General features: G+C 43.4%; 1 protein-coding gene and 1 pseudogene across 1 annotated transcript; one reads left to right on the top strand and one right to left on the bottom strand.

Annotated features, from left to right (window-relative positions):
- Positions 1 to 26,922: 26,922 nt before the first annotated feature.
- On the bottom strand, positions 26,923 to 30,550 carry LOC123191994 (pyruvate kinase 1, cytosolic-like; annotated as a pseudogene).
- Positions 30,551 to 44,576: 14,026 nt separating this feature from the next.
- Positions 44,577 to 45,148, top strand: LOC123186457 (uncharacterized). Its single transcript, XM_044598219.1, has 2 exons — positions 44,577 to 44,712; positions 44,803 to 45,148. The coding sequence occupies exons 1-2, from the start codon at positions 44,630 to 44,632 to the stop codon at positions 45,032 to 45,034; spliced, it is 315 nt and encodes a 104-aa protein (XP_044454154.1). The 5' UTR covers positions 44,577 to 44,629; the 3' UTR covers positions 45,035 to 45,148.
- The last annotated feature ends 26,941 nt before the right edge of the window (positions 45,149 to 72,089 follow it).

Genomic DNA, 72,089 nt, shown 5'->3' with positions numbered 1-72,089 from the left:
TATATATTTTGATGTACCGAAGGTTTTTCGGAGTCCCGGATGTGATCGCGGACTTGACGAGGAGTCTCGAAATGGTCGAGACATAAAGATCGATATATTGGATGACTATATTTGGACACTGGAAAGGCTCCGGGTGAGATTGGGACAATACCGGATCACTAGGAGGTTATCGGAACCCCCCGGGAGGTATATGGGCCTTATTGGGCCTTAGTGGAAAGGAGGGGAAAGGAGCAAGGGAGGGGGCGCGCCCCCCAAGCCCAATCCGAATTGGGAGGGCCCCCCCCCCTTTCCTTCCTCCCTCCTTCCTCTTCCTTCCATCTCCTACTCCTAATAGGAAAAGGGGGAGTCCTACTCCCGGTGGGAGTTGGTCTCCCCCACTTGGGCGCGCCACCCTCCTTGGCCAGCCCCCTCCTCCACTCCTTTATATACGGGGGCAGGGGGCACCCGAGAGAGACAACAATTGATCATTGATCTCTTAGCCGTGTGCGGTTCCCCCCTCCACCATAATCCTCGATAATATTGTAGCGGTGCTTAGGCGAAGCCCTGCGACGGTAGAACATCAAGATCGTCACCACGCCGTCGTGCTGACGGAACTCATCCCCGACACTTTGCTGGATCGGAGTCCGGGGATCATCATCGAGCTGAACGTCTGCAAAAACTCGGAGGTGCCATAGCTTCGGTGCTTGATCGGTCGGGCCGTGAAGACGTACGACTACATCAACCGCATTGTTATAACGCTTCCGCTTCCGGTCTACGAGGGTACGTAGACAACACTCTCTCCTCTCGTTGCTGTGCATCACCATGATCTTGTGTGTGCGTAGGAATTTTTTTGAAATTACTACGTTCCCCAACACTTCCTCCTATATATATCCACGTACCCCCAAATGATCAGATACAGAGCCAAAAACCTAATTCCACCGCCGCAACTTTCTGTATCCACGAGATCCCATCTTGGGGCCTGTTCTGGAGCTCCGCCAGAGGGGGTATTGATCACGGAGGGCTTCTACATCATCATCCAAGCCTCTCCGATGAAGTGTGAGTAGTTTACTTTAGACCTACGGGTCCATAGTTAGTAGCTAGATGGCTTCTTCTCTCTTTTTGGATCTCAATACAATGTTCTCCCCCTCTCTCGTGGAGATCTATTTGATGTAATCTTCTTTTCGTGGTGTGTTTGTTGAGACCGATGAATTGTGGGTTTATGATCAAGTCTATCTATGAATAATATTTGAATCTTCTCTGAATTCTTTTATGTATGATTGGTTATCTTTGCAAGTCTCTTTGAATTATCAGTTTGGTTTGGCCTACTAGATTGGTTGTTCTTGCCATGGGACAAGTGCTTAGCTTTGGCTTCGATCTTGCGGTGTCCTTTCCTAGTGACAGAAGGGGCAGCAAGGCACGTATTGTATCGTTGCCATCGAGGATAACAAGATGGTTTTTTTTATCATATTGCATGAAACTATCCATCTACATCATGTCATCTTGCTTAAGGTGTTACTCTGTTTTTAACTTAATACTCTAGATGCATGCTGGATAGCGGTCGATGAGTGGAGTAATAGTAGTAGATCCAGAATCGTTTCGGTCTAATTGTCTCGGATGTGATGCCTATATACATAATCATACCTAGATATTCTCATAACTATGCTCAATTCTGTCAATTGCTCAACAGTAATTTGTTCACCCACCGTAGAATACTTATGCTCTTGAGAGAAGCCACTAGTGAAACCTATGGCCCCCGGGTCTCTTTCTCATCATATCAATCTCCATCACTTTATTATTGCTTTGCTTTTACTTTGCTTTTACGTTTTACTTTGCATCTCTATACCAAAAATACCAAAAATATTATTTATCATCTCTATCAGATCTCACTTTCGTAAGTGACCGTGAAGGGATTGACAACCCCTAAGCACGTTGGTTGCATTGAGCTATTGTTTTTGTGTAGGTACGAGGGACTTGTGTGTGGCCTCCTACTCGATTGATACCTTGGTTCTCAAAAACTAACGGAAATACTTACGCTACTTTGCTGCACCATCCTCTCCTCTTCAGGGAAATCCAATGCAGTGCTCAAGAGGTAGCAGTGACACTGACACGCGGGTCCCACAGGTCAGGTTTGACCTGGACCGGGCCTGTTGACCTGCTGAGGTCAGCGTGACCTAGTGCTGACGTAGTAAACCATTTTTTGTAATTCAAATAAATCTAAATGGTTTATTTATTTCAGAAAATGTTATAAACTTCTAAAAATCATATAAAATCAACCTTAACTCCAAATGAAAGAAATTATATATGAAAAATGATCAAAAAAATCCAATTTATCCATCTATACTGGTTTCATGCATGTTAGAGCAACCTAACCTTGCTGTTTAGTTGAAACATGATAATGCACTTATATGAGTTCATAGTTTAGGCTTGTATTTGAATCTTTGATTCAAATAAGCTCAAACCACCCTGGTTTTAGTTGCATTAGCTCAAACACATCATATTTACATGTCATGATCATGTATCATATTGTGCATTGCATTGATTGTGTCTTTCTGTGTTTGCCGGTGATTGTTCCCCCTCGGTAGATGTATGTTCCGACGATGAATTCGATGACACCGATGAAGAGCTATATCATCTTCAGAAGTGCCAGGCAAGCAAAACCCCCTTGTTCATTCCGATACAATCCCACTCTCTCTCTCCTGCTCTCTTTTACTGCATTAGGACAACAATGATTCAACTGTTACATGTTGCGGTAGTTGAACCCCTTTCCTCTGCATGTCCTGTCATTGCCACAGTAAATAGATGAAACCCACTAGCATGAGTAGGAGTTGTTTGAGCCCTGATGTGCCTACTCATTCATGCTTGTTTGTCATGCCTATTATTGCTTAGAGTTGTGTCAGGTCTGATTCATCGGGGATGAATTGGAAAGTTGTGAACATGTCCTACTGTGTGTGAGCTAAGTGTGTTGAACACGATTTGGTAAAGGTTTCGATGAGAGGCCATGTAGGAGTACATGGTGGGTTGTTTCATTGGAACTGTCCTTAAGCACCGAGATCTGTATGTGTGATTTAAGAACCATGCTACTAACATGAATTGGGCCCGAAACCAATGGACCCTCTCGGCTTCTTAACCACCCTAGTCCTCTGTCCAGAAGTTGCAATTAGTTTCTGGTGTTTATAGGATATGTGTTGGCGGCCGTGCGTAGCGCTAACCCTAGGGGTGGGCTATGATGCGGTAGATACACCGTGGCACGGTGTATCGAGTCGCCCATTTGGTGTCTCGGGAACCTTGTACACATCGTTCGGGGCCGTATGTGGAAACCTCGGTCGGACTCCCTGCGGATGGAACCTAGATAGGCGATAAACCTGGACTAGAGACTTGAGTGTTTAGGTAGGCCGTGGCCAACACCCTCGTTGGGCTTCCACTTGAAGGTTGCCGAGTACATGTCGTGTAAACAACGGTAAGTGGTGAGAGCGTGTATGAAGGGGTACACCCCTGTAGGGTTAACATCATCTATTCGAATAGCCGCATCCGCGGTAAAGGACTACTTGGTTGCCTGTACAGTTCATAGACAAGTGAAAGTGGATACTCTAAAATGCGCAATATAAGCGTGAGTGCTATGGATGGTGTTCTCGTAGGGAGACGGGAGCGGATCCATAGTGATGTATTGAATGGTGAATATGTTGACACGTGTGTGCCACCTCAAAAGAGTTACTTGCAGTCATAGTTTAGCATAGCCACTGAGTCAAAGCTGGCTTGCTGCAGTCATACTCCGCCATCCCTTTGTTGATAATGATGCATATGTAGATAGTTCTGATGTAAGTCTTGTTGGGTACATTTGTACTCGCGTTTTCTTACATTATGTTTTGCAAAGAGACTTCAGTCTTGCTAGTAGTTCCGTGTGGACTTCGATGTTTAGCTTGATACCTCAGCTATGATCTTGTGCCCTCGGCAGGATCTGGTAGATAGTCAGGCTTCATAGCCTTTTTCATTTGTAGATGTCTGTACTCAGACATGTTAAGCTTCCGCATGTGCTTTGACTTGTATGCTCTGAATGTTGGGTCATGAGACCCATGTTTGTAATATTTGGCTCCTCGGAGCCTAATGAATAAATACTCTGAGTCGTAGAGTCTTGTTGTGATGCCATGTTGTATTTGCACATATCGAGCATATTTGTGTGTATGATTGACATGCTTGGTATGTGTGGGATCCGACAACCTAGTTGTTTATCCTTGGTAGCCTCTCTTATGGGGAAATGTAGTCTGATGCTTCCACTGAGCCTTGGTAGTCTGCTACAGCCCGGTTTATCGGAGTCCTGCTAGCCCAGTACTACTGCTCCCGAACACTTAGACTGGCTGGCATGTGATTCACTCCGTTCATGTGTTTGTCCCTTCGGGGAAATGTCGCGCAGTGACTTACGGAGTCCTGCTAGCCTGCTACAGCCCGGGTTCTCGGAGTCCTGTTAGCCTAGTTGCTATAGCCCGGATTCACACGCTAATGACCGACATGTTTGATGTTGTTTCATGTATGCCTGTCCTCGTAAGTTAGTGCCACTTTGGGTTCACGACTAGTCATGTCGGCCCGGGTTCTCTGTCATATGCATGCTAGCGGCACTATCATATACGTGAGCCAAAAGGCGCAAACGGTCCCGGGCCAGGTAAGGTGGCACCCGTGGGAATACCGTGCGTGAGGCCGCAAAGTGATATGATGTGTTACATGCTAGATTGGTGTGACTTAGAATCGGGGTCCTGACACCAAAACATCTTTCGAACACAAAGAACGTGTCCGGCTCTGCAAAACAAGTACCACACACAACTGCAGAGAGTATAATATTTCACGAGTCCAATCTGCTGAAAATTTTTTGTAGCGTTATGCCACGTCACCACCCGGCCATTATTTCGAACCATTTTTTTCTGCCTGCAGCTCCATGTTTTGAGATGCGGTTCCATTGGCACGTCTCGTCAAAGCAGAGATCATGTCCCCTTATTGCGGGATTCTCATCAATACGGGCGTGGGTAATCCAACCGTCACGTCGGCATGATCCCTCGAGAATAGGCAAGTTTTAAGGCCCATGAGGAGGCGTTTGATATTCATCGCCTTTATAAAGGGGCACAGATCCTTCTCTACGCCTGCCTCTTCCTCAGCCTTCCCAACCTTGAGTTCCAGTACCTAGGGTTTAATTGCTTCGAGCCTCTCAGTTATGTCCGGATCCAGCCTTCAAGGCCGGTGGGTGGCCTCCTCCGCTACAGAGGAGTATATTGCGAAGCTCCGAGCGGCAAGATACCTGACCGCGGAAATTCCCCACGGACTTCCTGCTCAAGGGCAGGTTATTCCTACTCCCAGATCTGGCGAGAGGGTCATATTCATATCCCACTTCCTCCGAGGGCTAGGGTTCGCTCTCCATCCCTTCGTTTGAGGGCTCATGTTCTACTACGGGCTAGATTTTCACGATCTAGCTCCGGACTCCTTACTTCACATCTCGGCATTCATCATCACGTGCGAGGCCTTTCTCCACATCCCCCCCCCCACTTCGGCTTATGGCTCAAGACCTTTAATGTGAAGCCGAAGGTAGTCGAGGGGAAGCAAGCGGAGTGCGGTGGTGCTACGATGAGCAGACTCACCCATATCCCTTGGCCAAAAGGCTCTTTCACGGAATCCTCCAACTTATGGCAGTGGGAGTGGTTTTACATCACTGAACCCCGTGGTATCAAGTGGGCAGCTACACCTGCGTTCCGATCTGGCCCTCCAGTACAGCTCGCATCATGGATCAATAAGGGGTTGGACTGGGGATCAATTGATGAAGTGTGGACTCTACAAAGCCGGATCCGGAGTCTCCTTGAGAAGGACACCGGTCTCATCAACGTAATCCAGGTAATGTTAGTCCAGTGGATCCTACCATGCCAGCGACAACCTCTCCGCATGTGGGAGTTCAATCTGGAAGGACCACGGACCCTTCAGCATTTCTTCGACACGACGCACAGAGGAATGTGGAAGTTATTTTCTGGGACATGCAAACAGTGGCCGGACACAACCGAGGACATCGACCTCGACTGCCACCATCCGGATACCTCGGTAAGCACTCGACTCCTGAACACAGCTTAGTTAAATATCCCATAATAATGTACTGAGAAAACCATCTTCTTCTAGAGCTGGATAAAGAAGGAGGAGCGAATTAGGTGTTCGGCCCCTCTTCCCGAAGACTCAGCCGATCCCGTGCTAACAAGAATGCCGGCCCCGGCACCATACTAGGTGCCGGTGAAAGAGGACAAGGAGGAGAGCAGGAAGGCCAAAGGTGGCCTCCATTCTGAAGGTACACCAGACACCGTGTTCAGGGAGATTAGGGCTCCCTCTGCCGAAGACAAAAGAAAAGGAGGATCTGACATCCTTTTTCCCCATGGTAAGAAAATGGCCGCCTTCGAAGGTTGGGAGGTAAAGGCTCCTAAGCGAGGTAAGATTCCCCTGTCAGGTGGTTCAGGCTCGGAAGGCGATGTTGTCGCACAGTTCCTTCGCAAGGACGAGCCTTTAGCCGAACGGTAAGTGAATAAGGGTGTTTTAAACATATCCCATTCTTTTCGCGTTACAAGGGTAACATCTAGAATATATGCTTTGCAGCCCGGCACGCAGTCTTCCTCAACAATCCTCTTCCTCAGGGGATCTTCTTTCGGAGATGATGGAAAGCAAGACACCTCCACAGGCCTTCTCGCCCAACAAGGCGGACAACTTTGAGGTGTCGTCCCGGAGGATCTCTCCCAATCAATGAGTGGTGCGGGGGATAATGAAGACACCGCCCGAAGGTGAAACTTCGGTCGCCCAGGGTCCAGGGTGTGCGGTCCCTACGGGGACCAACAATAAAGGCCCCGGACTATCCAGTTTACAGCCAGAAATGACTCTATGGTTGAATAAACATATCCCTTCAAAGGGAGTCCGTACTCCTACAGCTGCCTCCGGGAATCCGGAGGCGCCGCATACATTGATGGACATGTTGCGACATGCGTCTGTCACAGAGGAACATCGTACCTTGATGGGTACGGTGGTTGAGAAGATTTTGTCCGCGAAAAGCGGATTGAATGAAGCCTTCACGGGCCTGCTAAGAGGCTTTGAGGTATGTAATGTAATATTTTCAATTGTGCTCTATACCTAAAATGCACCTGTGTATAGATAGTAGCCCCTGAGACTCTGGTTGGCATCCAAAGGGAGCCAATCAAAGGATCGAAAAAGACATGCCCGGGAAATAATCTAACCAATTGGAACACAGGCTATGACATCCATGGTGACTGCCCACACTACAGAGGTTGCAGGTATGAAGCAGAAACTTGACGTGGTGCAGGATGACATCATGCTTATTAACAGGCGGCTCGACAAGGCGCAAGGTATGTTTTGGGGCGGCCAGTATATGTATGTATAATAACATGAACACGAAGCTGAGGATTATATACTAAGACATGCACAACTGCAGATAGTGCTACCGCGGTTGAGACCCTTCGGGCAGAGCTTGCCTAAGCCAAGGAGCAAGCCAGGATGAGTAATGTGGCTGCCAAGAAGGCAGCTGAGGAGTTAAAGGCTGGACATGCTGCTCGGCGCCAGTGCGAGGAGAGAATATCTTCCATAGAGCAAGATCTAAAGGATGTCACTGGAAAATGCCAAGCACTCGAGGAGGAGAACAAGTCCAAAGTAGCCGAACTCGAGAAGGCCTTACGAGAGGTGAGAGAAGCATGATCTGAGTCTAGAGCGGCTCGGGAGGAGATCCGGCAAGCCGGGGAGATAGCAGCCGGTAAGCCCTTTCTATTACAGACTAGATTCGGTGATCCGAAGTATGCCTCGCCTAATCAAATGTGGAGTTCTCCAGATGCATTCTTGGACTTGCCGAAGAGTGCCTCCAATGCGGCGCAGTTTTACCAAGCGCAAGAAGGGTATGCAACGGAAAAGCTTTTCTGGTCACAATTCAGCATGCCAAAGCGCCCGTTGTTACTGAACGAACAGATGGCCCAGTGGGCCGAGCTCCACAAGATATCTGGATCTGCCATGAAGGACGTCATGGTCCGGCTATGGCCGACTGAGCCAGTTCCGAATAGTTATTTCGGTTTGGTGCAACACTTGTGGATGTGGTGTCGCGTATCGATGCCGTGAAGCGATCAGCGTGCATTGAAGGTGCACGGGTGGCCTTTGCCCGTGTCAAGATGTATTGGGCGAAGATGAAGGCCACAGATATTGGAGCGAAAAGTCCACCCGAGGGCAAGGACAAACACATGCCAGAGCATTATTTTGAAGATGTCCTAGAGGGCGCCCGCTTGATAGAGGGTCAGTGCTCAAAGGATATGATCTTCGAGTGAATGTATCGAAATTGTAAAAACAATATTATGATATATCAAGGCTATGTTTTTATACTTTTGCCTAAAAGTTTTGTTTCCTCCTGTGTGGCTGTTTTTGTATAGTCTGAAAGTTTTCCAGTCCTTGGCTTCGGCCCCCTTGCATAAAATACGGGGGTGTTCGGAAAAGCACTTGATCACGCTTGACCCAACATCTTGGTCTATGAAGGAGGTGTCAATGCGGCAAACTAGGCAATCAGACTATAGGGCTTTAACACTTTCACTTAGCCATAAGAGTTTGACGGTGGGTCTACGATATAGCCCCTGGTATGTACGCGGTTATCCCCATACGGTGCGTTACATAGGTGACCTTAAGAGCGGTCCTTCGTGTAATACAGAGGGAATCGTGAAAGATTCTGATAAGTCATCGAGTGGTTGACCAGCTCTCGCCGCATCATGACAGTCAGTTTTTGGCTTTCTCTATTGAGGTGCTCATCTGGATAAACCAGGCCACAATTGCAGTAGTTCTCCCTTTACTACCCTAGTCGATAGAGCGGAACATAAGGTAGTAAGCACAGGAGCCGGGCCACATAACTATTGACCAAAGACATGATTCATAGCTGATGCATATAAGGCCAAAGTCGTGACGCTGACGTGTGCTATAAAGCTGTTCGGACTTGTCGGCAACTCATTTGTTCCCATATTGAGCCCTTGGCAATTTGTGCCGAGGCGCGTGTGTGAAACAACCGAAGAAGCAAAATTCCGTTCTTTAGGAAAAGTGAATACTGAATACGGATTATGTTACCTTGAACCTGATTGATATGTCAATTGCCATCTTACAGATAATAATGCCACAACCCAGGCTATTTGACATGTCGGGGGTCGAAGGCCGAGGGAGAAGGCACTTTACAGGCTCGAAATAGAGAGTGTTGTCAAAAAAAATTATTTGGACCTCCTGTCGCACGTCTGCGCCACCTTGCATCGGTGAAAGGATTCCTTAACAGGAATAGCCTTTGAGTAAGTATATGAAGCCAAACTCCAAAAGAGTCTGTGAGATGACCAGCCTTTGAGCCTCCTGTGGTAAAAGATAAAAAATAGTTAGAAGAGAGGCTATGGGAGTGCTTGTAGGCCTATCCATATTGTGCCTCCGCCGATGACCAGGGTATTTTAAGTGCATAATTATGTATGCGCGGTACAAACTTCGCAGGTATATGAGGCGAACGACGGAGGCTGAACTGCTAGTCCAGCTCTGAGAGTGATCGGTCGTGTTTAATAGAGACCGACGGCTTAATGGCCGATGAGATACGCGGCTTGATAAGGTCGCTTTGTACTTTGGCTGTAGTATCCGTAGTATGATCCTCTATACAGAGGGAGCGTTCCGTATTTCCATTTATTGTTATGAGCCCACGTGGACTGGGCATCTTAAGTTTTGCATGGGCGTAGTCTGGGGCCGCATTAAAACGAGCAAAAGCGGTACGCCCCAAAAGTGCATGATAGCTACTGCGGAACGGGACAATATCGAAGGTCAAGCCCTCGCTTCGGAAGTTGTTCGGCGAACCGAAAACAACTTCCAATCTGATGGAGCTCGTGCAGTGAGTTTCTACGCTGGCTACTGCCCCCTTGAGGGTAGTTGTGGTGGGCTTGATTCTTGAAGGATCAATGCCCATTTTGCAGATAGTGTCGTGGTAAAGGATATTAAGGCTACTGCCGCCATCCATAAGGACTTTCGTAAGATGGAACCCATCGATAATTGGGTCGAGTGTTGGGGAACGTAGCAGAAATTCAAAATTTTCCTACGTGTCACCAAGATCTATCTATGGAGAAACCAGCTACGAGTAGAAGGAGAGTGCATCTACATACCCTTGTAGATCGCTAAGCGGAAGCGTTCAAGTGAACGGGGTTGATGGAGTCGTACTCGTCGTGATTCAAATCACCGATGATCAAGTGCCGAACGCACGGCACCTCCGCGTTCAACACACGTACAGCCCGGTGACGTCTCCCACGCCTTGATCCAGCAAGGAGATAGGGAGAGGTTGAGGAAGACTCCATCCAACAGCAGCACAACGGCGTGGTGGTGGTGGAGGAGCGTGGCAATCCTGCAGGGCTTCGCCAAGCACCGCGGGAGAGGAGGAGTACTTGTGAGAGGGGGAGGGCTGCGCCAGAACTTCGTGTATAGCTCCCATGCGCCTCCCCACTATATATAGGGGTGGAGGGGCTGGTTTCTTGCCCTCGAAGTCCATTGGGGCGTTGGCCAAGGTGGGAGGAAAGAAATCTCATTATTTCCTTCCCCACCGATTGTTATCCCCCCCTTTTTAGGGATCTTGATCTTATCCCTTCGGGATATGATCTTATTCCTTCTAAGGGGGGATCTTGGTGCGCCTTGACCAGGGGTGTGGGGCCTTGACCCCACTACCCACGTCCATGTGGGTCCCCCCATGCAGGTGGGCCCCACTCCGGAACCTTCTAGAACCTTCCCGGTACAATACCGAAAAATCCCGAACATTTTCCGGTGGCCAAAATAGGACTTCCCATATATAAATCTTTACCTCCGGACCATTCCGGAACTCCTCGTGACGTCCGGGATCTCATCTGGGACTCCGAACAACATTCGGTAACCACATACAAACTTCCTTTATAACCCTAGCGTCATCGAACCTTAAGTGTGTAGACCCTACGGGTTCGGGAGACATGTAGACATGACCGAGACGTTCTCCGGTCAATAACCAACAGCGGGATCTGGATACCCATGATGGCTCCCACATGTTCCATGATGATCTCATCGGATGAACCACGATGTCAAGGACTTAATCAATCCCGTATTCAATTCCCTTTGTCTATCGGTATGTTACTTGCCCGAGATTCGATCGTCGGTATCCAATACCTTGTTCAATCTCGTTACCGGCAAGTCACTTTACTCGTTCCGTAACACATCATCCCATGATCAACTCCTTGGTCACATTGCGCATATGATGATGTCCTACCGAGTGGGCCCAGAGATACCTCTCCGTTTACACGGAGTGACAAATCCCAGTCTCGATCCGCATAAAACAATAGATACTTTCGAAGATACCAGTAGTGCACCTTTATAGTCACCCAGTTACGTTGTGACATTTGATACACCCAAAGCACTCCTACGGTATCCAGGAGTTACACGCTCTCATGGTCGAAGGAAGAGATACTTGACATTGGCAAAGCTCTAGCAAATGAACTACACGATCTTTTGTGCTAGTCTTAGGATTGGGTCTTGTCCATCACATCATTCTCCTAATGATGTGATCCCGTTATCAACGACATCCAATGTCCATAGCCAGGAAACCATGACTATCTGTTGATCACAACGAGCTAGTCAACTAGAGGCTCACTAGGGACATATTGTGGTCTATGTATTCACACGTGTATTACGATTTCCGGATAATACAGTTATAGCATGAATAAAAGACAATTATCATGAACAAGGAAATATAATAATAATACTTTTATTATTGCCTCTAGGGCATATTTCCAACAGTCTCCCACTTGCACTAGAGTCAATAATCCAGTTCACATCGCCATGTGATTAACACTCACAGGTCACATCGCCATGTGACTAATACCCAAGAGTTTACTAGAGTCAGTAGTCTAGTTCACATCACTATGTGATTAACACTCAATGAGTTTTATGTTTGATCATGTTGCTTGTGAGAGAAGTTTTAGTCAACGGGTCTGAACCTTTCAGATCCGTGTGTGCTTTACAAATCTCTATGTCATCTCCTAGATGCAGCTACCACGCTCTATTTGGAGCTATTCCAAATAACTGTTCTACTTTGAGATATTCTAAATTATTGCTCCATTATATGTATCCGGTCTCTCTACTCAGAGCTATCAGGATAGGTGTTAAGGTTGCATCGACGTAACCTTTACGACGAACTCTTTTACCACCTCCATAATCGAGAAAATTCCTTAGTCCACTAGTTACTAAGGATAACTTTGACCGCTGTCCTGTGAGCCATTCTTGGATCACTCTTGTACCCCTTGACTGACTCATGGCAAGGCACACTTCAGGTGCGGTACACAGCATAGCATACTGAAGAGCCTACGTCTTAAGCATAGGGGACGACCTTCGTCCTTTCTCTCTATTCTGCCGTGGTCGAGCTTTAAGTCTTAACTTCGTACCTTACAACTCAGGCAAGAACTCCTTCTTTGACTGGTCCATCTTGAACACCTTCAAGATCATGTCAAGGTATGTGCTCATTTGAAAGTATTATTAAGCATTTTGATCTATCCTTATAGATCTTGATGCTCAATGTTCAAGTAGCTTAATCCAGGCTTTCCATTGAAAAACACTTTCAAAATAACCCTATATGCTTTCCAGAAATTCTACGTCATTTCTGATCAACAATATGTCAACAACATATACTCATCAGAAATTTTATAGTGCTCCCACTCACTTCTTTGGAAATACAAGTTTCTCGTAAACTTTGTACAAACCCAAAATCTTTGATCATCATCAAAGCACACATTCCAACTCCGAGATGCTCACTCCAGTCCTTAGAAGGATTGCTGGAGCTTTGCATACTTATTAGCATCTTTTGGGATTGACAAAACCTTCCGGTTGTATCACATACAACCTTTCCTCAAGTATAACGTCGAGGAAACAATGTTTTGACATCCTATCTGCAAGATTTCATCAATCCTGCAGTAACTACTAATCCAATTCCAACAGACTTTTAGCATCGCTACGAGTGAGAAAACCTCACCGTAATCAACTCCTTGAACTTGTCGGAAAATATCTTAATGACAAGTCGAGCTTTCTTAATGGTAATTCTTACCATCATTGTCTGTCTTCCTTTTAAAATCCATCCGTACCCAATGGCCTTACGACCATCAAGTATTTCTTCCAAAGTCATGGATCCGTTCTCGGATTTTATGGCCTCGAGCCATTTATCGGAATCCGGGCCCACCATTGCTTCTCCATAGCTCGTAGGTTCATTGTTGTCCAGCAACATGACTTCCAAGACAGGATTACGTACCACTCTAATGTAGTACATATCCTTGTCATCCCACGAGGTTTGGTAGTGACTTGATCCGAAGTTTCATGATCAACATCACAAGCTTCCACTTCAATTGATGTAGGTGCCACAGGAACAACTTCCTGTGCCCTGCCACACACTAGTTGAAGAGACGGTTCAATAACCTCATCAAGTTTCCACCATCCTCCCACTCAATTCTTTTGAGAGAAACTTTTCCTCGAGAAAGGACCCGATTCAAGAAACAATCCATATTGCTTTCGGATCTGAATTAGGAGGTATACCCAACTGTTTTGGGTTTCCTATGAAGATGCATTTTATCCGCTTTGGGTTCGAGCTTATCAACCTGAAACTTTTTCATATAAGCGTCGCAGCCCCAAACTTTTAAGAAACGACAACTTAGGTTTCTCTAAACCATAATTCATACGGTGTCATCTCAACGGAATTACGTGGTGCCCTATTTAAAGTGAATGTGGTTGTCTCTAATGCCTAACCCATGGACAATAGTGGTAATTCGATAAGAGACATCATGGTACGCACCATATCCAATAGGGTGCAACTATGATGTTCGGACACACCATCACACTATGGTGTTCCAGGCGGTATTAATTATGAAACAATTTCCACAATGTCTTAATTGTGTGCCAAAACTCGTAACTCAGATATTCATCTCCATGATCGTATCATAGACATTTTATCCTCTTGTCACAATGATCTTCTACTTCACTCTGAAATTACTTGAACCATTCAATAATTCAGAGTTGTGTTTCATCAAGTAAATATTCTCAACATCTACTCGAATCATCTGTGAAATAAGAACATAACGATATTCACTGCATGCCTCAGCATTTATTGGACTGCACACATCAAAATGTGTTACTTCCAACAAGTTGCTATCTTGTTCCATCTTATTGAAACCGAGGCTTTTCAGTCATCTTGCCTATGTGGTATGATTTGCATATCTCAAGTGATTCAAAATCAAGTGAGTCCAAAGATCCATCAACATGGAGCTTCTTCATGCGTTTTATACCATTATGACTTACATGGCAGTGCCACAAGTAAGTGGTACTATCATTACTATCTTATATCTTTTGGCATGAAAATGTGTATCACTACGACCGAGATTCAATAAACCATTCCTTTAGGTGCAAGACCATTGAAGGCATTATTCAAAAATTAGAGTAACCATTATTCTCCTTAAATGAATAACCGTATTGCGATAGACATAATCCAATCATGTCTATGCTCAACGCAAACACCAATCTCGGTGGTAGAGGGAGCGTGCAATGCTTGATCATATCAACCTTGGAAACACTTCCAACATATATCGTCAGCTCACCTTTAGCTAGTCTCCGTTTATTCCGTAGCTTTTATTTCGAGTTACTAACACTTAGCAACTGAACCGGTATCCAATACCCTGGTGCTACTAGGAGTACTAGTAAAGTACACATTAACATAGTGTATATCCAATATACTTCTATCGACCTTGCCAGCCTTCTCATCTACCAAGTATCTAGGGTAATGCTGCTCCAGTGGTTGTTCCCCTTATTACAGAAGCACTTAGTCTCGGGTTTGGGTTCAACCTTGGGTTTCTTCACTTGAGCAGCAGCTGAATTGCCGTTTCATGAAGTATCCCTTTGTTCCCTTGCCCTTCTTGAAACTAGTGGTTTCACCAACCATCAACAATTGATGCTCCTTCTTGATTTCTACTTTCGCGGTGTCAAACATCATGAATATTTCAAGGATCATTATATCTATCCCTGATATGTTATAGTTCATCACGAAGCTCTAGCAGCTTGGTGGCAATGACTTTGGAGAAACATCACTATCTCATTTGGAAGATCAACTCCCACTCGATTCAAGTGATTGTTGCACTCAGACAATCTGAGCACAAGCTCAACGATTGAGCTTTTCTCCCTTAGTTTGTAGGCTAAGAAAATTGTCGGAGGTCTCATACCTCTTAACGTGGGCACGAGCCTGAAATCCCAATTTCAGCCCTCGAAACATCTCATATGTTCCGCGACGTTTCGAAAACGTCTTTGGTGCCTCTACTTAAACCATTTAACTGAACTATCACGTAGTTATCAAAACGTGTATGTTCGATGTTCGAAACATCCACAAACGATGTTTGGGGTTCAGCACACTAAGCAGTGCATTAAGGACATAAGCGTTCTAGTGTCCGCATAATCGCTACTGTCAACTTTCAACTATATTTTCTCTAGGAACATAACTAAAACAGTAGAACTATAGCGTGAACTACGACATAATTTGCAAAAGGTCTTTTGACTATGTTCAGGATAATTAAGTTCATCTTATGAACTCCCACTTAGATAGACATCCCTCTCGTCATCTAAGTGATCACATGATCCGAGTCAACTAGGTCGTGTCCGATCATCACGTGAGACGGACTAGTCATCATCGGTGAACATCTTCATGTTGATCGTATCTACTATACGACTCATGCTCGACCTTTCGGTCTCCGTGTTCCGAGGCCATGTCTGCACATGCTAGGCTCGTCAAGTTAACCCTAAGTGTTTTCGCTGTGTAAAACTGTCTTACACCCGTTGTATGTGAACGTAAGAATCCATCACACCCGATCATCACGTGGTGCTTAGAAGCGATGAACTGTAGCAACGGTGCACGGTTAGGGGAGAACACTTCTTGAAATTTTTGTAAGGGATCATCTTATTTACTACCGTCGTCCTAAGTAAACAAGATGCATAAACATGATAAACATCACATGCAATCAAATAGTGACATGATATGGCCAATATCATTTTGCTCCTTTTGATCTTCATCTTCGGGGCTCCATGATCATCATCGTCACCGGCATGACACCATGATCTCCATCATCATGATCTCCATCATCGTGTCTTCATGAGGTTGTCACGCCAACGACTACTTCTACTTCTATGGCTAACGCGTTTAGCAATAAAGTAAAGTAATTTACATGGCGTTCTTCAATGACACGCATGTCATACAATAAATAAAGACAACTCCTATGGCTCCTGCCGGTTGTCATACTCATCGACATGCAAGTCGTGATTCCTATTACAAGAACATGATCAATCTCATACATCACATATCATTCATCACATTCCTCTTGGCCATATCACATCACATAGCATACCCTGCAAAAACAAGTTAGACGTCCTCTAATTGTTGTTGCATGTTTTACGTGGCTGCTATGGGTTTCTAGCAAGAACATTTCTTACCTATGCAAAACCACAACGTGATATGCCAATTGCTATTTACCCTTCATAAGGACCCTTTTCATCGAATCCGTTCCGACTAAAGTGGGAGAGACTGGCACCCGCTAGCCACCTTATGCATCAAGTGCATGTCAATCGGTGGAACCTGTCTCACGTAAGAGTACGTGTAAGGTTGGTCCGGGCCGCTTCATCCTACAATACTGTCGAAACAAGATTGGACTAGTAACGGTAAGCATATTGAACAACATCAACACCCACAACTACTTTGTGTTCTACTCGTGCAAAGAATCTACGCAATAGACCTAGCTCATGATGCCACTGTTGGTTAACGTAGCAGAAATTCAAAATTTTCCTACGTGTCACCAAGATCTATCTATGGAGAAACCAGCTACGAGTAGAAGGAGAGTGCATCTACATACCCTTGTAGATCCCTAAGCGGAAGCGTTCAAGTGAACGGGGTTGATGGAGTCGTTCTCGTCGTGATTCAAATCACTGATGATGAAGTGCCGAACGCACGGCACCTCCGCGTTCAACACACGTACAGCCCGGTGACGTCTCCCACGCCTTGATCCAGCAAGGAGAGAGGGAGAGGTTGAGGAAGACTCCATCCAACAGCAGCACAACAGCGTGGTGGTGGTGGAGGAGCGTGGCAATCCTGCAGGGCTTTGCCAAGCACCGCGGGAGAGGAGGAGTACTTGTGAGAGGGGGAGGGCTGCGCCAGAACTTCGTGTATAGCTCCCATGCGCCTCCCCACTATATATAGGGGTGGAGGGGCTGGTTTCTTGCCCTCGGAGTCCATTGGGGCGTTGGCCAAGGTGGGAGGAAAGAAATCTCATTATTTCCTTCCCCACCGATTGTTATCCCCCCTTTTTAGGGATCTTGATCTTATCCCTTCGGGATATGATCTTATTCCTTCTAAGGGGGGATCTTGGTGCGCCTTGACCAGGGGTGTGGGGCCTTGCCCCCACTACCCACGTCCATGTGGGTCCCCCCATGCAGGTGGGCCCCACTCCGGAACCTTCTAGAACCTTCCCGGTACAATACCGAAAAATCCCGAACATTTTCCGGTGGCCAAAATAGGACTTCCCATATATAAATCTTTACCTCCGGACCATTCCGGAACTCCTCGTGACGTCCGGGATCTCATCCGGGACTCCGAACAACATTCGGTAACCACATACAAACTTCCTTTATAACCCTAGCGTCATCGAACCTTAAGTGTGTAGACCCTACGGGTTCGGGAGACATGTAGACATGACCGAGACGTTCTCCGGTCAATAACCAACAGCGGGATCTGGATACCCATGATGGCTCCCACATGTTCCACGATGATCTCATCGGATGAACCACGGTGTCAAGGACTTAATCAATCCCGTATTCAATTCCCTTTGTCTATTGGTATGTTACTTGCCCGAGATTCGATCATCGGTATCCAATACCTTGTTCAATCTCGTTAAAGGCAAGTCACTTTACTCGTTCCGTAACACATCATCCCATGATCAACTCCTTGGTCACATTGCGCATATGATGATGTCCTACCGAGTGGGCCCAGAGATACCTCTCCGTTTACACGGAGTGACAAATCCCAGTCTCGATCCGCATAAAACAATAGATACTTTCGGAGATACCTGTAGTGCACCTTTATAGTCACCCAGTTACGTTCTGACGTTTGATACACCCAAAGCACTCCTACGGTATCCAGGAGTTACACGCTCTCATGGTCGAAGGAAGAGATACTTGACATTGGCAAAGCTCTAGCAAATGAACTACACGATCTTTTGTGCTAGTCTTAGGATTGGGTCTTGTCCATCACATCATTCTCCTAATGATGTGATCCCGTTATCAACGACATCCAATGTCCATAGCCAGGAAACCATGACTATCTGTTGATCACAACGAGCTAGTCAACTAGAGGCTCACTAGGGACATATTGTGGTCTATGTATTCACACGTGTATTACGATTTCCGGATAATACAGTTATAGCATGAATAAAAGACAATTATCATGAACAAGGAAATATAATAATAATACTTCTATTATTGCCTCTAGGGCATATTTCCAACATCGAGGACCAGAGCTACTGAACCTGCGTGACGGATACGGACTGGGTGGTCCTTGCGATCAAAAGTGATCGGGCAGTCCGCCCATTGATTAAATTTTGGGGGGACCAGCTCTATGGCGTAGGCGTCCCATAGTGCATGCTTGCGCTCCCCTATGGGGGTGTGCGTCACGTATACCATGTTCACTGTTTTTACTTCAGGGGGAAATTGCTTCTGACCACCGGTGTTTGGTTGGCGAGCCTCTTCATTATCGCTGTCACTGGGCGGCCCCCTCCCCTTGAGTTCGGCATTAAGCTTGCTGGCTTGTTTGAAGACCCAACAACGTCTGTTGGTATGATTGGCTGGTTTATCGGGGGTGCCATGAATCTGGCAGGGCCGATCTAGTATCTTGTCTAAATTGGATGGTCCGTCTCTGTTTGCCTTGAATGGCTTTTTTCGTTGACTGGGTGTGGAGCCGCTGAATTTGGCGTTGACCGCCATGTCTTGCGTTCCTTCATTATTATTGCGACGCTTGTGTTTATTTGTGTCGTGGCTTGCCGTTGCCGTCTCGGACTTTGGAAGTGCCTGGATCGCTGGCGATGTTGCTTCTACGAGCGAGCCAGTTGTCTTCTCCCGCACAAAAGTGGGGCATCAGAGCGGTAAGGGCTGCCATGGATTTTGGTTTTTCTTGACCGAGGTGGCGGGCGAGCCACTCATCCCGGACGCTGTGTTTGAAGGCCGCGAGGGCTTAGGCATCTGGACAATCGACAATTTGGTTCTTTTTAATTAAGAACCTAGTCCAGAGCTTCCTGGCTGACTCTCCGGGCTGCTGGATGATGTGACTTAAGTCATTGGCATCTAGTGGCCGGACATATGTACCGTGGAAGTTATCGCGGAAGGCGTCTTCTAGGTCCTCCCAGCTGCCAATGGAGTTCTCTAGAAGGCTGTTCAGCCAGTGCTGCGTTGGTCCCTTTAGTTTTAGTGGGAGGTATTTGATGGCGTGGAGATCATCACCGCGGGCCATGTCGATATGGAGAAGAAAATCCTCAATCCATACCGCGGGATCTGTTGTTCCATCGTATGATTCGATATTCATGGGTTTAAACCCTTCTGGGAATTCATGTTCCATTACTTCATCGGTGAAGCAAAGGGGGTGTGCGGCGCCTCTATATTGGGCTAAGTCGTGACGTAGCTTGAATGGAGTTCATCTGCGGTTTTCGGCTCGGGCGTGGTTATGTTTGTCGCGTCTGGCATTGTCATCGTCATGCGTCGACGCACGCCCCCGCGATCCATAGATCGATCTGATCTGACCTGCTCTAATGTCCAGGTCTTGCCGTAGGTCGTATGTATGTCCCCGAGTAGTTTTATCTCTGCCTTTACGGTGAGGTCATGCGGGCTGGTGTTCGGCTTGAGTTGCCGCTTTGTCCCAGCCACGTTGTGGTCGATCAGCCGCTTTTCGCGCTGATGGTGTAGGCTCCAGCGCCTCGTCGTTCAATTGAGGAAACAATTTGCGTTTCGGGTAACTTTTGATCGGGCGCTCGAGGCCGTATTCTTCGGCTGCTAGGACCTGAGTCCATCTATCGTTGAGCATATCCTGCTCGGCTTGAAGCCGTTGTCGTTTCCTTTTCAGGCTCCTCGCTGTTGCGATGAGCTGTTGCTTAAAGCATTCTTGCTCGAGGGGTTCTTCTGGTGCGATGAAGTCTTCGTTGCCTAGACTTATTTCATCTTCGGAGGGTGGCATATAGCTGTTGTCCTCCGAGTCGTCGTTCCCAACTGGCTCGTCAGGGTTACTCTGCCCTTCCTCCCTACCTTCCTGTTTTGAAGCTGGTTCGATGGGGGCGTTTGGGTCTTCGGCATTCTCCGGAGTATTATTTTCTCTGGTGCCGATATTGCTTTCTTTGTCACGGCATGATTTTGAATGGTGCCGCTGATACCGCCGCTTCGGTGGCTTATCAGCGTTATTGTCCTTCAACGGATCCTTACCGACGTCCTCACCCTCATCTTTGGATGTATCCACCATATATATGTCGTACGTGGAGGTGGCCGCCCGGCATCCAGTATGCGGTGGGCCTTGGGCCTGCTCCTCTCCGACGTCGTCATCCACACCGTCGATGTCTTTGGAGTTGTAATCGAGCATGTCGGTTAAATCCTCGACAGTGGCTATAAGGTGGGTGGTGGGTGGGAGAAAAAATTCCCTGCTCTCAGCCCCTAGTCCGGGCTGGGCATAGTACAGACGTTGCTCCTCTGTAATGACAAGGGATCACATTAAGTCCAGAGCCTTGCTTAAAGGCGAGGTTTGTTCGGAGAGAGAAAAATCCATGGAGTACGGCGGAGGGAATACCTCCTGGCCGAACTCACACAGAGCTGACTCCGAGGGTTCGGAGCCAGCACCCAGAGAGGGGTCTGGCTTCGGAATGGTTGCCAGCGATGCCACTTCAACCGACTCTCTCGTACTAAGTTTGATGGCCGCAGACAGTCCGGCGGGCCCGTGAAGTCCGTCTTCAGACATGGCAACGTGTTCTGGATCTAAGGCCAGAGCGGGAGTCGGAGTCGCAAATCCTTGGAAGATCAAGTCTCCCAGACGTCAGTGACATAGTCTAGGTTTCCAAAGCTAATCTGGTGACCTGGGGCGTAGCTATCGATCTGCTCTAGATGACCAAGCGAGTTGGCCCGCAGTGCAAAGCCGCCGAACACGAAGATCTGGCCAGGGAGAAAAATTTCCCCCTGGACAGCGTTGTTGTAGATGATTGACGGAGCCATCGGACCTCTTGACGACGACGCAACGGAACTCTCGATGAAAGCACCAATGTCGGTGTCAAAATCGTCGGATCTCGGGTAGGGGGTCCCGAACTGTGCGTCTAAGGTTGATGGTAACAGGAGACAGTGGACACGCTGTTTTACCCAGGTTCGGGCCCTCTCTGTGGAGGTAATACCCTACTTCCTACTTTTGATATTGATGAATATGAGTATTACAAGAGTGGATCTACCACGAGATCGTACTGGCTAAAACCCTAGAAGTCTAGCCTGTATGATTATGATTATGATCGCCTCTACGGACCAAGCCCTCCGGTTTATATAGACACCGGAGGGGACTAGGGTTGTACAAAGTCGGTTATAGAGAAAGGAATCTTCAAATCTTGCCTTCCATGCCAAGGAGAGTCCCATCCGGACACGGGAGAGAGTCTTCGGTCTTGTATCTTCACATCCCATCAGTCCGGCCCATGTTACATAGCCCGGACGCCCGAGGACCCCTTAATCCAGGACTCCCTCAATAGTTACTTAGCAATATCATTGTGTTGTCATAGTAAAGATGGTTCTTTGTATTGCTTGCTATAGTTCAGGTTACTATTATGAACAAATACAAATATATAATTCTTTTTGTTACTTATAAATCTCCTATGGAACAGTCTGTTTGAATTGTCTACACTGTTTTGTTTATGCATGGTTACCAGCGCATTGTTACTAATTAATTTTTTTCCACAATATCATTTCTTGAATACAGTGTGATGGAGTATCAAGTGGCCTTCCTTTGGCTACATTTTGCTTTGCCTACCTGAGATGGTTTGTATCAAATCCCTCCTTACACCGGTTACTACTTTGATTGCATTAGTAAATAGCTTGCAGCTCACACGGATAATGTTGTCGATGAGCTCAGGAATTACATCGAGCATGGGAAGATTGTCCCTACAACTATTCTTCTCCTTGAAGGTCAAAGGTGATTCCGTAAACTCAATGGGTTTGATACGATCAAGACTTGTAGTGATGATTCTATATTCTTCTTGGTAAGGGAGGGGTGTGGATTGCAAATTGGTGAATATACCAATGCAGCAAAGCAGCGGAAGGTGAAGCTCCTGATCCATATATTCGAACTCATTCAGAGGTATCACATTTTCATTAGATTGCAACTATAATGTCTTGGATGTCTGTTTCCTTCATTATATTGATCTTAATACATTAATATATTAAAATTTTGATTTCAAGAACTCACGAGGCAAACCCTGGCCATTTGCCAAAAAAAGGCTCTGTTCTCTTCTGATTACAAAGCCTGAATATTTCATTAAGGTAAGGGTAGAAATGATTCAGTATGTATCCGTTTTAACATTTGAGATGTGTAGTGGTAGTTTAATGTGCCTATATATATATGGCCTTTTTGGATTATGGAATAAACTAATAGATAGTTGAGTTGGGTTGGATACTTATCAAGTAAAACAAAACAAAATGGGACTTAATTACCTCTGTTACTGGGCTTATATATCTATACCTAATAATAAGTGGGCTATTGCTTCTGGCGGTACATCATCAAAATTGCCCTCAAAGTTGCAAAGTATTACCCACCAATGCCACCTATAACTAATAAAAAAACATTTCACACAGGGCAATCTCTGCCAGGACCAGCCCATGCATTAGAATCTTCTATATTGCGCTCTGCATGCTGGGAGAAGACACAACGCACCTGTTTGGGCCGGCCCATGTCCGGGCAGCCTATTTTTTAATTTTTAGTTTTCCTTTTCTGTCTTTGTTTTTTCTACATTAAATAATTTGTGACTTCAAAAAATTTCAAAAAAATGTGAATTTTGAAATAAAATGTTTAATAATTCATAAATGTTTGTGAATTCAAAAAATGTTTGCGATTTTCAAAAATATTAGCATATTAAGAAAATCACAATTTTGAAAATAATGTTTAGAAAATCAAAAAATGTTCTTGATTTGTTTACAAAAATTTCGTGTATTAAAAATTGTTAGCAAAATTGAACAAACTTTCGCCAATTCAAAAAATGGCCATGAATTGAAAAATATGCTAAAAATTCAAAAATTGTTCGTGACTTACAAAAATAGGTTATTGATTCAGAAAATGTTCGCGGATTCAAAAAATGATCATGCATTTCAAAAAATGTCCGTTAAATCAAAAAATGTTCATGAATTTAAAACATTGTTCCACCAATTTCAAAGAAAAACTATTCAACGATTCTAGAAATGTTCACCTATTCAAGAAAAATGTTTTTAAAAATATTCACAATTGTTTTTTAATGTTTGCAAATAGTATAGAATGTTCATGAATTCAATTTTTTCATGATTTTAGAAATTTTTCGAAAATCTGTAAAAATGTTCACGATTTGAAAATTGTTCACAATTTCAGATAAGTTCACGAGTTTTAAAAAATTGTTCATGATTTTTAAAAATTGTTCAAGATTTCACGAAAATGAGAGTGATAGTGTATCTCAGGGATGCAACAAAGTATGGTCATGACAATTGGAGGTTATGTTTTTACCCCCGTTGCAATGCACAAGCCGTTTTGCTAGTAAAAATAAATTATACATGCCTCTCATCAGGCGATCCATGGAAAAGTTTCAGCAATTCTTCAGAATTATGATGTTGGTCCTCTCGAAAAAGGAACTTGTGTTGAAGAGCTTAAATGGTTCGATTTTCTCTCACCTTCTATGGTTGCTATTATGTTGTACATATACATAATTCATGTAAGAATCTAATAGTTATTCCCTTCTACATGCTCTTTTAAAGCCGCTCATATGACTGGAGTGCCCCATAGTGTTACATGGACTGTGCATTGCAGAACATGGTGTTTTATCCGTGCTTTGCAAATTTTGCAAAATAAGTGGTGCTAATTCTGTAATGGAAACAGGGGACACATATTCGACCAAGACAACCACAGGGTCACCAACTCTGGATGTGAAGGCCAAAAAAGTAAGGATATCTGAACTTCCTTACCTTTGGAATTTTCAATTTCTTATTTTGATGCATGCAGAATATCTATTTTCTTTATGAATTTATAGTATTTTCTGTTTTCATTTGTTTCTGCTGTTTCCATGCTGATAAAAGCCTTCAAATTCATTTGAATGAAAAGTTTTTACTATAATGCTAAAGTTCACTATACGGCCATAATGGCATTCAAATCTTTTACTTCATTGTACCATCTCATATGTTAGAGCCAACATGTACAAATTCAGGACTTCTTTAATGTCTAGAGCTGAGACACTCTTGTTTTGTTTTCACTTTTGTCTGGTTGGTGTGGTCAATTTTTTTAGGCAAGACCAACTCTTCTTATACCCTTTTTGCAGTCTGAATCAATTGTAAGAGTGAAAAAATCAAATCCGGCCTGAGAGTGTTTAATTTTCTTGCATTGGCAACAACCTGTCGAGATCAAAAAACTCGACTAAGACTCTGTTTTTCATTTGAATCTTCTTGACATGGCAATGCATATGTATGCTTTTGCACCCGAAGAGTGCATACACCTTGACGACAATAACATGTTCCAAACCTAAAGCGGCTCCCAACTTGCTTGATCTGCTACACTTTACCCTACTATGTATCTCTTGTCCAGCAATACCACAACATTTTCTAGGGAAGTAGTTACCCACAACAATTGAACTGCGTCTTAGAGAATTATGGTAGAGGAGGCCTTTCATGCAAGACTTTTATACACTCACTTTCCTTTGGGAACACAAGTAAAACGTATTCTACTAGGATAGTCTGTACAACTTCTACTCACTTCATTACTTACTACTCATTGAAATATATTTGGAGATCGTGAAAGTTCCAAACAGATTAGCTAACTGCAGTCCCCTCCATATTTTCTCATCCGGGCTTGGGACCAGCAAAGCCAGTGTTAACACTACAAAACTACAAAACACAAAAAAAAATTAGCAAACACTACAACCAATCATTCAGCTAAGCAACAAGCCACACAATCAACCAAAGGCAGTATTGGCACGACACACGATTGGCAATAAATATTCAAGCAACATTTTCACAAGATCATAACACAGACATGGTTCAAAATCTCATGGAAACACCGCTGAAATCATGCTTGCCTCACTAGCTGAATTACAGCTCAAAATCGTGGTTCAAATCATGTGTGTCCACACGAGCAGAGACGCCGCTTAGTAGAGCACAACCAGAGGTCCAAATTACACAGAAACAAAGAGCATCACGAGTAATGGGGATTAAAAATTGAACACACAGAAGAAGTACTAAAGACTCAACGAGGAGCCACGACATCAAAGACAAAGTAGTCGACGGCGTCTAATCCATATGGAACACACAACATGGACAACCTGCTGAATGAAAATACAGGTGAATCAAAGAATTGAAACACTCCGTTTTGAAAAAAAGAATTGAAACACACAACATGGACAACCTGCTGCATGTAGGAAGTGAAGAAGCTCCATTCCTGAATATAAGTAAAACTGCATACTATGAACTACCTGATTGTTCAAAAGTCATGTTAAAGTAACTAGATAATTGTTGTTGCGGGGCTACTGCAGTCACCTGTCTGGTACAATGTAATCACATCACTCATCTCAAATAAAACATACCACTGGCTTCAGTGATGTTATAGTCCAAAATGATACTGAAATAGATATACATTGGAACTTCCGCAAGAGTTCCAACACACAAAAACCAGTAGTAAAATCACCATTGGAATGAATAAAATTCACTGCTGCAAACAAAGACATTTATCTCTAAACTATATATGCTAACCATATCTTACAACAAATAATCAATTCAGAAATACAACAAATACTAGTTAACATCCAAAAGAGGAAAATAGAGGGGGAAACGGGCCACATCTTTAAAAAGGTGCACAACAAAACCATTTATCACAGAAACTAAACACTACATCAACTAGATTTCAAGTCTTGCATGCACAAAACTAATTAACAAGCTAACCATATAGGTAAACTAGAAGGCCATTAGCCACAAAATTCATAAGGTGTATATATAAAATACAAAGGAGGTAAATGCAGCTCCCTCCACATTTTTACATCTGGGCTTGGGACTGGCAAAGGCAGTGTTAAACCACACCAATCATCATTCAAGCATACAGGCCACACCATCAAGCAAATGCAACATTCACACACACACAAAGTCAAGCACACACAGAGTCACACAAACAGAGATTCAAGCACACACACACACACAATCAAGCCACACACAGTCACACACACAGTCAAGCCACACACAGTCACGCACACACAGAATGGAGCACTTGCACACAAGAAACATACATAGATAGGGGCACAAATAGAAAGCTAATACATGCAAGACCGAAGTAAACTCAAAAAGCTATAAAGAATTTCCAGAACTTGAATGAGTAAACTGATTTCTCTAGAGGGGCGAGGGTGATCCAGATCTTCGTTCCTGAAAATAGGAAGCTAGTTAGAGGCTGATTAAGTGATTATCTTCATCAATACCCACAAGTTTGTAGGCACAGAGGCACATGCTTATTTATGTAAATTTTGGTTTGTAATTCAAATATTATGAGTGTACGCATATCGACATAAAAGAAATGTTAATGTATTCTTGTTCCACTTAATGGAGAAAGCAAGGAATGTAACATCAGCAACATTCTTATAGAAATTCTGGCTAAGGTAAACCATGCGACTCGATCACACCGGATGCTTTGCCGTGGTCAAGAGAAACCTTCAACACTGATTCATTTCTAGTGCTAGTAGATTCAGCCTGCAGGGCAACGAAACAATGTCAGTACAAATCACAAGGCAAACCAAGCTTCTTACTTGTTGGGTCCAAATCAAGGAATTCTAGCTACCAAATAATTCAAGGTTGATGCAAGATGAAACCTCCAAATATCAGCCTCACTGGTGCACACAAGCTTATAAGCTCACGTATTGCATTTATATTATACATAATAAACACGCCAGCCTACCACCAGTCAAGTTCGAAATAATGTACTGATTAACCAAGCTTATGATGACTTGCCAACAGTTTGAAAGTGAACTGCAGTCTAGTGTTTATTCCATTTGTATGTAGACACTAACAAAAGGTTGGAAAATGAAAAGAAACAAAATACGCACCGGAGAGGAAGCAATAGACTCCATGTGGATCATGGGTTCTCCCACGTATTTCATGGTTCGCTTGAAGTAGAAATCCTGGTTGAAGACCTTCTCAGCCTGTGAAACAATTCATGAAAATATATCACTAACTATGAAAAGAGAAAAGGCAGGAAGGAGTGAATTTGCATTAGATTCCATTAGAGTGCCAAGGATATACTTGTTGAGAACACATTTTGGGGCTGTTCGGAAGAATAGTATTTATCTGTAACATTTTATTAGTATTGAAGTCTGATTTGAACTATAAAAGGGAACCTATCAACAAATGCCCTCCCAAACAGGCATGTGTTTATCAAGAGAACATATAGACCTCCAAAAGAAAGTTCACCTCAGCACAAATTCTGCCTACCGTTGAAATAGACTCAACTGGATACAACCCACGGAGAGTCTCAACACCAAGGTTTCCAGCCATGTTGCACTTGTGCAGAGCAGACTTCTGAAATAAGAACACTTAAAGAACGAACAAAGTAGTACTCAATAGAGAAAAATACATGTTAATTACTATCAACTTTAGGAATATTTTCCAAAGTATGAAGTCCAAACAAACATGTGATATTCAACAAAATATCAATATAAAAAAATTCAATCTGTCGGGAAAGATGGCACTGTGAAGTAGTACACTATAAATATCGACATACAGTTACTTACTTGCCGCACATCTTCTGCATGCCTTGTATAAGAAAGAGAGGAAGCCAGTCTTGTTTAGAGCACCCCATTTTTTCATAACCTGAAAGTGGCGCATGCTCATCAAGTAATATAATGGGTTACAGCAAGGAGCTCCAGTTTCACGAAAAATAAATAAGATGTAAAGTCTAGTGGCCAAGTTAATACAAGGAGCAAGAGAGATTCTTGGGAGGAGTTCCTTACATCTTTATCCTCGTCAGACAGCGTGGGCATGTCGATATGGATCTGGGAGAAGTGCAATGTGAAGGCATAATAATCACAAAAAAATTCAAAACATAATAATAGCGCCAGGTCTGTTACCTATGATCAGGAACTACCAATCAACAAACAACAATCAATCAATTCAAATAACCATGAACAAACAACAGTCAATCATGCCATATAAACATGTAATATCTCAAGGCAACAAACAGCAATCAATTGGCCTACATGGTTTGTACCTTCTCAAGGCAATCAATCAAACAACAAACAACAATCCATCTCAAGGCAATCAATCAAACAACAAACAACAATCCATCTCAAGGCAATCAATCAAACAACAAACAACAATACATCTCAAGGCAATCAATCAAACAACAAACAACAATCCATCTCAAGGCAATCAATCAAACAACAAACAACAATCAATCAATCGTGCCATATAGGAACATAAGCAAAGCATGATAACAATAAATAAATTGAAAGGAACAACATCAGAACAACTGTAACAGGCAAGAAAAGGATTCTCTGCATCAAGGATGGGAGCACACACGCCTGTCGGTAGCACAAGAATTGACAGAGGTCAACCAGAGTATCAAGCGCATGCGTTTGAGATATGAAAATAACCAACGAACAACACAGGAGATGGAACAGAGGGAACGATTTGACACTGCTCCAATTTCCGAAACCAGAACCGATCATTCCTGCAACCATCACCCCGAAACGAACACGAAACGTAGGATCATCGGATAACAGAAGTGCACCACAAGTAAACGCAGGAACCATCGCTCCACCGTGAACATGAAACGCAGGAACAGAAGTTTCTCAAATAGACTTTAGTTCGCAAACCAGACCGATCGACCGCTCACCCGCTTCCTCCCAGAATTGCAGGGACACAGACCCCTAACGAGACGGCCCCAAGAACACACAAGAGCATCAGGACGACAGCAAGGACAAGCAAAATCATATCACGAGCTACTCTAAAGTGACAAGGAGGATGAGTAAATCAAACTAGACATGGTTTTCTATCTAAACAGGCGAATCTAGGACGAGCAAAATCAGTCGAATCAGACACACTTCAAGAAAGATGAATCGAGAACAAGCAAAATGACAAATCAGACGCAATTCTTCTAATCTAAATGGACGAATCAAGCGGGAACGAGCAATATAAAGTCAGAGGCGAGAGGAGAGGGAATCGGGGATTAATTTCCGCACTAGACGCGAGAGGAGGAGAGGCACGAACCGAGGACGAATTGCCTCACCAGACGCGAGAGGAGGAGAGGTAAGCCAGTCCTGCCTAAAAAATACTATGTTTTAAGTTGGCAACATCGATTGTCTCTCGTCAGTTCCAAGCCGATGGGTAGCCTGAAATGACAGGAGCATCTTTAAAATGTGACTGTGATGTAAATCATGTTTTTATTATTCTTGAAGCAAGAAAAGTAGCTTACATCATCAGCAGCACCAGCAGTCATATTTACAAATGAAGGTTCAAATGACCTGTTATGTAATAAGCATCATATGAGTCAAAGATACATAGAAATCAGTTTATGATCATAACAACACAAGTAATTATTCATGTGTCTATATCAAAGTTATCAAGGACAAACTGATCAAAATTCAAACTCTGACCATTTGAAAGCATAGAAACTTACCGATGTTTTATCGTCCAGCAACTCCAATAATTCACCTGGTTTGTCGTCTTCGACTTTAGCTATATAGGTGAGAAGAACTAAGACAAATGGAAATTAGCAAACATCCCACCGTCTGTCTTCCACTGAGGGGGGAAATGCATTTCAGGAAACCATAAAAATAAAACAATCAAAAGAATACCTCTCTCGACATTGCTTGCCTATACATCCACCCATGGCATACTTCTGTGTCCAGGAGCATGCCGTGGACTCATACTTGGCCCGATCAGTCTTGTACATGTGAGAGATCTCAGGCACCAGAGGATCATCGGGGTTGGGGTCCGTCAGCAACGAACAGATTGATAGGAGGACCTGTTAACAGAGACGGGTAAATGTTAGAGAAACGTAAATGAAGAATTTTTGTGAGATTAACTTGCTAAAGGAACCAGGCTTATATCAGCAACAAGCTTTAAGCAAAAATGGAACAACCAAGCTAGGAATGCAGATCATTACCTTTGATATGGTCAAAGCCAGGCTCCACTGTTCCTTGAGAATGTCAAGGCAAATGTTGCCGTTGCTGTTAATGTTTAGGTAGAACACCTTAGTGTGGAAATAGACCTGAAATATGTTCATGTATGAATGTCGAAAAAATAGACAAGATAGCAAGCAGCAGAAAACTAGTTGTTTGAGGACCCCCAAGATATTTGTGTATGAAGTCCTTGGCGATTTTAATTTCTTTTGGTTATGGCAGTTAAGATAGCATATAGTGCTACATGGTGGTGCATGTTCTGCCCATGTGGTACTGCCTGTAAACTGTAATAAGGTTGGCATACTTTATAACCTAACAGAACAAAATCTAAGGGCTTTTTTTAAATGACTTGCTCAGAAGATACATCACACACTTGACATGAGTCAATCATATTAGTAGTCCATGTACAGTTCATAAGCAGTATTCTCCACCAATCAATCCAGCAAACCTAAAAGCACTGCGAGAGCACAGCTAAATAATCGACAACCGAACCCCCATGACCAGTAAGAACAGTTAACAATCAGACCACACCAACGCTCATCCAAACGCAATATAATCGGAGCAAGATCTAGACGGAATCAAATGGGGCAGAGGGGAAATCACCTGCGCTGAGGTGGGAGGGTCCTTCTACAGGTCCTTGCAATGAGACCATTTTGTTGGCCCATACTTGCTTACAAGATCAATAATTTTGTCATCTTCTTGTGGAAAAAATATCATAATCATAAATAAAACTATAAAATGTGCAAAAGGTTTTTTTTAGCAAAGTCAGGAGTGCAGTGCCAAACCTCTTGAGTCCAAGGACCTTTGATGAGTACAGGGTTAAGAACCTTCTGCCATGGATGTAAATATTGTACCTCTGAATATCCATAAAGAGCCCAGCTGCGTAGGTAGATACCGACACAATATGTGAGCTCACCACACTTGCATATACAGAACATCATCCAAGCAAGTATGGCATTACTATATAACTAGCTAAAATGTGGGCTATGCATTCATAAGGTTACCACCATGAGATAAACATTTGTGTAAAATATAGGAACGAGTTAAATTTGAGAGGGATTATCATCCAAACACATACCAGGTTAATGAGTGATCCATGACTTCAGTAAAACACCAGAAGCACATCATCAGAACAACAGTAATGAATCATCATGAAAACATCCAGGCAAATAATAGGTGACAATATCTAAAAACAACAGTCCCAGTAGCAAAATTTGGCTAAATAAACGCTTTGGGACTACAGGCATCAGCATCACAAAATGTAAGGAATGTAAATATACCTGCGCTATATGCCAACTCAACCCATCAATGTCCTTAGCAACACAATAAAGAGCAAATGTGATATGTCATGTACCTTAAATACTTAGAAATGCATTATTCCAAGGACTGGACAATAGTAATACCAAAAAGAGAATATGATATCCACATAAGACATAATCACAAAAAAGTTCAGAAAAAGAATAGTGCAAGGTCTGTTACCTATGATCTGGAACTACAAATACCAAAGTTTGATACCAATGAACAAACAACAAGCAATCAATCAATCAACAAACAGCAAACATCAATCAATCAATCAACAAACAACAATCAATCAATCAATCAATCAACAAACATCAATCAATCAATCAATCAACAAACAACAATCAAACAATCAATCAATCAATCTTAATAACCATACACAAACAGCAATCAATCGTGCCATATAAACATGTACCATCTCAAGGCAAATTTGTAGGTTAATTACTTGAATAAAACACACCATGGATAGTATACTAACACACAAGTCACATCAGATTTGAATCAGTGAACTTCAAAAGGGAACAAAGAACAATAGAAATGAAGTATTGTCGAACACCATGGTAAACATGATTATTGATAAGGAAAATAAGGGAAAACAAACAGGGAAAAGGGTGCTCTGATGAGTCGATGCATTGATATGAAAACAAACATGGAAAATGTGATTATGATGCATTGGATGCCAAATCGGCCACGCAAAGAAGTGGTCAAGCTTTTTTGGTCTGCCTATCATCCTAATTTATCTGCAGGAGAGAAGCCTCCACTAGTGCAGAACCGGGAAATAGCACCGGTTCGTAAGGCCCTTTAGTGCCAGTTTGTTAACCGACGCTAAAATGTAGGCACTAAAGCCCCCCACCCTTTAGTATCGGTTCAGCACGAACCGGTGCTAAAGGGCAACCACGTGGCACGAGCCAGCTTCGGGGGCAGGGAGCCCTTTAGTACCGGTTGGTGTCACCAACCGGTATTAAAATGTTGGGGGGTTTTGGGTTTATGATTTCTTTTTCATTTAATTTTGTGTTTTCCATTTAATTATTTTTCGTTTGCTGGTATTTTATGATACTACATATTGTACACGTTATCGTACCCACTCCTGTCTTTGAGATTTTCTCCTTTCGGACGCCATCGTGCGAATGTTCTCGCAAACGTAGTATGCACATAGATCATTCCCCGACGCCTGCTTCAAGGCCTTTACGAGAATGGAATCTGATCAGATAATAATAAGCATGATAATTAAAGAGATGGCAGCTAGCTAGTACTACTTAATTACTTACCTTGGGTCGATACCATTTCAGACTTTGTTTCCATGGGCCTGGAGTGACCCTGATGAACTTTGCCCAAGCCCTGCTCGCCGACAAAGTAAATGAATAAATGGGTTATTAAATAGTTGTTATCAGGAAATGACGAACTAATTAAATAGGCCGAGATATAGTTAATAATGATTGAAATTACCTGTTGACTATCCCCTTCACGATGGTGTAGTCACTTGTTTTCTTAAGTAGTGAGTCTAGTACTTCAATTGTTCTTTCATCAACTTTAATGATTAACAAGATCCAATGAAATCTGCATGCACACACGTTTGCATGTCTTAATTAAGCGGGCATATGTAAGCAAAAACATGTAGCTCTAGCTAGTAGGGAAAAATAGAATTTGTAGTACAAGACAATGTGACTCACTGGAAGTTGTAAGGAAGTAGTATATCTTCATTGTATTTGAGTTCCTTGAAGAACTGTAGCATGCTTTCCTCTACACTTTTTTTGTGATATGGATCTATTTTCCATGTGTATTCATCAATGGTATTTGGGTCAACGAACCCAATGCCATAGCGTCCACCTTTTTTCATTTCATAAATCTTCATCCTGCATAATACCACAGAAAAGAATATAGTGAGGATAATTACAGGTAATGATTGATCAAAATGATCACTACAGCTAGCTTGAGACTTAAATTACAAAAAGAAATCACTTACAGACAATAGCAACTGACGATAGATTTGTCGAGTGCGTCTTTATTGTATAGCTGAAATAGTTCTGAATACTCAACGGTCACAGCTTTCTCATGGTAGTAATGCTCCTTGTTGACATTCACCATGAGGGACTCTCGATTGGAAATCTTGGTAATATCCATGTACCATTGATGCAATTCATACATTCTCGTTGGGAGCTTATTGACCTCCTCTGGCTCGACCAAAGGTTGGCCCCAAGCATATTTCCATTTTATTTCCTCCTCTCTAGTCGGAGACATGGGCTCGATATCGAGGAGTTGTCCAACAGTGATCCCAATCGATTCAGCCTGCGCAATATGCTCCTCGGTTATTACCACATTGTCCACCCCGGGAACGTTAACGGTTTGCCCACAATAATATTGGGCGCGCCTACTCTCATGTGTTGTTGGCACAACAAGCGGGAGGATTGATTGCGCCGCCTGTTCTCCCAGCTGGGGAACGGTTTTACCGCTCCTTTTGCCAGCTGATTTGCTCGACCTCGAGTTCACCTCTTTCTGTAGACGTGCTCGATTTAACTTCCTGAGGTGGCGCTCATAGTCTGTGTCAACAGGCTTGGGAGCTGGTGGTCTAGCCATATGAATGAAGTGGTCAATCTTTTCCACAAGCACTTTCTCCCTTGGCGGCGGTGGCGGTTTCGGTGCAAAATGAGCTTCCACCTTGGCCTTTGATATGGCTACGTTTTCCTCCAAGGACTTGTCGTAAGGCCTCTGCGGAAGAGGCGCGAGGCTTGGACCATATTGAAATCGCTTGCCTCCGCCTGTACCTGCAGTACTACCTCGACTTGTACGGCTACGCACCATAGCTGAGGCGGCTCTCTTCCATGATTGCTGAGGCGGCGAAGACAGCTGACGTGGCTGAGTTGGAGGAGAAGGAGTGGCCTGAAGCTGTGCCAGACTTGGAGGAGGAGTGGCCTGAAGCTGTGCCGGACTTAGAGGAGGAGTGGCCTGACGCTTTGCCGGACTTGGAGGAGGAGTGGCCTGACGCATTACTAGACTTGGAGGAGCGGGAGTCTGCTGACTCGGTGGCGGACTGCGACGAGGAGTCGGATGACGCGGTGTCGGTGGCCTTCGAAAGATGATGCAATCCTTTCTCCATAGGATGATAGGATGGTTGGCCTCTCCTAGTGTGTGCTCATCGTCACCTCCAGGAATGTCAAGCTCTAGCCCCGAATATTGGTCCGCCAACTCGGATACCCATCGTCACCTTCATATATTGCGGCGGGCGGAGGCTTGTCCTTGTCGAGGTGCGCGTGGCGTGGCTGCGGATATGGAAGGTAATAAGTGAGGCTGGATCCGAAGCGGGGGCGGCGGCGGAACGGGAGTTTTCCCCTGCGTACCGTTGTCGTGTCTCTTTCCTCTCTTTTTTTTGCTTCGGATTGATTGCGTGGTGAAAACAAATGGGTTCATTTTCTAGTGCCGAAAGTAAATGTGTTCGTGTCAGAAACACCTACCACTGCCAAAAAAATATAAAAACGCCACGTTCATATATGCACAGGAATAAAACATTCCATGTACTCATTTCGTTAGCATCAACTTAAGTGTAATTTTCTTTTTTGCCCGGCTAGAATAGCTTAGGATGCGTATCCGAGTTGATCGAAAGCTCAAATCGCCTGCTCTAGCTTCCGCCCCTTCCCTCCCCTTCATCGCCCCCCCCCCCACCGCCGTTGGTGTAGGCGGCGGCGGGACGTTTCTCCCCTTGCATCATGACAAATCAATATTTGCTTCTTAGTGAAACTTGGGGAGTGTGAGGACGATACATGCATCAAGTGTAAATAAGGCAGGAGCGACACCCACCATCAATAAAAGTTCATGGAATTATAAGTCGGTGTAGGAAGGGGTATAGGGAGGGGCTCGAGGAACCAGTGTGCTGAAGTGGTGTGATGTAACTCATCACCTTGAGATTGGACACATTCGTCATGAATAGATGGATAAAATGGCCACCATCAGTGACTGTGCCGAAGATGAGAAATAACAATATGGATGGGTCGCTATAGACGTGGGAACATTTGTTTCTCCCGTTGCAACGCATAATCTCCGGATCAGTCCACTACCTCCTTTACATAGCCATAGCTTCGGTCCCATATGACTTTATTTTTCCAATTTGTCATTTTTTACTATGTTAGTCTTTTGGTTTGGCTGTGTGCACCTTAGTTTGCAAACACCGGGTGTGGCTCATCATGTGTTGTATCAGCTTGATGCTACATTATGTGTTAACAAAACTGTCATATATAGAAAAACACCATTGTCAAGATGCATCGCTCCTTATTCTGCGCGGGCTTTAAGAATTACTCCACAACATAGTGTATGGTTAGGTGAAGGGGAGTTTCACTACTAGGGAAAAGGCTAGCAGCAGTGCGGGTTTTAGGTGTATCAGTAGCACGGGTACGGGCGCTACTAATAAGGCGCTACAGCTAACACGTAGCAGTAGCGCGTGCTCACCAGTGCTACTGCTACACAAGTGTAGCAGCAGCGCGCTTAATGGAAGCTTGCTACTGCTAATAGCTATAGCGCGCTTCTCCTGTGCGCGCTACTGCTACTACCGCGCTGCTGCTAACTTTTCTCCACTCGCTACTGCTAATTTTAGTAGAAAAAATCGGCATATTTGTTTTGTATTTGAACAGGCTTTATAGAATAATCTTTAGCACATACAAATGTCATCATGATACACATACAAATGCCTGCGAGACCATAAATGTAATCATAGCATATACATAAAAATAGTCTCATCATAATCATCATCCAACACAAAGTGGTATCTTGTCATCATCTCAAAAATAGCGATACATGCAAGTCTCGAATACTTGTAACTACAAAGTCATCCATCTAAACAAAGGTATATGCGAGAAGAGCTATCACTATGAGTGAGAGCGGAACTATGCAGTACATGAGGTGGCGGTTACAAGTCCTCTCTCATGCTAGCGTGAACCTCAAGTAACTAGCTTCTCCTTCTTGTCTTCTTTTGAAGCCTTTATGGCTGCAAGCTGGTGTTGCTTGTCCAGTAGTCTAATCAATTTCCTCGTGATCTGGTCCGTGTAAAAAAACTTTTTCTCCGTGTCCCACTTGTAGCCGGCCCTGGAAGTCACGCTCCAAGGGGTTGGTGAACTTCGCGAAGGGGTCTGGGAGACCCCCGGCTTCACGTTCCGTGTCCTCCTTATCCCATATGGGCCTTTTACCGAGGTAGCCACGGCTTCTGAGGCGATGCTTCCCCGTGTTCCTTTGCTGAAGGCTCTTGAATTTCGCAGCCTTAGCCTTGGAGTCCTCGGTAGCGCAAGTGTCCTTGAACTTTTCGAACTCCTCTTCCGTAAGTGTCGGATTTTCCTCCAGAATCTTGGACAGGGGTTGCTCAGCCTCAATAGCTCGTTTCACCCTCCCTTTCCAGGAGGCCAAATCATTGCTGAACATGCCCATGGCGTGATTGTTAATCTTTTTCATCTTCGGATCATCCCACGGTTGTTCTATTTTATCATCCCGGTCGGGGAACTTGAATCTCTTGTGCAACTTCGTTAGGAGCAACTGCGTCAAATGTTCTTTACTCCTTAAGTCATCGTCGTTGATGCTCGCGCATTCCCGTAGGATGCATCCTACTTGGTTCCCATAGCACTTGCGAGGTTCTTCCGGCTCTAACGGCTCAAGCTTGCTAGGTGCCATCTTTGTGATTACAAGTCTTCCAATCCCTAGTTTGTTAGGTTTTCGTATCCTCTGCTTCTTATGCTTCCTCTTTTCGGTAGCGGCATCGGCGCCGGTACCTTCCCCGTCGGTATCTTCCCCGCCGGTACCTTCCCCACTGGTCTCGGCGCCGCCATCGGTGCCGGCGCCGTCGGTGTCGATGTCGGCGTCAGTACCATCATTGAGGCGGACCTGCAAACCTTGCTTGGCAGTCAAAAAGTCAAGGTAGTCTTGTTCACCCTTATAATCCATCTCGTATGCATCTTGGTCAGAAGGCCCAGTTTCTTCGTTGTTCGACATGTTTCCTATGATTAAGTGTCCTCATTTATTTCTAAAAGTATGAATAAATGAGAAATGACATAAAAAAGAAATCTATGTGCCAGCACTCGATATGCCAACTATGTAGCACAAATCATGCCTTTATTCACGGGAAATTTCGGCATGACCTTTGCTAAAAAATGGACATATCGAGCGCCTGAAATTCACCGGAACGGAAATGAATCAATATTCCGGCGTAACATAGGTCACTCGGATCATTTACCAAAACATGACATGTCCAAAACATGACATATCTACATATCACATGTCCAGTTCAAATTTGCATATAAATTCAGCTAATTTTTAAACCTATCTAAATTCATAACTAAATAGATAACCTAATTAACATAACTAAAACCTAAGTAAATTAACCGAAGAACCCTAGCTAGCAGAGAGAGAGGGGGGTGGTTTACAGAGGGTGCAGGGGCGAGGAGGCAGGCCCGACGATGGCCGAGGTTGGGAGGGGAGGAAGCAGAGGAGGGAGGCGAGGGCCGACGGGTCGGGGGCGAGCGCGCCGGGGTCGGCGGCGAGCGCCGGCGCCGGGGGCGAGCTCCTGGGTCGGGGGCGAGCGCCGGCACCGGGGGCGAGCGCCGGGGCCGGGTCGGACACGGCGGTGCGACGGGGGGAAGAGAGTGGGGATTTGGGGGAAAAGAGGCGGGATGAAGCAGGGAGAGTGAGAATTTTGGGTTAAGTGGACATAGCAGTAGCACGTTTAGACAAAACACGCTACTACTATTGACTAGCTGTAGCGGTTTCATACAGAAACCGCTACTGCTACCTTGACTAGCTATAGCTCTTTTTCAGTAAAGCGCTACTGCTATAACCAGTTTCCCTTTTTCTTTTCCTTTATTTTTCTCACTTTTTTTTTCTGAGAGCAGTGAATGAAGGGAAGGCGATATATATTGCATCATTTGACGGTTAAATATGTATTCAAAATAGGAACATATATATTACATCATTGGACCCATGCATAATAATGGCTAAGTGTGTATACAAAATAGGAACATATATATATATATATATATATATATATATATATATATATATATTACATCATTTGACCGATTCCTCAGCGCTGACGTTTTCGTTTTTGAGTCAGCTTCTTTCCCTTCTTGTTCGTCGAAGAATAATTGAGCCCCTCATTGTGACTTTGCCTTTTTCATGGAGTACGATTTTTCTTAGGTAATGTAGTATTGATTCTTCTTTTGACGTATACTTCATCATCATCATCATCTTCCCTCATTGGGTTGCCGTACTGATCATAGTCTTCCTTGTTGGCGACTCCATCCATTCCAATGATGTTCCTTTTGCCTCTCCTCACGACAACACGACTGGGATTGCATGGGTCGGTTATGAAGAAGCATTGTGTCACGTGCTTAGCGTGTACCCATGGCTCGTTTTTTTGCGATAGCGTTCATGGTAGCGCTCTTGGCGTCGGGTATAGTCATGGTAGTGAAAATCCGGTTTTCTCTTTCGACATTCTTAGCCCATCTGACACGGAACATCGTCGTGTTGTGCAGTCCAGAGTAGTCAAGCTCCCAGATCTCCTCGACCCTTCCATAAAATCGTTCAGTTGCGTTGTTGTCGCTGCCAGTCATGCATTCCATCGTCACCCCTGAGTTCTGATCATCACTGTCCATACCTTTGGCCTCCGTGTAGAACGTGTATCCATTGATATCATATGCCTGATAGGTTACGAGGTTGGGCGAGGGGCCATGTGCTAAGGCGTATATGAGCAATCCATCCTTAGAGCCCTTCTCCGGGGGATTAGCAATAATATGCTCTTTGAACCAATGCAGGAAAGTGGAGTTGTGCTCTCTAGTAACTTCGGCGTCTGTCTTGCATACCCCCCGGTCACGATACATCTTTGCGATAATTTCTTTGTGCAGTGCCACGAAAGGATCTACCTCGTCTAGATGTTGTAGCACTGCCAAGTTTGCTCTGTCAAAGTCGTTGCGTCGATCTGAGTATGCCACGTGCAATTCCCTGCAACCGTTGTAGTGACCTTATCCTTCGAGCCTCCCATCGTGCTTGTTAACGGGGAAACCAACACTAACACCAGGCGGCTGGTCTGCGCCATATAGAAAATTCTCACAGAAAGAGATGCACTCTTGTGTCAAATAGCCCTGGACGATGCTTCCATCCGGACGGGACATGTTACAAATGAATCCTTTGATGATCCCATTCATCCTCTCAAACGGCATCATGTTGTGCAGGAATGACGGCCCCAGGTCTATTATGTCATCCACAATATGGACACACAGATGCACCATGACGTCAAAGAACGCTGGCGGGAAGTACATTTCAAGCTCATTCAGTATCACAACGATCTCTTCCTGTAGCCTTCGGAGCTGCTTCACACTGATCGACTTTCGAGAGATGACGTCAAAAAAGTTGCAGAGACCAATAAGCATGTCACGGACGTGCTTGTCCATTATCCCTCTAAGGGCAACAGGTAGTATCTGCGTCATCATCACATGACAGTCATGGGACTTCATCCCGCTGAACCTTTTCTTGTCCGTGTCTAGATATCTGCTTATCTTGCCACAGTAACCGGAACTAACTTTGACTCCGGTAAGGCACTTAAAGAATTGATGGATCTCAGCCTGACTTAAGGTGAAGCAAGAAGGGAGGCAATAATTCTCTTTCTTTATTTTCTTGCCCTTCTTCTCCCATGCATCTGTCTCCGTCTTTGTCTCGTCTGACATTTTATGGGCGGCATGTGCAGATCTTCCCTGATTTTCAAATCTTGCAAGTCTTTTTTTGCCTTCGGTCCATCCTTGTTCTTATCCAGCATGTTCATCAGTGTTGCGAGCAAGCTCTCAAGGACATTCTTACAGATATGCATTTGATCAAGGCAATGAGGTGTATCGAGTTTGTGCCAGTACTCTAAGTCCCAGAACACATACCTCGTCTTCCATACCTTCAGCAGCGGCTCCGGCGCCTTTCTCATCGTCTTTCCCGACGCGGGGCACTCCTTCCGGTTTTTCAACAGCTCATCGATTTCGGCACCGCTCCGCTTACGTGGAGGTCCTCGATGCTCAGCGTGACCATTGAATAGATCTCCACGGTTTCTCCACGGGTCATCCTGTTTGAGCCATCTTCGATGCCCCATGTACACGATTTTCCTAGACCCGCCATCTTTCCTTGACGTTAGCTACTGAGACATTGTATCATCCATGCACCGCGTGCATCCGCAATATATCCATGGCACACCTGGCCTGCCACATATCCGTAACCGAGATAGTCCTGCACTGTCATGATCAGCGCGACTCTCATGTTGAAATACTCGCCTTTGCTGGCGTCCCATGTCTTGGTCGGTGTTTTCCATAACGTGTCTAACTCCTCTTGAAGTAGCCCCAGATACAAATTAATATTATTTCCTGGTTGTTTCGGCCCTTGAATAAGCATGCTCATGTGAATGTACTTCGATTTCATGCACAACCAGGGGGGAGGTTGTACATCCATACAAACACGGGCCATGTGCTATGGTTGGTGTTCTGATTGCCAAACGGATTCATGCCATCGGTACACGCGCCGAGCACGATGTTCCTTGCATCACATCCAAAATACCGATAGAAGTTGTTCAACGCTCTCCACTGGCTTCCATCCTTGACGTGTCTCAGCTTCGGATCATCTCCATCGTCGGGCTTCTTCCTCTCCGCGTGCCAGCGCATTAGCTTTGCTTCCTTGGGATCTACAAAATACCTTTGGAGACGGGGAGTGATCAGTAAGTACCATACCACTTTCTGGGGACATTTCTTCCTAGCCTTCTTGTATCGAGAAGCATTGCACACCGGACAACTTGTTTTTTCCGCGTGCTCCTTCCGATAAATTGTGCAATCGTTGATGCATGCATGGTATCTAACGTGTGGCAGATCAAGAGGGCACACGATCTTCTTGGCCTCATCAACACTACTAGGACATAGATTACCCGCGGGAAGAACATGCTTTAGGTACTTGAGATGCTCATCGAGGCTAGTGTCGGTCCATTTGTTTTTAGCCTTCGTCTTCAGGAGTTGGAGCATGAAACTCAAGCGGGTCACCTCAGGATTGCAACCATCATACAATGGAGTGTTCGAGTCTACCACCAGTTGCTCCAGCTTAGCCTCCTCTCTAGAAGCAGCTCTCTCAGTACTCGTCTCCTTGCGAAGCAATGCTTGAACATGAGGGTCTCGCACGATTGAACTTAGTACCGACGAACTCTGCTGCGTGGAGTCCATGTCGTTCTCTCCACCGCCATGTCCGGCCCCTTCTCCGCCGCCATGTCCGGCCTCTTCCCCGCCGCCATTATCGATCATCTCTTCGTCTTGCCCCGTGTCATCATTGACTGCCCCGTCGGCATCCTCAACATCGTCATCCTCATCTTCAATTATCCACCGAGTATAGCCATCCATGAAACCAGTCATGAGCAGGTGCGCTTCGACACGACCATCGTCATGGGGGTCGAGCCAAACTATTCCTTTGCATTTTTGACGCGGACATAAAACCTCTGTCATGTTATTTTCCTTCATGTCCTGCACCGCCGACCGCAACCACCTGTCCACCATCGTTCCACTGACCATCGTCAACTCTGCATGGTAATAATAAACAAATTGATTATAAAAATGTGTGCATTCATTAAAGTCATACAAAAATTTGGCATGACCTTCCTTAAAAATAGAACATATATAGATCTAGATTTTGCCCGGAATTCGCCGAAACGGAAATAAATCGACATTTCGGCAAAACATAGGCAACTCAAAAGCACAATTTGGCGTCAACTCATGCCACACACAAAATTTCCATAAATCACACACACATAAACATATTTCCATTTTGCAAAAGCATGAAATTTTAATCACCTCTATCTCAAGATCGAGCACACGATGGAGATGATGTTGTAGGGAGATCAAAAGTGCTCAAAGCTCTTCTTGACAAAGATAAATCTAGTTAGGGGCAAATAGGTCACTTAACTAAATGCTACATCTACCTAGCTACCTAATTTGGAAGAAGACAACTTCAACTAGTGGAGGGGGAAGGAAAAAGAGAAAGGAGATGCATTAATGGAGGTGGTGTAGTTATAGCTAGGAGTAATGAAGAGAAAGAAAGGTAGGTAGAAGAGGGAGAGTAATGGGGGAGAAGTATTGAGGAAGAAGAAGAGTGAGAGAGGGAGGATGTGGGAGGTAGGGGAAAGGGAGGAGAGGAGATGGGGAGGGGGAGGTGGAAAAGGTGGTGGGTGATGCGTCTTAGCAGTAGCGCGGGAGCAAAAGTTCGCTGCTGCTAAGAGCGAAGCAGCAGCGCGCTTTCCTATCACACGCTACTGCTAAACGGGCCAACCGTGTGGACAATTTCAAAATTAGCAACAGCGACGTGACTAAAAAGAGCGCTACTACTATGGCATTAGGAGCAGCGCGCTTCCTGACACTACGCTACTAGTAAACTTTGGTCGTTGTGTACTGTCGATGGATTTTTGTAGCAGCGCGGTTTAAACATCACGCGCTACTGCTAAATTTGCATCAGTAGCGCGCTTTCCGTAACCGCGCTGCTACTAATTAGCAGCAGCGCCTTTTTTTATGCCGCGTTGCTGCTAAGATTCTGTGTATAAGGTTTTCCCTAATAATGTTTGTGCGTCAAGAGGTTTCAAAGGACTGGGAATCCTAGGACATGGTCGCTCAGGGTATTGCTCTTAGGGCTTGATGGTGGTAGTTAGCTTGGTAGAGTCATGAGACCATGGTGTGATTTGCCGGTGCTCTCTGACCTGGAAACTGGATTGATTTCAGAGCATCCACCATCATCACCATCAACATCGAGAATGTGGGTTGGGGAACCAATGAAACTCCGACATGTTTAATTATTCGACAACAAGCTACAGATGATCTCTTATCCGATACTATTCCACCAAAGTAAGAAGAATTGTTTGGTCAAGGCGGCGATCAGTGTCAACACATGGAGTCACAACATCAATCCCCTTTTCGATGAGCTTTTCATCCTTATTTTGCATGCTAGTCTTTGGGATCGGCTAAAACATCTCACCAGACTACATAGATCAGGTGAGCTCGTCTCAAAGTGGCTTGCGAGTGGATCTGAACAAGTTTTCCTAGGACTTTCATGGAAACGTAATTATTAAGCGTGTTCCAAACTTAAGCGAGTACTTAAGGGGGACGGTGGCAATTCCTGTTGTGCGGTAGGACATGGGGAGCCAAAGAAAGCGCACCCCCCCCCACCACCCACCCGCGTGCTTTGCGTGGCTCACTTTGTGTTATTAGACTGTCTGTTCCCACTGTTTATGGTCGTTTTTGTTCCTGTTTTGTGTTTTTATATGTTTTTTCTGGGTTTTGCTTCTTTTCATTTTCTATTTTCTTTTTCATTTTTCAAACCATACAATTGTTTGAATTCATGAACATTCTTTAAAATTAGGAACATTTAAAAAAATACATTATGTTTTCTAAAACATTCCGAACATTTTTCGAAATAAAAGAACATTTTTCGAATTACTGAACATTTTTGAAAATCATAGAACATTGTAGATTCTTGATTTTTTTTTGGAATTCAGAAACATTTATAAATTCAGGAAGATTTTTTGAAATCAAACAACATTTTTTGAATTTGTTATATTTTTTATTGAGGAACTTATTTTGAAAACGAAGAAAATTTATTATATCTGTGATTTTTTTTAAATGACAATATTTTATGAAATCCAAGAATAATTTTTGAATTCCTGAAAATTTTCAAATTCAATAATGCTTTTTAAATTCGTGTTTTCAAAATTATTCATGTAATTTTGGAATTCACGAGCATTTTTGAATTCCTGAACATTAGTAGCAAAACTCGTTTTTGCCAGCCGTAGCCTCCTATCAAAACCATCCTCCGATCCGATCTGGACGCGCATGGCCGGCTGCGCAGATTGAGTCTTGCCAAACATGGCGACGAGCACAGTCGTGGGAACGTATTGCCGGCAAGAAAAGCGTGCACGCATCGGTGGGATCGCCGTCGACCCTACCTGGTAAGCGGAGTTCATGTTCCCCGGCCCGATCAACGGCAGAAATACTTCTTCTCACCTGACGGAACTCGATCGTGCTTGTGCGGCTTGCAGGAGAGATCGGGCGGACCTGACGGCCGGGCCGGCAGGCCTGATCGCCGAGCGCGTCCTAGCGAACGACGTCGCGGACTACCTCCGCTTCCGTGCGGTGTGCGGTGTGCCGCACCTGGCGGCGATCCTCCACGTCCCTGCATGCCCACGGCAGCCTGGACCGCCGGTTCCACCCCGGCAGTGGATCATGCTCCCACAGACCTTGGGCACCGTCCGAAGCGCCGCGACTTCCTGAACGTCTCGACCGGAGAGCGTATTCAGGTGGACCTCCCGGAACTCTGCTATCAGTACGTGTTCGGGGCCACCTCCGATGGCGGCCTCATCGTGCTATGCGACAAGCGCACCTTCGTCGTCCGCCTCCTCAACCCGCTCACCCGGCAGCTGCCCAGCCTCCCTCCCGCCAGCGCGCTGATTGTACACGGGGAGCAGCCGAATGCATACCAGCGGGTACACGCTCCAGTTCCTACGTGTGCTGGGAGCCGGCCTCGCCGACGACTCGACCGTGGCCCTCCACTTTGACGCGACTTGGCTGGTCACCGCCAAACCAGGCGACAAGCAGTGGATGCGGTTGCACATCGGCTTGGGCGACGAGACCATTGCATCCTCGCCGTTCGCGGGCCGCTTCTACTGCGTCACCAGGAAGGCCATCATGGTAGTAGATACCACCACAACCGCAGACCACCGGGCGCCGCGGCTGGCAGTGGCGGCTGAACCGCGCGATCTAGGCTCTATGCGGTTGTACGACTGGACCGTGAAACTAGTGGACAATGGCGGGGAGCTGATTCTTGCGCGCCGGATCCCGTATGACAAAAGCAACATATCCCGAAAAGGTTATGAAGTGCACCATGTGGATCTGGAGGCAAGGATCACTGGATCTGGAGGCAAGGATCACCCTACCCATGCAGCAAGGGCTCGGCGGGCGCGCCTTGTTCGCCGGCACGGGCAAACTGGGGCCAGGGCATGCTCTCTTGTTGCCCGCCAGGTTGTTCCCTAATATCGATGCTGACACCGTTTACTGGTGTAATGGCTACCTCGCTGGCCCACCAAGAATTCTGGCCTACAGCCTCCCTTACCGTGGTGCTAGATCATGCAGTGCCATTGAGCCATGTCGTCTCCTAAATGGCTGTGTCCGACTCCAGCTCGATGTCAGCGCCATTGAGTCAGTGTCCCACTACGTCTGTGCTTCAAAGATCATCAGAAAGCAGCAGCGCCGCAGCGAACGGCTGGCGCTGAGGCGCTACCGTCAACGGATATGTTCACTAGATCAGTGTAACATTGGTGGCCAAAGGCAATAGGGGTGCTCAATTTCTTATTACCCTCTTTGTTTTGGAAAACGTTCTAAATAAACCGGCTGATTTTGTTGCTGTGTAAGCCGCCTCTCCTGGTTGACGCGTGTCGATTGGGCCCGCCACCCGCCTCTCCTGGTTGACGCGTGTCGATTGGGCCCGCCACCACTTATCCCTCATAGCGTTATCTTCACGCGCAGCTCTCGTCCACACAGATTCCTTCCGCTGGATTCCCTCGTCAACATTCACCACGAGATTTCACCATCTCCGGTCGTCACCGCTCCTACAAACCGGGGAAGGAAACGACGGTGACCACCGCAGCTAGCATCTCTGTCGCAGCAGTTGCGTCGCGTCACCATTCGCGTGCTTCATCGGAGCACCCCGTCGCCGCCGCGTGCGCGTGGCGGCTCCCGGTGCTGCGATGCATATAAGAGCTACTCTATGAGGAAATACCCTTTGGCTCTCGCATGTATATACACCTTATATGGGGTATTTTTTAAAATAATTAAACAAAAAGTCAAAATAGTTCAAAAGTATTTTTAGGTTAAATTTGACTTACTTGCGCACTAGAATATAATTTTTCACAAAAAACAATGCTGACTTCACAGCGAAAAAGACAAAAATTATTTGCTATTATAGGTCACTATTCATGCTTTTTGACCGAAAATTTATCTTTTTTGAAAAGAAGTCAAAGAGGAATTTTCTTTTTGTGGAACTGTTCTCATTAGTACAATGAAAGGTCAAGTTTATTTCAAAAATATTTTAAAAAAATTCTGACTTTTGGTTGAATTGCTATTTTTTCCATATAAGGTACATATGTACCAGGAACGAAATGTTCCCCTCCCTACTCTATGGTTGGAGCTCAGTTTCTTACTTCGCCGCTTGGATGTACTAGTGTTAAAAACGTTTTTATATTATAACACAAAGGGAGTACTAGAGTTGCTACTTTAATGTTGACTGCAAACCAGCTAAGTCAACCTTACGGTTGGGGCTGGCCGGCAATTGTGATTTCACTCGCTAAGGCAAGGTGAAGATGTATTTGATGCAATGGCGGTTGTTGGAGGCAGCAAATCGAAGAAGAATAGTGAAAGATTGTTACGACTGAAGGACCTGGCTACCAGAATCAAAATTGATCTAGCGGCCTTGTTGGATTCCGAGTTATTTTGGTCGGTGTCTTCCTAGCTCGACAACCTTAATATGTGGATAACGAGGGATTCAAAATTGATCTAGTGGCCTTGTCGGATTCCGAGTTATTTTGGTCGGTGTCTTCGTATCTCGACAACCTTAATAGGTGGATAATGAAAGAAAAATCAGTATCACTAATGTTTTTTTTTGTAGAAAGTACTTTATAATATATTTTTGCTATTTCTGAGCAACTTAATCACAAATTCATTCGTATACAAAACAAAGGTCAAAGTCCTTTGATAAGAAAAAGTCAAAAGTTACAGTTTTAGGAATGTTACCATGTTTAGAATGACAGCCTTTTGCAATAATAAAGGTGGTAAAATAGAGAGTAATATGCGCATATAAGATACAAAGTCACATTGGCAACAGATCAAAGATGATGTCCCGGCAAAACCGTGTTGGCCTTTAAAAAAACTCAAGGACTTAACTTACCAACAACTATAATGCACTTAGTCACACATAGTTTTGAGGCTATATTTTTTTATTATACAGCGGGAGGAGTTGTGGTTGTAACCATTTCAAGTGACAAAACTATTTGTAATATGCTTCATATTCAAAGAATCTTGTGCTTTCCTACAAACCTTTTAATTTAATGGCTCTGACTAGAAGAACGAATGCACGTCCTTTGTTTACCATTTTTAGAGGAACCTGCTTTGTTTAGAGCATCTTCAATGGATGATGTAAAATAGGGCATCAAATTATGGTTAGAGTAACATTTACATCACCTAAAAGTGTTTTTTTACATCACCAAAAACCTCTAACTCCAATAGATGATGTAAAATATGACACTAGTGCTCCAATAGTATGTGATGTAAAATAGGGCAGCCGCATGATAGCTGCTCCACAATTTTGTTTCCTTCAAATGCATATGTATTTGACAAAATATGAACTATGACAAACTTCGCAAAATCATCACACATAATCAATAATATATCAAATTCAACATCGAATCCACATAAAAATCACAGTCTCATAATTCAACATGTTAAACATAATAAGTTCATGACACACACAAACAAAAGTGCACATAAACAAAAATATAAACATAGCCTCTTGATACGTCTCCACCGTATCTATAAATTTTGATTATTTCATGATGTATTATCACTTTTATATTGTTTTTTATGGACAAACCTATTAACTCGGTGCCCAGTGCCAGTTCCTGTTTTCTGCATGTTTTTGGTTTTTCAGGAAAGCCGTACCAAATGAAGTCCAAACATGATGAAACTTTTTGGCAATTTTTTCTGGACATAAAGAAACCCTGGAAGCTTCGGTAGGAGACCAAACAATGCATGAGGGAGCCACAAGGCAGGGGCATGCCCCCCCCCCCCGGGGGGGGGGGGTAGGCGCGTCCAGGTGCCCCATGTGGCTCTGATTGCCCTAATTCCAAGCCTATAAATTAAAATATATTTGGAAGCCCCGAGGGCGAAACCTAAAACAATTATTCTGCTGCCGCAAGCCTCTGTTCTGAAGCGATCCCATCTGGAGGCCTCCACCGCTACTCTGCCAGAGGTGGAAACCATTGGGGAGGCAATCTTCATCAACTTTGTTGTCTCCAAGATGATATGTGAGTAGTTCCCATAGGACCTACGTGTCCATGGGAGTATCTCTCTCTCTCTCTTCAATACAATGATCTCATCTGAGGCCAATCTGATGTAAACTTTTGCGGTGCGTTTGTTGGGAACTTGGGATCCGATGAATTATAGGTTTATGATCCGATTATTCATTGAAAGTATTTGAGTCTTTTCTGAGATTTATTCTCGTGGCACCCATGTTACCACCATAGCCACTTCTCATGGCAGCCATGTTACCACCCAAGCCACCTCCCATGGCGGCCATTATACCACCAAAGATAGCTCCCATAGTACTCATTGTACCACCGTACCCACCATACATGACACCCATCATGTTACCAAAGCCACCTTCCACCATGTTCATGAAACCTCCCATTCCTCCGCCCATGCCGCAACCCATTCCTCCTCCCATACCGCCACCCATGCCTCCTCCATACCCATCATGTTCATCATGATTATGGTCTTCTTGGCCAACATTTTATCGCGAAAGCTCAACATATGTGTTTTGCTTTGCGTCGAGACCATTTGTATCCATGAACATAAGTTTTTCCACTTTCTCCTCGTCCACCTTAAGCTCATCGGCCGCCACGTTCCATTCCTCTAACTCCACCTTCTGTTGCTCATCCACAACCCTCTTCTCCTCCACTGCCTCCTTGTTCCTCTCGGCATCCGCCCTCTCTTCCATTTCTTTCAATTTCAAAAGCCTTTTTTTTCTTTGGCATACTCTTTTCTCACAATGACAATGGCTTCAAATCCTTCTTTAATATAATTTTCTCCGGCTTTTGATCCCTTTGCTTTTTTTCATCCATCGGGCCTCTGTGGCAACCGAGTGAGGAGTAGGGCTCCTTCTCTCTTCCTCATCACCATCATCGCCATCATCGTCGGCATCACGATTAACAACCGAGCTCTTCCTTCTAGGAAGTTCAAACGCTTCCTGGTTCTTCCACTTCTCCTCATGTTTGAGCTCTTTATAAATATTTAGGAAAGTGAAAAATCTTCCTTTCTTCTTCTTATCCCCATTCTTCCCTCTTTCTTGAAAGATACCTTGAGAGAAACCTATGTGTACATTATACTTTAGAGAAAGCATTTGAATGTAGCAAGAAATCACCTGGTCCTTTTCATCGCAACCACTTGGGTTCATATGATCGTGTTTGGTCAAGCAATCCCACCATTTTTGACATTGGGCAGATATAGTCGACCATCGGTGCCTGAGAGAATCGCCGATTGATAGTGACCACTTGTGTTGCGTTGATCAAAGAATTCTTTGATGCGCTTCCAATATGTCCTAGACGGTTGATCACTTCCAATGGCAGCATCAAGAGAGATGCGCTTCCAAGTTGTACATATCAAGACATCTTCGGTGTTCAAATAGTTTGCAGTTCTTCCCTTAGAAGCTTCAACAAAACCCTTGTATTCCAACTCAAGATTGTCACCATCATATGGTGTATCATATTTTTAGGATGGAAAATCTTGGGAGACAAAAATTTCAGTTGCAACATTTGTCAAGTGCATAAATGTATCATCAACAACACTACATATGCACACACACAATCTCATATTCTATTCATATCAACATGACAAAACAACAATAAAAAAGAAGAAGATTTTTGTACATTTTCAACATTTCATGTAACAAGTTGGAGACGATGGCAGCGGGTGTCGACAGCTCCTCCTCCACAGCCGACGACTGGATGAGAGGTTGTGGGGGAGGAGGTACACCATGAGCAGCAGCAGCAACCGTGGCCGGCTTCGTCTTCTTTGCCCGAGACAAAGCTGCGTCGGGGCGCGCAATGGCTGCTTCAAACCGCCACCACATGGTTTGCCCATGGGAGCCTTCTTCATTGCTAATAGTTCCATTTCAGTGGTGGCTAGTGGACGTGCGACTGCAAATCTATCGCGCTGATTTGGCTGAGGCATGGCGGCGTTGGGACGGGTGGTAGACACGGAGGCGACCATGCAGGTGCACTGGAGCGGTGTCGATGACCGCGGGGTCGGAGGAGGCGTCTGTGGGGTCCTGCGGTGGTAGGCAGGTGGCGGGCTGCTGGAGGCGGGAACGCACGCGCGTGGAGGGAAGGTTCCACGAGGAAGTTGGGGTTGCACGTGCGACTGCCCGCATTTTGCTCGAGCGGGCCAAGTATTGCAAATTTGCATCACTTGGTGTCCAATTTTACATCCTACCCTAGTATTGTTTTTGCATCTACATCATTTATTGGAGCACATTTATTGCCCCTCGCAAAAATCCTTTATTTTTTACATCTACATCATTTATTAGAGACAAATGGTTATTTTTTATCATCTATTAGAAGTGCTCTTACCTTCTTTGTTTACCGAAAGGGAATTATTTAGGTACACAAAGCCCAAGACAATGACTAAGGTAACCCGCAAGCAACTGTGTGAGAACCGCCAAGTACGCTTGTGAATGCGTCCTTTGGCGGAGTTGTAAGATGGGACGTTTGGTTTGCTCGGGTGGGCTATAGCTAAGCTAGCCCAGCTCGCCTTTGTCAGCCTTGTCGTAAGTTGCGCGTTAGGATGTGTTGCTTTTGCTAGCAGTTGCACAAAATTTCCTATACAACGTTCATTGTGTCGTATAGTCGACCCTTCATATGGAGTCGAGGAAACTGGGCAACCCAATTTTAACAGCGAGCTGAACGGATGCTAAATCATGTTTTCATTTTAGTTCTCTCCATTTCGGTTTCCTTTTTTTCCCACTCCTTTTTAGCCTTTTTATGATTTTCTTGTTTTCTTTTTTCCTTTCCTTTTTTTATATCTCCTTTTTCATAAATTCCAAAATTTCAAAAAATGTTCAGAATTTCAAATTTTCCAAAATTGTCCTCTTTTTCAAGAAATGGATGGAATTCCAAAAAAAGAGCTTTTGAATTTCAATTTTTTTCTCAGATTTCCAATATTTGTTCCCTTGTTCAACATTTGTTTAGAGTATTGAAAAAAATTCAAACTTTTGAAATTTGTTTACAAATTTCATTAACATTTGAAAATTGATTTTTATTTGGAATTTCAAATTTTAGTTCATGTTTGAAAATCTATTCACGTTTTGAAAAATTATTCATGTTTTCCAAATTTATTCACTTTTTTGAAATATCAATTTTGTCCGTGTTGTTATAATTTTTTTGGATGATCACACATTATTTGCCTTTTTTTAAAACTCACAAATTCCAAGGTATCTTTAACTATTTTTAAAATGTGTTTGGATCTGCTACACATAGTTCTTAAATATCGTGCTGCATGTTAATCACTTACACTTGTCAGATCTAGTGGGTAACCACACTCGTTCAACACCGGAATATAAGGAGTTTGAATCTTCGTAGTCGCTAGAACACTCGCAAATGGGCCGTTCCAACAAGGCTCTGTGTCTGTCGCGAGTCTATTTGATGCAAAATGCGGTAAACTGGAGCTCCTCAATTACGTGAGGGTACGTCTGGGTCTCGCATGAACTAGTTTGTGTCAGGCGTGATTTTTGGTCAAGAGCGACCCGGCTCTCCTTGAAAAGCAAGTTCTTCCTGACCTAGTGAGACAAGCTGGCCCTCAAAAGTCAATTTTTTGCGGTACCAAACGTTGGTCCTTGCCCAGTGAGGCTATAACAGATTTTACGGAGGAACCATAGGCACCCCAAGTTGCCACCTATGGATAATTATTGTGGCTAGAACTCTAATTGTTTTTGTGTAATTTAGAAAATATGTTTCGTGCCTGTCAAAAATATTTGTCATATTTTTTATAAGTGTTTATACAATGTAAAAACAATGTTCACATAAGTTTTAAAAAAGTTTCATACCATTCAAAAAAAGTATGTGATATTTAGAAAACTTTCATACATCCCCTCAAAAATGTTTATGACATGTTTTTGAAAATGTTTATACAATGTAAAAAATCATTTAATATAAAAAATGTTTCAGAACATTCTGAAAAACTTCATGACATTTAGAAAAACATATTCATGAATTTCAGAAAATATGTTCATGGCTTTTTTAAAAAGATGTTAATACATTGTAAAACAATGTTCACGTAATATAAAAATGCTTCATACCATTAAAAATGTCCCATGTCTGTTTGAAAATCTTAAACATTTATTCAAAGAAAATATTCCAAACATGTATTTGGAAAAAATGTCAATTATACATAAAAAGTATCTTTACTTATTAACAAAAAAGGTACAGATTATATTGAAAAAAAAGTCGACATGTATTAGAAAAAAAGAAAATGGAAAAAGGGAAAAGAAAACAATAAATGGGAAACAAAACACAGAATAAAGAAAGCCAAATAAAATAAAAACAAAAAACCGACAAAGACACACAGAAAACCAAAAACCACAACAAAAATCGATAAAAGAAAATAGAAAACACATGAAAAAACCACGTGAAGATGAGCCATATAAGCTTCCTCGAAACCTCTCCCCTAGGACCGTACCAGGCCGGCCAATGTGGCTCTCGCCTACTTCAAGACGGAGTACCTTCTCGCCTACTCTTTCTTGCAGTAGGCGGGATATGGCTTCCATACCATACCGCCTAACTTGATTAAGTTTGACTAATTTATAAACTGCTCCGCAGGCCTAGTCAGCAACCACATGACATGTGTCGTCAGTTATTCCAAACTGAAATGGTTGAATGATCTGTTGGACATTGCATGCACGGCTTTATATGGTGGCCGCTAGCATAGGGATGGCATCCGTCGGGTTTGGGTATGAGTGGAGCAGCCCCTGCTAAGCTTACCCAAGATGCGCTTTAAATTTTTATGGTGTTTGGACATCTGTGGAGCTCATACGAAATTTTCCACAAACAGCACACATGATCATCTTGGATGCCAAAAAGTTCAGTTTGTTTTTACTATTTTTTTCATTTTACTGTTCATGGGTGTATATGAGCTGGCATCGTTTTGAATTATCGAGTTATTTGGCCGTAGATAATCAGCTTCAGTTTCCACATTCTACTTGGTGCGCCAGTTATTATACTCGTACACAGAAGTTCCAACAACCCTGTCGTAGTTTTAACAAGCACAAATTCAAACAGGAAAACAGAAGGCGATAGCCACCGTTTAAGCACAAAAATAAATCATTAACTTCAGACTGCAAGTCCCACATTACACTTTGTGCACCAGTGTAGGGCGCAAGCAGTGCCAGCCTGAGAACTCGACTCAATTCTGAATGTTGTATTCGGTCTGCTCTTGACCTCTCGTTTCCAAAAACAATGAAGGCATTGTTTGATAAGAGGTATGGAACTGACATACAAAAACACTCCCCCCATTATTATTCTCATAAGGAAAATAATTCTGGCGTAGTTTGAACACCGGAAATGAAAATGAAGGAGATATTTAGTCCCCTTAAATTTGGTAATATGTGTTTAGTCCTGCCTTCAATTAATTCCTTGCTCTGTCCGTACTCCCTCCGTCTGGGTTTATTAGGCTCACTTACATTTTGAAGCAAAGTTTGAGCATACTTTTGCCCAATAATATATGAGTTGTATCTAGAAAAAATGGTATCACTGGAAACTTGATTCGAATACGAATCCAAGAATATAATTTGTATGACATCTCACTTCAAAATCTGTCTCAAATAAGTGGATATTTAGCATTTCAAATTTGTTTATAAAGGGAGTACTTCTGTCTTTCCAATGCACATTAAAACAAAAAAAAACTTTTCTCTCATCAGACAGGAATCAAGCCCAATAACATTCAACACATGGTCTCCTCATTTTTCAATGTGGGAGAAAAGGAGAGAGATGGTGGCTTCTACCTTGTCAAATGCATTTTCTACTCCACTCTATAATTTGTCTTAAAATTTCTATATGTCCACTTATTCGAGGACGAAGGGAGTTGTCATCGGTATCCATGTACAATAGCACCATAATTTGGAATAATATAATCTCGAAGGTCAAAACTGGTATAATAGTAATAGCTGCCACATCATCACAATTACTCCTGTACATATATAGCCGGCCATACTAGTGATAATTTTAGCTAGGCATCAATATCGAACTATCCACATTAATTGTAATGTAATTAGGCACCATACATATCATGAGTAGGGTAGTAATTTCAGGCGTGAAGGACACTTGGTGACGCGTACTCCTGAAAACTGCCTCGCTCCGGCCTATAAATACAAGTGGTGTGCTTGGCTTACCTTGCGCCACACCAACACGAGGACATTGTGTTTAGAGATAAGTCGCGGACATCGAAGATCATGGCTAGACCGGCGGTGATGGTGATGTGTGTGGTGTTCGTAGTGGTGGTGTCGCTGAGCGCGGTGGTGGCGGAGTTGGAATGCAAGCCACACATGCTTAAGCCTTGCGATCCAGCCATCATAGAGGGTAAGGCCCCTTTGAACTTGTGCTGCTCGAACCTCCGGGCGCAGAAGATGTGCATCTGCGCTTACTTGGAGAATCCGATGTACCAGGGCTACATCCAAGGCCCCTACTTCCTCAACACAATCACCTCATGCAACATAGATCCTGGAGTGTGTCCATTTACATAATACTAGGAATATGTTATTGTACATCTCTTTTTACAATAAATGATAACGCCTGCCTCTAGATTGCCTTTTAGTTTGTTATGTTTTAATATATCTATATCGGTATCTATATAGCAATATACAAAGATTCAAAGGGGCAAATCCAACAAATCTCGGTCATCAAATCGTGTCAATTCATCGACCTATATTGCACCAATGACGAGCGATCAACATGTTAAGCTTGCAATTAATATCATATCATATACTACTCCCTCTATCACGGTTTAGAAGGCGCACTTGGAAATTCTCTGGGACCTAGATGGTTATTTATTGATTGTGAGATGGGCTAAAAAATAGCATTCACACTACGCATGCATATAGAAATAGTATATTGAAGTACTAATTAGCTGCTAGAAATAAATGCAATGCGCCCTAAATCTTGTCTATTGTGAAAACACACGAAAATTTAACTGTGCCTTCTAAACTGTGACGGATGAAGTACTAGTATCAACATATACAATTCCACATAATTAATGTGTAATTGATAGCCTACCTAATATTAACATTTAATTAGTTTTGTCCCTGATATCACGTGCATTGCACGTACACATATACTAGGACTCACAAAAAGGTTTGTTATCTTTTAAATATAAACAAAAATGAAGAAGTAGTATTTCCAACCTTCCACATTAAAGAATAAATCTGAAAAATATAAGTGATTTATGTTCTATAATTATTTCATGTTGTCTCTCTCGACAGCCCACCCCTATCTTGACGACCGTCTGATCCTAACTTCCCCCTTGACAACTATGAGCTGATGAACCACCATTCTCCCCTAATGTCGTTCAACTGATAAGAAGAGTTGTGTCGTGGGCGCCAACAAGGTGAGTTACGGCAGTGACCAATTTGAGACCGTCTTTCCTTGATCAAGGTGACAGCAAGCAGGCCTCTGCTATATGCGAGTGGACAATAGGTGGGTGCGACCATATCCTGGAGTTGGGTGTCGACATTTCTTTTTTTCCTCTTTTTTTTTCTAGTGGAAAGAAATTTATGTACTAAATATTATTGAATGTCAAAAAAAATCTTGAGAAATGCAATATTTTTTGTTGAAATATGCAAGGAACTATGCGAAACACGCGGTTTTGTGTTGAATGACCAGGAATATTTGTGTACTGTAAAAGTTTTTTTAAAGTCTGAATCTGAAAGTTGAAAGCTCCAATTTTTGTACTTTCTGAAACTTGCAACTCCATTTTTTTGTAATTTTTGGAAGTTGAAAGTTCTAGTTTTTTTAATTTTGAAAGTTTTAGATTCCAAGAAACTCACGGGAAGACAAATCTTACATTCTTAAAAAGTTGATCCCCACTACTATCAATTATTTTAACATGCATACTGTCCACATCATCTTCATGCCACATCAGCTTCACGGCCCGCAGGGATCACCATAGTGCCATGTTAACATTTTCTTCTTCAATTTTTTCGCAAAAAAAAACATTTTCTTCTTCAATTAACATACCAGCCCAAAAGGTTCATTATCTATCAGAAGACAAACGACCTCGCTCTCACCAGCTATCCGCATCCTTGTCTCTTCCCCTTCTCTCGCCCCTCCACTTGATCTCCTTCAACACGATGCTCCGCCTGATTCCATAGTTCACCCAACCATGGAGTACGTCCGCACCGTGTAGGATTGAAACAATATCATGCTTGCTGTCCGGTGTCGTTCAAGATCCAAGCAGCAGCCCCGCAGCGAAGGTTTTTCTAGCCCGGCCGGATCACGGCCACTACACAACAAGTACACAACAGTCCCCATCAGCGCTCGCACCTAATGGGTTCTAGATCCGCTCAGGAGCTTAATCACTGCTGCCTGCTGGGACGGAGAAATCTTTCAGCCCGCCTCTTTGCATGCTCGACGTACTTGGTCTGCAGGTCATCTCTCTCTCACCCTCCCCCCCTCTCTCTCCTAATAATAATAGTTTATTTGTGTCCGATGTCTTCCATGTAGCTTATGTTCTAGTATAAACTATCAACGGGAATTTCATTACCTTTGAATATTATTATGCAGGCAAATAGTTGTTCGCGCCTGGAACGTTAAATGCTTCATCCATGGATGTAGTTCGGCATCTACAATGGAATCACAAAATATCATTTTGGTCATACCTTTTTTAAGGCTCACTTTTTTAATTGCAACCATATGTATATACATCAGCTTGAAAATTTTGGTGTAAATCAGGATCTTCAATTATGTCTGAGTGGTATTACTAATTTATCATGTTTTAAATTTCACCAGCGCCTCAATTTGGGAAATGCTTTCCATCTGCTGTTATGCACCGACCCCTTCGGCTATACTGAGTGCATCCTCTACAACATGCTTTGCTTCCATTTAGGATGGTTGATTTGAGGAGCTCCAAAGATGGTATGTTATAAAATGGTACATCGTTTTTGTTTTCAGTTTTGCTAAAGCACATCTAGATGTGCAATAAGTATTGCACATCTAAGTCCTATGTCATTGATCGTATGTTGAGATTCGTGTGGATTTTTTTTTTCTTTTTTCTTTTTGTCTTTATGCTTGATTCACTCACTTAGATGTGCAATAACTAGAGCACATCTAGATGTGCCCTAGACACATCCGTTTTCATGTGTGGTGGTTCTCGGTCATGTAGGTAAGTGATAAAGAAGGAAATATCCATGTGTTCACATAAGTACTAGGTATTTTCCCTAACTGCTAAAATAGTACTTCTATCCAATATTACTTCTCCACATTCCACGTGTGCACGTTGCTGACCCCTCTAAATCAATATGTGGGGTTTCAGTCCGTCCTTTTCCCTATATCAATGCACTGCACGGTGGCTGCCAACATGAATGTCAGTATTTGTTTTCTTTACATTTCATTGTGCATACAACGTGTAGTACTAAGTCTTTTCTAGCTTATCATGTTGCTAAAGTTCTTGAAGTTTTGGGCTCGAAAATTTTGCAATTTGTCCTTTCTGAATATGCTTATAGTGACGAGTATGTACTGAAAATGGAAACCTGGTCTACCACAAGGACATTACGACAGTGTTTTACTGAACATTTTAATTAAATATTATGACATTATCACCATTTGCTGTTTTGCATATCTCAACAATGGATGTATTAACTATTTCTCTCCATCATTCATTTGTAGTGTAAGCAGTTGGGGATCTAAATGGTACATGCAATCAATACCAATAATTTCTTACATATTGCCTTTTTGTAGAAAAACATATTTCCCTTTTGTTATTGAAATGATAAATCGCTTTTGCTTGAAATAATGCTTGATATTCTTTACATACAAAAGGAAATTATCAATTGTAGTTTACCAAAGAGCTGCAAGTGAATGCTTATATCAGATTTTATAAGGGTTCTTTCATCTAAGGTTGGAACATCAGATGTCATGTAAGCTTTTTTTTGAAGACAATTATTTTTAAGTGGCATTATTTATACATTCAGTGACTAAAACATCCTACTTTGGTCGTTCAGTGGTACAACTCATTTGCTTTATTTCCCTTTTATGAATATTTGTCCTCTAAAGAGCTCCCATCTATTATTTCCTATGCTTGGACCACTAATACCCCACCGCAACGCGCGGGGTATCATCTAGTTATATTCCCAAATGATAAGTGTCACACATCAGGATTGTAGCCCCTTGCACCGAACGTGTTGATCACCATTGGATTACATGCACAAATCTTAAAGTTGTGATGGGCGCTACGTCGGTGAAGGAAATATGCCCTAGAGGCAATAATAAAGTTGTTATTTATATTTCTTTATATCATGATAAATGTTTATCATTCATGCTAGAATTGTATTAACCAGAAACTTAGTACATGTGTGAATACATAGACAAACAGAGTGTCACTAGTTTGCCTCTACTTGATTAGCTCGCTGAATCAATGATGGTTATGTTTCCTAACCATAGACATGAGTTGTCATTTGATTAACGAGATTACATCATTAGAGAATGATGTGATTGACTTGACCCATCCGTTAGCTTAGCACGATGATCGTTTAGTTTGTTGCTATTGCTTTCTTCATAACTATACATGTTCCTATCACTATGAGATCATGCAACTCCCGAATACCAGAGGAACACTTTGTGTGCTACCAAACGTCACAACATAACTGGGTGATTATAAAGGTGCTCTACAGGTATCTCCAATGGTGTTTGTTGAGTTGGCATGGATCAAGATTAGGATTTGTCACTCCGATTGTCGGAGAGGTATCTCTGGGCCCTCTCGGTAATGTACATCACAATAAGCCTTGCAAGCAATGTAGCTAACGAGTTAGTTACATGATGTAGCATTATGGAACGAGTAAAGAGACTTGCCGGTAACGAGATTGAACTAGGTATTGAGATACCGACGATCGAATCACGGGCAAGTAACATACCGATGACAAAGGGAACAACGTATGTTGTTATGCGGTTCGACCGATAAAGATCTTCGTAGAATATGTAGAAGCCAATATGGGCATCCAGGTTCCGCTATTGGTTATTGACCAGAGAGGCACTACAAGAAACCTGTTAATGCATGATGGATTTCACGTGACGTTTTCAGAAACTGTCATCGATGGCATGGTACAACCCTGAAAGCCCGCCCAAGCCCGCCCAAGCCCGCCATAGCCCGTGTACCCTTTACTCATATAAAATGCTAACCCTAACCCTCCTCTCTTCCTCCGCAGCCCCCTCCCTATTCCCCATCAACCCCACACAGCGCCGCCACCCACCACCTCCTCGCCTCTCTCCTCCCACAAATCGCCGCCGGCCCGACTTCTCCTCTCCTCTCACCTCGTAGCTTCCAGATCTGCCTCGTCCAGCGCCCATCCTTCCTTCTCCCGAACATCGCTCTTTCTTGTGACCCTCGCAGCACAGCCAACCCCCGCCGATTCCGGCGACTTCCACCACTGCATATCACGCACTGTAACTAGTCTCCGGCCCCTCTGTCCCCCAGGCCGGCTAGATCCGCGGCTCATGTCTTCGGCGCTCGCTTGCGAGCATTAGCCCGTGGCTAGGGTTTCGGCTGCGTCGTCGTGTCCATCGTCGCCGCGTCTCCGGCGGCTCTGCTCCGCCACACACCGCGCCCCCTCGCGCCCTCTCCTCATCCTGGATGCCGCCATCCTTGTTCGGTGCGTTTGCCCGCGCTGATTTGCACGACAGCGACCCCAACCTCCTCTCCCGCATCTCCGGCACGATGGTGCGTCATATGGCAACGTCCTCCGCTGCATTTGGACCACTGGAGGCCCTCCCTTGCCCAGGTGAACACCTCAAACCCCTTTTCCTCTGCTCCAGCCCTTCTTTTCTTTGTAGTATGTGCTTTGGCTGACTGAGCGTGTTCATCCGTATATATTTGAACAAGTTACTGTTCTTGGAACCGTGGAACATATATGTTTACCTTGTCCAGTAATAATTTTGGTGTCAAGCTTAATAAAGAGGCAATCCAAATGGCTTGAAATGAGAAGTTTTGTGGGGGCTAATTGAGGCTTTATAGATTCTTTATAGTTAAGCACTTGTACCTCTGCCTATCTCCTCTACTGTGAGCCCGTGGCTGAACCATGCAGTGTTTCATGTAGACTATTAGCTTGCATGGGCCTGAAGAATGGAGTAATTTAGCAAGTAGGAATTCTGTTTTTTCTTGCATGAGCTGTTGCACCTCTAGTTTGTTCTATTGTGTCCTGGACAGTGAGGGGAATTGAAGTATTTTGTAGTTCATAATTTTCTGGTTTAATATGCAAATCACTTATACATATATATTTCACTTGTTCAAATGTGGTAATTATCTTGGTTAATATGCACAGTGTCTCCTGTTTCACTCACTAACTTTGTAGTGCTTGATTTGATATGTATAGTAGAGAAGTGAATGTATGACGGTGATGTCGATTGTTGGCTGCCGGTGTGAACCAACAAATATGCCGAGACAACAGGCAGTTGATGGAAGCATCCAAGTTGAGCCAGGTCAGCAAGTCGTGAATCTAAACACCCATGTTTCATAAGTGCACTCTAAATTTAAGCAAATGCCTTAAATATGTGTGTTCACTAGCAAGGGAATAATTGTATGCTCCGACCACTTGATACTTTATTCCAATATTTTTGAATGATACATACATCTGTTGATCAAGATCTCTTATAGCCACGATTACTCCTATTGTGGCTGTAGTACATGGGTTAGCATAGTCAATTTAAGTAACAAGAATCTAGTTGATGTCATTAAGCATAACTAGGATGTGAACCAGAATTCTAATTGTCTTTGGTGTCAAGCAGAATATGTTTGTTTCAAGTTCTGTATGAGGTTTGGCCACAATTCAGAAAATCATTGATCCTGCCAACTCTGTCTTTTACGTGTTAAGAGCTAACATGTATTTTCGTAGTCGTACTTCTGCCTTCATAGGATTTTGGACAGCAAGATCAATATCAACTTGATGTAGCCCACATTCTAGATATTCTGGACAATGGAGTTGGAACTTGCCTCTCATCAGTTATTCTATTCGATATAACATGTGTAGTGTGTTCTCTCTGATATGTTTTAGTTTTGCAGCATTGCTTTGCAATAAGCTAGGACTTTGTTTTGTGATATTTAAATATACAATATATCAAAGGTTTACTGGTGAACTGTTTGCATCATGCATAAATTTGGAAATTAATAGCTTAAGGATATTCTAGTTATGGGAAAATATGGACCCATGCTTGAAAAGGCAACTATAAAAATCACTACATTTTGAAAAATAACTTAGGTTTATTATTGCTCGGATCCAAGTAAGTAAAGGAAATAGAGATTATTAAGAAAATATTGATACTACTATTATCTATCTCAATTTTGGTAAACAATAGTGTGAATCTAGCATCTAACAGACTTCTCAAAAAAATAGCATATATGTTTTAATATGGTTTATGGTAGCTCACAGTCCGAAATTTGTGCTTGCAGGTGCATTCACATCACCTTATCTTGTGCAGGCTATGGAAAAATACTTGGCTGTTCTTGCTGCTTTGAAATCTAATATCTAACAGTCTTAAGAAGGTATATCAACTTTTTAATATGTATACCATGTGCTTCCTGGCATCCTTGCTCCTAGTAAACTGAATATGTATAGCACTAGGTGGCTGCACTGTAACTTTGTTTATTATACATGTAGTATGACATTAAAACAATACACGTTTTAGCATATCTTGTTTTGCTGCTGATGCATATACATGCTTGCACTATTAATATACATGCAGTAATGATGAATCATCTCTCACACATGCACAAGCCTTGTTCCTACCGTTGTCACCCTGTATACATATATACTGGTTCATTTCATTTCATTATTGTTTCCTGTTATAAATAATAGTATTATGTTTGTCAAGTGGGCAGCAAGTATTGTTTACTAGTCAGCCCTTTGAGATGTACTTGCAGCATAAATGTTGAGTTTTATGCCGCTGCTCGTTGACCCGTTTGGCGTAAACTTCAAATGTTCACGTGTCAACAAGTTTACACATCACGGCGAGGCTATTGTTTGTTAGTGATGCCATTTGTTGGCATGTTTATATGGCCTCAACTGCTACTACAATAGTACTTGAGTTATGTGATGTATGTTTTGTTTCTTTGTCATTTAACTTTCATTTGACAGGGTTTTCTTTGGTTAATTTTAGGCAACTTCATGTTTACTCTCATTTTATAGTAGATGCAATGTTATTCTCATTTGTATGCACTATAAGATTTAAGAATTTTGGACAACATATAGTTCATTTTTATTTTTGTTTTATTCTCTTATTTCTATGATCTATTCATATCTACAAATATCTAATAAGGTTCTTGTAAATATGCCAGGGAAGATTACGTAGAGAGCTACTTGGTGCTACCATCAAAATCAGCCTTGACGTGATAGTTACCACAGGAGGACCCACAGGAAGAACATGAATAATAGCCTCAATAGCTTATATGTTATGTTGAGTAAAATGGGTTGTACTGGTTCCTAACCTTGCTGTGTGATATATTGTCCATCTATGCTTGTAAGTTATCACTTCATAGAAGGATTTTGTAAAGTGCTATGTTGTATTTACATACGGATGGCTGCAAACTGGATCAACTGTGCAATGTTCTTACACTTTGCAAATACTAACTCTTGGGCCGAAATTGGCATTTGGATTTGTGAGACGCATTATGCAAAAAACGTTCTTGGTCAAAATTAGGCAGAAATAAATGGGTTAAAGAGGAAGAAATGAATGCGCTAACGGGCTCGTCCAGATTTAAACTGTTCCCAAATCAATGACGTTTTTTGTGACGGAAAATAGTATCCACGTAGGCAGACATGTCATTTGAATTGGTCAATTGAAAATCCTATGTGGCGTCAGTCCATGACGGATTGTTCCGGTCAAAGAGGTTTGGGCTTGGGCGGGCCTGGTGCAGATCCATGACGGTCAAGAACCGTCAAGGAAGGGATGATGTGAAATTATGACGCGATATACATGACGGATTTCAGATCCGTCATGCACGGGGGCCCATGACAGTTTTTCACTGATCCATGACGGACTAGATTCGTCATGTATTAACAGATTTCTTGTAGTGAGGTGTCTCGGTCATGTCTACATAGTTCTCGAACCCGTAGGGTCCGCACACTTAACGTTCGTTGACGATATAGTATTATATGAGTTATGTATGTTGGTGTCCGAATGTTGTTTGGAGTCCCGGATAAGATCACGAACATGACGAGGAACATGATATATGGGATAATAGTGTTTAGTCTCCGGAAGGGTTCCAGAATTCACCGGAAGGGGTTCCGGATGTTTCCTGAAATGTTTGGGTAAGAGAACACTTTATTTGGGCCAAAGCGGAAAGCCCACAAGAATTTTGGAAAGAGCAAAAGGAAGTTTTGCAGAGTCCAGGGGCCAGACGCCAAGGTCCCTGGCGTCTGGGTCCAAACGCCGGGAACCCTGGCGTCTGGTCTTGGAGTCCGAGAAGGACTCTTACCTTTCGGGAGAAATCAACTTTGTGTAGGCTTTATTCCAAGTTTCGAACCCAAGGCTCAACATATAAATATAGGGGTAGGGATAGCACCAAAGACACATCAAGAAACACCAAGCCGTGTGCCGGCAACCCCGTCCCCTCTAGTTTATTCCCCGTCATAGTTTTCGTAGTGCTTAGACGAAGCCCTGCGAAGATTGTTCTTCACCAACACCATCACCACGTCGTCGTGCTACCGGAACTCATCTACTACTTCGCCATTGGATCAAGAAGGCGAGGACGTCATCGAGCTGAATGTGTGGTGAACGTGGAAGTGTCGTACGTTCGGTACTTGATCGGGACGGATCATGAAGGTGTACGATTACATCAACTGCGTTGATAAATCGCTTCCTCTTTCGGTCTACGAGGGTACGTAGACACACTCTCCACTCTCATTGCTATGCATCACCATGGTAGATCTTGCGTGTGCATAGGATTTTTTTGAAATTACTGTGTTTCCCAACAGTGGCATCCGAGCCAGGTCTATGCATAGATATTATATGCACGAGTAGAACACAAAGAAGTTGTGGGCGTGGGTATATACATATTGTTTGCCGTCACTAGTTGATTCTTGATTCAGCGACATTGTTGGATGAAGCGGCCCAGACCGACATTACACGTACGCTTACGCGAGTCTGGTTCTACCGACGTGCTTCGCATACAGGTGGCTAGTGGGTGTATGTTTCTCCACCTTTAGTTGAATTGGATTCAATGAACAAGGTTCTTTTTGAAGATCAAAAAGCAATCACTATACCACGTTGTGATTTTTGATGCGTAGGTAAGAACGGTTCTTGCTCAGCCCATAGCAGCCACGTAAAACTTGCAACAACAAAGTAGAGGACATCTAACTTATTTTTGCAGGGCATGTTGTGATGTGATATGGTCAAGACATGATACTAAATTTTATTGTATGAGATGATCATGTTTTGTAACACAGTTATCGGCAACTAGCAGGAGCCATATGGTTGTCACTTTATTGTATGAAATGTAATCGCCATGTAATTGCTTTACTTTATCACTAAGCGGTAGCGATAGTCGTAGAATCAATAGCTGGCGAGACGACAACGATGCTTCGATGGAGATCAAGGTGTCAAGCCGGTGACGATGGTGATCATGACGGTGCTTTGGAGATGGAGATCAAAGACACAAGATGATGATGGCCATATACCACTTATATTGATTGCATGTGATGTTTATCCTTTATGCATCTTATTTTGCTTAGTTTGGCGGTAGCATTATAAGATGATCTCTCACTAAATTTCAAGGTAGAAGTGTTCTCCCTGAGTATGCACCATTGCTACAGTTCGTCGTGCCGAGACACCACATGATGATCGGGTGTCATAAGCTCTACGTTCACATACAACGGGTGCAAGCTAGTTTTGCACACGCGGAATACTTGGGTTAAACTTGACGAGCCTAGCATATGAAGATATGGCCTCGGAACACTGGAGACCGAAAGGTCAAGCGTGAATCATATAGTAGATATGATCAACATAGTGATGTTCACCATTGAAAACTACTCCATCTCACGTGGTGATCGGACATGGTTTAGTTGATATGGATCACGTGAGCACTTAGATGATTAGAGAGATGTCTATCTAAGTGGGAGTTCTTAAGTAATTTGATTAATTGAACTTTAATTTATCATTAACTTAGTACCTGATAGTATTTTGCATGTCTATTTTGTTGTAGATAGATGGCCCGTGTTGTTGTTCCGTTGAATTTTAATGCGTTCCTAGAGGAAGCTAAGTTGAACGATGATGGTAGCAACTACACGGACTGTGGGTCCGTAACTTGAGGATTATCCTCATTGCTGCACAGAAGAATTACGTCCTGAAAGCACCACTAGGTGACAAACCCGCTACAGGAGCAACGCTAGATGTTATAAACACCTGGCAGAGCAAAGTTGATGACTACTCGATAGTTCAGTGTGCCATGCTTATGGCTTAGAACCGGGACTTCAACGACGTTTTGAACTTCATGGAGCATATGCGATGTTCCAGGAGTTGAAGTTAATATTTCAAGCAAATGCCCGGATTGAGAGATATGAAGTCTCCAATAAGTTCTACAGCTGCAAGATGGAGGAGAATAGTTATGTCAGTGAACATATACTCAGAATGTCTGGGTACCACAACCAATTGACTCAACTGGGAGTTAATCTTCCTGATGATAGTGTCATTGACAGAGTTCTTCAATCACTGTCACCAAGCTACAAGAGCTTAGTGATGAACTGTAATATGCAAGGGATGGACAAAATGATTCCTAAGCTCTTCGCAATGCTAAAGGTTGCGGAGGTAGAAATCAAGAAGGAGCATCAAGTGTTGATGGTCAACAAGACCACCAGTTTCAGGAAAAAGGGTAAAGGGAAGAAGGGGAACTTCAAGAAGAACAGCAAGCCAGTTGCTGCTCAAGTGAAGAAACCCAAGTCTGGACCTAAGCCTGAGACTGAGTGCTTCTACTGCAAAGGAACTGGTCACTGGAAGCGGAACTACCCCAAGTATTTGGCGGAGAAGAAGGATGGCAAAGTGAAAGGTATATTTGATATACATGTTATTGATGTGTACCTTACTAATGCTCGCAGTAGTGCCTGGGTATTTGATACTGGTTCAGTTGCTAATATCTGCAACTCGAAACAGGGGCTACGGATTAAGCGAAGATTGGCTAAGGATGAGGTGACGATGCGCGTGGGAATGGTTCCAAAGTCGATGTGATCGCCTTCGGCACGCTACCTCTACATCTACCTTCGGAATTAGTTTTAGACCTGAATAATTGTTCTTTGATGCTAGCGTTGAGTATGAACATTATATCTGGATCTTGTTTGATGCGAGACGGTTATTCATTTAAATCAGAGAATAATGGTTCTTCTATTTGTATGAGTAATATCTTTTATGGTCATGCACCCTTGATGAGTGGTCTATTTTTACTAAATCTTGATAGTAGTGATACACATGTTCATAGTATTGAAGCCAAAAGATGCAGAGTTGATAATGATAGTGCAACTTATTTGTGGCACTACCGTTTAGGTCATATTGGTGTAAAGCGCATGAAGAAACTCCATTCTGATGGATTTCTGGAATCACTTGATTATGAATCACTTGGTACTTGCGAACCATGCCTCATGGACAAGATGACTAAAAACTCCGTTCTCCGGAACAATGAGTGAGCAACAGAGTTATTGGAAACCATACATACTGATGTATGTGGTCCAATGAACATTGAAGCTCGCAGCGGATATCGTTATTTTCTCACCTTCACAGATGATTTAAGAATATATGGGTATATCTACTTAATGAAACATAAGTCTGAAACATTTGAAAAGTTCAAAGAATTTCAGAGTGAAGTGGAAAATCATCATAACAAGAAAATCAAGTTTCTACGATCTGATTGTGGAGGTGAATATTTGAGTTATGAGTTTGGACTTCATTTGAAACAATGCGGAATAGTTTCGCAACTCACGCCACCTAGAACACCATGACGTAATGGTGTGTCCGAACGTCGTAACCGCACTTTATTAGATATGGTGCGATCTATGATGTCTCTCACTGATTTACCGCTATCGTTTTGGGGTTATGCTTTAGAGACGACTGCATTCACATTAAATAGGGCACCATCTAAATCCGTCGAGACGACACCTTATGAACTGTGGTTTGGCAAGAAACCCAAGTTGTCGTTTCTTAAAGTTTGGGGCTGCGATGCTTATGTGAAAAAAGTTTCAACCTGATAAGCTCGAACCCAAATCAGAGAAATGTGTCATCATACGATACCCAAAGGAGACTGTTGGGTACACCTTCTATCACAGATCCGAAGGCAAGATATTCGTTGCTAAGAATTAATACTTTCTAGAGAAGGAGTTTCTCTCGAAAGAAGTGAGTGGGAGCAAAGTAGAACTTGACGAGGTAATTGTACCTTCTCCCTTATTGGAAAGTAGTTCATCATTGAAATCAGTTCCAGTGATTCCTACACCAGTAAGTGAGGAAGCCAATGATGATGATCATGAAACTTCTCATCAAGTTACTACCGAACCTTGTAGGTCAACCATAGTAAGATCCACACCAGAGTGGTACGGTAATCCTGTTTTGGAAGTCATGTTACTTGATCATGACGAACCTACGAACTATGAGGAAGCGATGATGAGCCCAGATTCCGCAAAATGGCTCGAGGCCATGAAATCTGAGATGGAATCCATGTATGAGAACAAAGTATGGACTTTGGTTGACTTGCCGGATGATCGGCAGGCCATAGAGAATAAATGGATCTTCATGAAGAAGACTGACGCTGGCGGTAATGTTACTGTCTACAAAGCTCGACTTGTTGTGAAAGGTTTTCGACAAGTTCAAGGAGTTGACTATGATGAGACCTTCTCACCTGTAGCGATGCTTAAGTCCGTCCAAATCATGTTAGCAATTACCGCATTTTATGATTATGAAATTTGGCAAATGGATGACAAAACTGCATTCCTTAATGGATATCTTAAAGAAGAGTTGTATATGATGCAACCAGAAGATTTGTCGATCCAAAAGGTGCTAACAAAGTGTGCAAGCTCTAGCGATCCATTTATGGACTGGTGCAAGCCTCTCGGAGTTGGAATATATGCTTTGATAGTGTGATCAAAGCATATGGTTTTATACAGACTTTTGGAGAAGCTTGTATTTACAAGAAAGTGAGTGGGAGCTCTGTAGCATTTCTGATATTATATGTAGATGCCATATTGTTGGTTGGAAATGATACTGAATCTTTGAATAGCATAAAATGATACTTGAATATGAATTTTTCAATGAAAGACCTCGGTGAAGCTGCTTATATATTGGGCATCAAGATCTATAGAGATAGATCAAGACGCTTAATTGGACTTTCACAAAGCACATACCTTGATAAAGTTTTGAAGAAGTTCAAAATGGATCAAGCAAAGAAAGGGTTCTTGCCTGTGTTACAAGGTGTGAAGTTGAGTTAGACTCAATGCCCGACCACTACAGAAGATAGAGAGAAAATGAAAGGTGTTCCATATGCTTCAGCCATAGGCTCTATCATGTATGCAATGTTGTGTACCAGACCTGATGTGTGCCTTGCTATCAGTTTAGCAGGGAGGTACCAAAGTAATCCAGGAGTAGATCACTAGACAGCGGTCAAGAACATCATGAAATACCTGAAAAGGACTAAGAATATGTTTCTCGTTTATGGAGGTGACAAAGAGGTCGTCGTAAACAGTTACATCGATGCAAGCTTTGACACTGATCCGGATGACTCTAAGTCACAAACCGAATACGTATTTTTATTAAATGGTGGAGCTGTCAGTTGGTGCAGTTCCAAGCAGAGCATCGTGGCGTGATCTACGTGTGAATCGGAATACATAGCTACTTTGGAAGCAGCAAATGAAGGAGTCTGGATGAAGGAGTTCATATCCGATCTAGGTGTCATACCTAGTGCATCAGGTACAACGGAAATATTCTGTGACAATACTGGTGCAATTGCCTTGGCAAAGGAATCCAGATTTCACAAGAGAACCAAACACATCAAGATACGCTTCAATTCCATCTGCGATCAAGTCAAGGAGGGAGACATAGAGATTTGCAAGATACATACGGATTTGAATGTTGCAGACCTGTTGACTAAGCCTCTCTCACGAGCAAAACATGATCAGCACCAAGACTCCATGGGTGTTAGAATCATTACAATGTAATATAGATTATTAACTCTAGTGCAAGTGGGATACTGAAGGAAATATGCCCTAGAGGCAATAATAAAGTTGTTATTTATATTTCTTAATATCATGGTAAATGTTTATTATTCATGCTAGAATTGTATTAACCAGAAACTTGTACATGTGTAAATACATAGACAAACAAAGTGTCACTAGTTTGCCTCTACTTGACTAGCTCGTTGAATCAATGATGGTTATGTTTCCTAACCATAGACATGAGTTGTCATTTGATTAACGGGATCACATCATTAGAGAATGATGTGATTGACTTGACCCATCTGTTAGCTTAGCACGATGATCGTTTAGTTTGTTGCTATTGCTTTCTTCATAACTATACATGTTCCTATGACTATGAGATCATGCAACTCCCGAATACCGGAGGAACACTTTGTGTGCTACCAAACGTCACAACGTAACTGGGTGATTATAAAGGTGTTCTACAGGTGTCTCCGATGGTGTTTGTTGAGTTGGCATGGATCAAGATTAGGATTTGTCACTCCGATTGTCGGAGAGGTATCTCTGGGCCCTCTCGGTAATGTACATCACAATAAGCCTTGCAAGCAATGTAGCTAACGAGTTAGTTACAGGATGTAGCATTACGGAATGAGTAAAGAGACTTGCCGGTAACGAGATTGAACTAGGTATTGAGATACCGACGTTCGAATCTCGGGCAAGTAACATACCGATGACAAAGGGAACAACGTATGTTGTTATGCGGTTCGACCGATAAAGATCTTCATAGAATATGTAGGAGACAATATGGGCATCCAGGTTCTGCTATTGGTTATTGACCAGAGAGGTGTCTCGGTCATGTCTACATAGTTCTCAAACCCGTAGGGTCCGCACGCTTAACATTCGTTGATGATATAGTATTATATGAGTTTTGTATGTTGGTGACTGAATGTTGTTCCGAGTCCCAGATAAGATCACAGACATCACGAGGAACTCCGGAATGGTCCGGAGATAAAGATTGGTATATGGGATAATAGTGTTTGGTCTCCGGAAGGGTTCCGGAATTCACCAGAAGGGGTTTCGGATGTTTCCCGAAATGTTTGGGTACGAGAACCCTTTTTTGCGGCCAAAGGGGAAAGCCCACAAGGTTTTTGGAAAGAGCAAAATGAAGTTTTGCGGAGTCCAGGTGCCAGACGCCAGGGTACCTAGCGTCTGGTCCTGGAATCCAAGAAGGACTCTTGCGTTTCGAGAGAAACCGGCTTTGTGTAGGCTTTTACTCCAAGTTTCGACCCCAAGGCTGAACATATAAGTAGAGGGGTAGGGCTAGCACCAAAGACACATCAAGAAACACCAAGCCGTGTGCCGGCAACCCCGTCCCCTCTAGTTTATCCTCCGTCATAGTTTTCATAGTGCTTAGGCGAAGCCCTGTGAAGATTGTTCTTCACCAACACCGTCACCACGCCGTTGTGCTGCCGGAACTCATCTACTACTTCGCCCGTCTTGCTGGATCAAGAAGGCGAGGACGTCATCGAGCTGAACGTGTGCTGAACGCGGAGGTGCCGTACGTTCGGTATTTGATCAGGACGGATTGTGAAGGTGTACAACTACATCAACCGCGTTGATAAAATGCTTCAGCTTTCAGTCTACGAGGGTACATAGACACACTCTCCCCTCTCGTTGCTATGCATCACCATGATAGATCTTGCATGTCACTACAAGAAATATGTCAACTTATGACCTTTTGTCAGTGACCCTGGAAGAATTGGTCAAAAATCTATGACCATTTTAGACCAATTGGTCAAAAGCTGTTCGGGGGGCTCCAAACCCTAAACCATTGCGACCATTTTGGTCAGAAAGGTCGTAATTTCCTTACACGAAATGGTCATAAAGCAGATAGCACTAGTCCGCTGCTTTATTTCTAGCTGATCATGACCAATATAGATGGTCATAACCTTGTCAATTGTGGTGGATTGGTATGACTTGGCGCCACCTCATCAGTTTTGCCTATGTGCATGTCCATGTGTCAATTTTTGCCCTAGGTTGTGAAGCAACCTATATTTCTGTCATTCCAAAAATTCCCCAAAAAATCTCATAAATTCTTTGGGTCATATCTTCATCAAATATGTAAAAATACTTCCTTGCCTAGTTCAA

This window comes from Triticum aestivum, chromosome 2A (assembly GCF_018294505.1).
Source record: "Triticum aestivum cultivar Chinese Spring chromosome 2A, IWGSC CS RefSeq v2.1, whole genome shotgun sequence".
Taxonomy (NCBI): Eukaryota; Viridiplantae; Streptophyta; class Magnoliopsida; order Poales; family Poaceae; genus Triticum; species Triticum aestivum.
Note: the sequence above shows the minus strand (reverse complement) of the source record. Positions and strands in the feature narration are given on the sequence as shown.

Excerpts from the sequence above, each read along its gene's own strand:
- LOC123186457 (XM_044598219.1), top strand. The coding sequence starts at position 44,630 with ATGGCGACGAGCACAGTCGTGGGAACGTATTGCCGGCAAGAAAAGCGT. Across the intron at positions 44,713-44,802 it reads ATCGCCGTCGACCCTACCTG|GAGAGATCGGGCGGACCTGA; the intron begins GTAAGCGGAGTT and ends TGCGGCTTGCAG.